Below are 72,089 nucleotides of genomic sequence, written 5' to 3' on the forward strand. Positions count from 1 at the left end.
ATTTGTGCTAAATTATAATATTTCTGCTTTTTATACTATTTGTGCTAAATTATAATATTTCTGCTTTTTATACTATTTGTGCTAAATTATAATATTTCTGCTTTTTATACTATTTGTGCTAAATTATAATATTTCTGCTTTTTATAGTATTTGTGCTAAAACATAGTATTTCTACTAAATGTAGTATTTATGCTTAATCATAGTATTTCTATATATATCTGCCAGGTCCCCAGGCAGCCAATCCTCTGTGAGGACTGAGAAATTCAAATTTTCAAATCAAGGCCTGCACGGCTTCCCAGCCAATCATATATGTGTCCTGAGGCATTCAAATTTGCATATTGGGGCCTTCATGGCTTCTAAGCCAGCCAATCATATCTGAGGGCTGAGGAATTCAAATCCACAAATCAGGGCCTGCACAGCTTCCCAGCCAGCCAATCATGTATGTGGGCTCCAGGTATTTAAATTTGCATATTGGGGAATTCGTGGCTTCTAAGTCAACAAGTCATCCATGTCATATATCTCTAAAAATTCATATTTTAATGATAAATTGTCAACACTTGAAGATTCCCCCATCTCTTCTGAACAAAACGGTGTAAGAATGACCGCTCTAGCCCCTATGGTTAGGAAATTATGGTCATTTGTTTGAGGGGAATCCTCACTATGTGAAATAAAATGAAAGAAGCAGGTCTATGTCTCAGTGCTGCGTGTGTAAAAAGATGCACCTTTTTTGGCGGGAAAACGTAAACAGCCTCTCTGATTGGTGGATTCAAATTCAGCAGCTCCCAGGCTGACCTAGAAACTTAGTCCTCTCTCCCTGTGTGTGTGTGTGTGTGTGTGTGTGTGTGTGTGTGTGTGTGTGTGTGTGTTTGTGTGTGTGTGTGTGTGTGTTTGTGTGTGTGTGTGTTTAGTGGGAGAGAGAGGACCCTGCCCTTATTTGACAGCATGTCATTGTAGGATTTAAATTGAACATAGTTAGACTGGTTGACTGGATTAGAGCCTGTGTTTGTGTGTCCCTCTGTGCATTTGTGTTTCAATAAGTTATTACTATTCTGCTAAATCATAGTATTTCTGGTACTTTTCGGTACTTGTGCTAAATACAGTATTTCTGCTTTTCATAGGATTTATGCCTAATATAGTATTTCTGCTAAATTATAGTATTTCTGCTTTTTATAGGATTTGTGCTTAACATAGTATTTCTGCTAAATTATAGTATTTCTGCTTTTTATACTATTTGTTCTAAATTATAGTATTTCTGCTTTTTATAGGATTTGTGCTTAATATAGTATTTCTGCTAAATTATAGTTTTTCTTCTTTTTATAATATTTGTGCTAAAACATAGTATTTCTACTAAATGTAGTATTTATGCTTAATAATAGTATTTCTATATATTTCTGCCAGGTCCCCAGGCAGCCAATCCTCTGTGAGGACTGAGACATTCAAATTTTCAAATCAGGGCCTGCACAGTTTCCCAGCCAATCAAATAAGTGTCCTGAGGCATTCAAATTTGCATATTGGGGCCTTCGTGGCTTCTAAGCCAGCCAATCATATCTGAGGGCTGAGGAATTCAAACCCACAAATCAGGGCCTGCACGGCTTCCCAGCCAGCCAATCACATATGTGGTCTCAGGCATTCAAATTTGCATATTGGGGAATTCGTGGCTTCTAAGTCAACAAGTCATCCATGTCATATATCTCTAAAAATTCATATTTTAATATTAAATTGTCAACACTTGAAGATTCCCCCATCTCTTCTGAACAAAACGGTGTAAGAATGACCGTTCTAGCCCCTACGGTTAGGAAATTACGGTCATTTGTTTAAGGGGAGTCGTCACTATGAGAAATAGACTGCAAAAATCCTGTGTCTCTCTGTGCTGCTGCGTGTGTAAACAGATGCACCTGTTTTGGTGGGGAAAAGTGCACAGCCTCTCTGATTGGTGGATTCAAATTCACCAGCTCCCAGGCTGACCTAGAAACTTACTTCTCTCTCCCTGTGTGTGTGTGTGTGTGTGTGTGTGTGTGTGTGTGTGTGTGTGTGTGTGTGTGTGTGACAGAGAGAGAGAGAGAGAGAGAGAAAGGCTTTTAATGGGATGATCTCATTCTAAGATTTAAATTCAATATATTTAGACTGGTTGACTGAATTGGATCTTGTGTGTGGGTCTCTCTGTGCATGTGTGTTTCCTCATGTGTACATATTTGTGATTGTGTGGCTGTAATAAATGTTTTTGCAGATTTTTGTCATTTAACAAGTATATTTGAGGGACCCTCAGCATGTTCAGCATTTTTTCAGCTGTCCATTTTGCTTTTCCAATTTTTCTGTTTAACTTATTACTATTGTGCTAAATCATACTATTTCTGCTATTTCATAAGATTTGTGCTTAATATACTATTTCTGCTTTTATAGGATTTGTGCTTAATATAGTATTTCTGCTAAATGTAGTATTTATGCTTAATCATACTATTTCTGCTTTTCATAGTATTTGTGCTTAATATAGTATTTCTGCTAAATTTAGTATTTCTGATTAATTATAGTTTTTCTACTAAATCATAGTACAGTATTTCTGCTTTTTATGGGATTTGTGCTAAAACAAAGTATTTCTACTAAATGTAGTATTTGTGCTTAATCATACCATTTCTGCTTTTTATAGGATTTGTGCTTAATATGGTATTTCTGCTAAATTATAGTATTTCTGCCAAATTATAATATTTGTGCTAAAACATAGTCTCAATTTAAAATTACAATATTCATAGTTCATCACAGTGTCTCTGGTAAATCACAATATTTCTGCTCTGTTGTACTATTTTTCTAAATCATAGTGTTTCTGTAATGTTTAAGTATTTTTGGCTAAATATATTCTTTCTGTTATCTTATACTATTTCTCCTAAATTCTTGTATTTTTGAGAAGTTATCATGTTTCTGGTAAGTTACAATATTTCTGCTAAATTCTGCTATGCTATTGTATTTCTGCCAAGTATTATGTTTCCTCTAAGATATTGCAGTTCTGCTAAGTTATTCCATTTTAGCAAACTTCTTTTGCTTCTGCAAAGTTTTTACAATTTCTGCAACTTTTCAGCTTTTTCAGCTACTTTTTGCATACAGCTTCAGCTTTAAGCATCCACACTGCATTTTCGCAGGAAATGCAAATTTTTCTAGTTGTGTGGATGCTTTAAGCATCCACACTATTGAGTTCCTGTTTCTCTTTATTCTTTATTATTATTGTGTGGATGCTTTAAGCATCCACACTATTGAGTTCCTGTTTCTCTTTATTCTTTATACTTTATTCTAGTTGCTTCCGTACACTTTTCGCCGTTTAACTACTTCCACAATTTTTGTGCTATTTTCACCGTTCAAACTTTAAACTATTCAGCTATTTTTGCTAATTCCTGCTACGATTTTTGCTATTTTTAACTATTATACTTTTTAAAATATTAAGCTTTTTTCCTTTAATTTGTCCCATTGAAATGAATGGGAAACTTCTGCAATTCTGCTAAATTTTGCCTGTTTTTGAAACTTAACTACTTCCTCATATTTTCACCTAGAACAACCATTCAAATTTTAAAATGTTCACAAATTATTTGGCTATTCAGGTATGATTCAGCTTTTTCAAATCTTTTACTGTTTTACTTTTATGCCTCTTAAAGTTTTGAGTTGCAAAATTGTGATTTTTCACAAAATACATGTGTTGTTATGGTTGCTATGCTCTTGGCTTCCAGTGTGCCACTGAAGGTTTTGCAATTTTCACTTCATGTCCGAACAACTTCCTGCTACTTGCTCAATTTTCACTCAACTTCCACAAATTATACATCAAAACGTAGGTATTTTTGCTGGCTTTCAGAAAATGTCACCATCATTGTTGTGGGATTTATAGAATTTTTGCAAATCTCCTCAGACTAACACAAGGTCAGAAAACTCTCCATATAAAGTGAATGGAGAGCTTGTTCAAAATCACCGCTGGATTTCTGTAATGAGAGGCATATTCGAATCGTCATATCTCCTTAACGAAGCAAAGTTATGACATGAGGCTTGTCCCCGAATATCTTCAGACACCCCTGACGCTCACAATTCAAGAATTTCTTTCTCACCTATTACCGTTCTGAAATGAGTTGGACTTGTTTGAGGGTAGGAAATTCGTCCTTCGCTCAGATTTCTTCAGATTTCAAACTGTGGAAATGAACCACTTTTTTCTCTCGTCATAACTTTTTGTTGGATTTCCACAGAGACCTGAAAATTTCCATGATTGTTCACCAAAGCCTGCTGTCTCTTACGGTGAAAGAATGATATCGATACTCCAAATAGATTTCGAGTTAGAAAGCGTTGTTTGAGGGCAAGTCAAGGCAGTTTTTGCTTCGCTCTACTCAGTTATGGTGCATTACAAGTCAAATATCTTTAATAATTCATATTTTAATGATAAATTGTAAACACTGGAAGATTCCCCCATCTCTTCTGAACAAAACGGTGTAAGAATGACCGCTCTAGCCCCTACGGTTTGGAAATTATGGTCATTTGTTTGAGGGGAGTCCTCACTATGAGAAATAGGCTGCAATAATCCTGTGCCTCTCTGTGCTGCGTGTGTAAAAAGAGGCACATGTTTTGGCGGGAAAAAGTACACAGGCTCTCTGATTGGTGGATTCAAATTCAGCAGCTCCCAGGCTGACCTAGAAACTTACTTCTCTCTCCCTGTGCATTTTTTTGCTGATTTTTTTCATTTAACAAGTATATTTGAGGGACCCTCAGCATGTTCAGCATTTTTTCAGCTGTCCATTTTGCTTTTCCAATTTTTCTGTTTAACTTATTACTATTGTGCTAAATAATACTATTTCTGCTATTTTATAAGATTTGTGCCTAATATAGTATTTCTGCTTTTAATACAATATTTCTGCTTTTTATACTATTTGTGCTAAAACATAGTATTTCTACTAAATGTAGTATTTATGCTTAATCATACTATTTCTGCTTTTTATGGGATTTGTGCCTAATATAGTATTTCTGCTTTTTATAAGATTTTTGCTCAAACATAGTATTTCTACTAAATGTAGTGTTTATGCTTAATCATCCTATTTCTGCTTTTTATAGGATTTGTGCTTAATATAGTATTTCTGCTAAATTATAGTATTTCTGCTTTTTATAGTATTTGTGCTAAAACATAGTATTTCTACTAAATGTAGTATTTATGCTTAATCATAGTATTTCTATATATTTCTGCCAGGTCCCCAGGCAGCCAATCCTCTGTGAGGACTCAGACATTCAAATACACAGATCAGGGCCTGCATGGCCTCCCAGCCAGCCAATCATATCTGAGGTCTTCCGTTTCCTCTCTCGTCATATCTCAGTGACAGATGTACATAGAGCAATGTAAATAGCAGTCAAAGTACACCAAAGTCCGCTGATTCAGCCAGTAGAAGAATTATGCTTCTAGTCCACCTAGTTTTTGAGTTACACAACGTTTTGTAACTCCAAAAAACGGCATTTTTCCGCCTCTCACCGCGATCTAATTCTGACTCCTTATGAGCCTGTTTTTCAAATCGGCTCCTCCCTTTCCCAGTGGCGCAGTTGGTAATGACACGGGTCTGCAAGTCAAAGATCGTGGGTTCGATTCCACCTTGGTCAACATGTTTTTTTTCCCCTACAAATTAATACACTGTCACAGACCAGTAATTCATATTCATCATTTATTACAATTCTGCAAACTTTTATGATTTTACCAGCTTTTCTAATATGGACCTCACATTCTTGTTAACACTCCATGGCACAAATACTCTTCCCTTTAAGCTCTGTGTGTGTGTGTGTGTGTGTGTGTGTGTGTGTGTATCAATATTTCTCCCATTTTAAAGTATTACTCCTCCATAATTGTATTTCTGTTAAATCAAAGTACTTTTACTACATCTTAGTAGTTCTGCTCAATCATAGTATTTGTTCTAAATCATTTTTATTATGCCATATTGTAGTATTTCTGCTAAATCATACTATTTCTACTATATTATATTTTTCTTTATAAATATAGCATTTCTGCTATAGAATTGTATTTCTGCTATGTTATAATATTTGTGCAAAACCAGAGTATTTGTGCTAAAACATAGTATTTCATCTAAATGTAGTATTTCTGGGTAATCATAGTATTTCTATATATTTGTGGCAGGTCCCCAGGGAGTCAATCCTCTGTGAGAACTGTAATATTCAAATTTACATATCAGAGACATACAAATTGCATATTGAGGCCTCCATGGCTTCCCAGCCAGCTGAGGACAAGTCAAAGCAGTTTTTGCTTCACTTCTATTCAGTTATGGTCTATTACAAGTCAAATATCTTCAATAATTCATATTTTAATGATAAATTGTCAACACTGGAAGATTCCCCCATATTTTCTGAACAAAACGGTGTAAGAATGACCGCTCTAGCCCTTACGGTTAGGAAACTATGGTCATTTGTTTGAGGGGAGTCCTCATTATGAGAAATAGACTGCAAAGATCCTGTGCCTCTCTGCACAGCAGGCACCAGTTTTGCTGGGAAAAAGTACACAGCCTCTCTGATTGGTGGATTCAAATTCAGCAGCTCACAGGCTGCTTGACTGAAAACTTGCTTCTCTCTCCCTGTGTGTGTGTGTGTGTGTGTGTGTGTGTGTGTGTGTGTGTGTGTGTGTGTGTGTGTGTGTGTGTGTGTGTGTGTGTGTGACAGAGAGAGAGAGAAAGCCTTTTAATGGGATGATCTCATTGATCTCATATTCAATATATTTAGACTGGTTGACTGAATTGGATCTTGTGTGTGTGTCTCTCTGTGCATGTGTGTTTCCTTATATGTACATATTTGTGATTGTGTGGCTATTATATTTTTTTTTGCAGATTTTTGTCATTTAACAAGTATATTTGACGGACCCTCAGCATGTTCAGCATTTTTTAGCTGTCCATTTTGCTTTTCCATTTTGTCTGTTTAAGTTATTACTATTGTGCTAAATCATACTATTTCTGCTATTTTATAAGATTTGTGCTTAATATAGTATTTCTGCTTTTTATAGGATTTCTGCTTAATATAGTATTTCTGCTAAATGTAGTATTTATGCTTAATCATACTATTTCTATACATTTCTTCTCTTCTGAACAAAACGGTGTAAGAATTAAGAATGACTGTTCAAGCCCTTACGGTTAGGAAATTATGGTCATTTGTTTGAGGGGAATACTTACTGGATAAGGTTTATATATATATATAAATATATTGTCTTTAAAACATCTTTGCAGACTGTCCTGGACTGGTTGTCTTTTTTGTTTGTTTTTTTAGGTCTGGTGAACTCTATCACCAGCTATTTGGTGTTGGTGTTCAGGAGAAGAGCCTTCTAATAATATTTATTTAACTTATAGAATTAAAGTTCTGCTAGTTTTTTTCTGTAGCAAATAGATATTGTATAAAATATTTAAAATTACCTACATTTTTTATGTTTACAATGCCCATTGTGTGTAATACTGGAATTTCCTACGACCCGTGAACGCCTCATCTTTTACCTGACTGCCGGACATCCGCCTTTCTGAACACTTCGTTGAGTCCGCTCTGGGTGAGTGCTGCGCCTCTGCTTCTCCTCTCCTCTCCTAAATGTCTATACTCTGTTTGCGCGATTTAACAAGTTCTTGTTAGTGATTTATAAAGCCAGCCGAGGTATAACTCATGTTAAAGTAACACAATGATTGCTTTTTAGTGAAAAGTTGTCATTTTTGTATGTAAAAGCAGTGTTTGATGAGCTAAAGCTAACAACCCAATGCTAACGACTAGCCTTCTTATGAGCCCAGTGTGAAATGAAGATTTGACGGTAAACCACGGTTATTGTGTTGTTTTATTAATAACATTTGGTGTGTTCGTGTTTCTCAGTCTGTTAAATAAGGTGCAGTTAGTTCTCTTCACAAATCAGTTGGTTAAAACAGCCTCATTCTTTATGCTGTAAAGTTTTAAACAAACCGCCATCTTAGATTCAGTGTCAGCTGTCGGCAAGATCAAAGGAGCCATTTTACCGCCTCTGACCGAACACGGGAGAAAAAGAGTCACGTTTGTCCAGGTCTTGTGGATTAATTAAGAGAAAGGAGGGGGGGAGAAACTGGGGATTAAACATAGGCTATGTCCCCACATACACGGGTATTTTTGAAAACTGGGACTTTACGTTTTCGTTTTAAAAAACAATCCCGTCCACACGTAAATGCAGAAATGAAGGAAAACTCTGCTAGGAACATACCAAAGCAACAGGTGGCGATATATTCCTAACCGTGTAGAAATGTTGGCCAATCAGAAAAGTCTAGAAGCCTCGGTGGGAAATAGCAAACAAAGATGGGGCATAAAAGCAGAACCGAGTCATATGTGTCGGGGGACAGTAACTGTGTGTGTATATGTAAGCATTTAAACACTGCAGAGAGAACAATTAACAGTAACCGTATTGTAGAAATTCATTTCACTGAAACAATAACGTGGCGCACAGTGTGACGTCAAAAAAGGCGCTGCGTTTTCTCAGTTTCCCTGTCCACACATAAATGCAAAAACAAAGTTTTCAAAAATATCCTGGCAAGCGTTTTTAGTTTTTCAGTGACCGAAAACGCCGTTTAAGTGTGGACGAAAGGTGCAAACGGATAGAAAAATCTCCATTTTCAAAAGTACCTGTGTACATGTGGACATAGCCCAAGAATAATAAGAACTCCTAATTTGTAGACTTTAATTTTTAAGAACTGTTTAACAAGGCTTGTTTGTGCCAACCTAAATCTGCAGCACAGTTTAAATTCTGACTTTGTGGAAAATTAATGAAATAAACAACAGCCCACCTTCACATAAATAAAATATGGCAGTATATTATTATTAGTATGGTACATAGATATTTATTTTAAAACTACAGCATATTTAATGATACTATGTGCAGTTGATAATATTTTAGGAAGTAGAATTTGAATGCAGACCACCTCAAATATTAAAGCCTTAAAAATATACATCGTGCAGTTTTTCATGTATGAGTGTTTTGCAATCTTAAATGAGAGGTAGACCAAAGAAAACAGAGGAGAGTTGTTGTTTGTATTCCAGCTGTAGTAAACAAAGAAGTTTAGTGAATCTTTTTGACAACAGAGAGTGATGCAGTATTGATGCTGATTTGAGTTTTCTGATCCTGTATTTTTGCTCTTTGTCTTTTGTTACACAGAGTGAAATAAAGCTTGGTTTTGCCTTTGCTGGTAAGTAAACAGTGATTGTAACTGAAGCAATATGAAATTGGGATTGTGTAACATGTTTAGCAATTTATATACCATAGTTTGGCTTTCTGTGATATCTTGCCATTTGCTCATGGGCAAAAACACATTTAGGATTTATAAGCAGTAAAGCCCCCCCAATAGATCTCTGAGTGTCCCTAAAAATGTCCCTGAAGTTTAATAGGCCATTTATGTCTAATTTTAATTTTAAAGGCTTATCAAAGCATTTCTGTAGTAATTATTGTTTTTATTACACATGTTAAGGCCATTTGAGACTCTGCAATTAAATGTTGCCCTCTTTAGACTAAAGTGAGTTCATTTTGTCTGAGGTAAAGTGCTGGGAAAAGTCTTTTTTTTTCCTTGCAGATTTATTTTGTTCATGCTTTTTTGTCACATGTTTCAAATCATCTAACAGGGATGATATGAATAAATACAAAAAAGCATTTTAAAGTGATGATTTCACGTATGAAGCAGAGAAAACCAAACCAGAGCTATCTGTTCTAATGTGAGAACATGCTGGTCTCTAATACCCAGCTGTGGAAGCCCTGATACGAAAAACTACCGTATTTTCACGACCATAAGACGCACTGTACTAAAAGGCGCAGTCTCAGTTATGTGTGCCATTACTGTATTTAACACACACATAAGGCGCACTGGATTATAGGGCGCATACAAGTACCGTATGCGTATTTAAAAATAAAGCGGGAGCAAACCTGAGTTCGGTACCTTACTCACATTTCTATTACCGGTAATCATCATCATCAACAACACACAAGCATACAAGTGTGCGTATTTAAAAATAAAGCAGGAGCAAAACAAAGTTTGGTACTCACATTTTTATCATCAATCAAACCCATCGAAGTCCTCATCCTCTGTGTCTGAATTGAACAGCTGCGCTAAATCTCCATCAAACATGCCAAGTTCACTTTCTTCACTGTCAGAGTCACTTTCCGTGCCGTGCGGCTCCTCGGAAATGATGCCGGCTTTTGCAAAAGCTCGAACAACAGTGCCAGCAGACATGTTAGCCCAAGCATCTACAATCCATTGGCAAATTGTGGCGTAACTCGCCCGGCGCTGCCTTCCACTCTTGGTGAAACTGTGGTCTCCATCGGTCATCCATCACTCCCAGGCCGCTCGCAGCCTTACTTTGAACGGGCGGTTCACACCGATGTCCAGCGGTTGGAGTTCCTTTGTCAGGCCTCCCGGAATGACAGCAAGCTCACAGTTCATTTGTTTCACTAGTTTTTTCACATCGGCTGTGAGGTGGGCACGCATAGAGTCACAGATTAAGAGCGATGGTGATGCGTGGAAAAAACCACCTGGTCTTCTTACATACACCTCCCTCAGCCACTCTTTCATCATTTCCTCATCCATCCAGCCCTTTTCATTTGCCTTAATGATGATTCCTGCTGGAAACTTCTCTTTAGGCAAAGTCTTTCGCTTAAAAATCACCATAGGCGGCAGTTTCTGTCCATTAGCATGGCAGCCAAGCACAACAGTAAAAGAAGACTTTTCATACCCCGTTGTGTGTATCGCTACCGTGCTGGTCCCCTTCTTCTCCACAGTGTGACTCACCGGGATGTCAAAAGTGAGCGGGACCTCGTCCATGTTTGTGATGTGGCTGGGCTGGATGTTTTTGTCGCCGATGTGTTTGCTGCAGTAGGAGCGGAAGATGGCCAGCTTTTCCTTATAATCCGCTGGAAGTTGCTGCGCTACCGTAGTCCTGGTCCGGATGGAAAAATGGCACCATTTCATAAAACGAAAGTACCAAGACGGACCTCCTTGGAAATGTTCAATGTTTATCTCTTCAGCTAGTGAAACTGCTTTTAGCCGAATGGTGACCGTCGAAATGCTTCTCCTGCTCGTTCTTTGCTCGATGATCCACCGCTCGAGTCTTTCCTCCAACTCGGGCCACCTCGCCTTATGTCCGCGGAAACTCAGCTGCGTTTTCTTGACCTGCCGGAGCTTGTTTTCTAGCTTCCTCCATTTGCGAACCATCGATTCGTTAATCTTAAATTCTCTCGCCGCTGCTCGATTTCCATGTTCCTCCGCATAGCTGATGGCCTTCAGTTTAAACTGTGCTTCATAAGCGTGTCTCTTTGCCATTTTCAGGGTTGTTAAAACAACGATGTTCCACATAATGCACATACCTGTCCTTTTAGACAGGTATGTGCGATTGTCCGGTATATACGATCAACGCCCACACTTCACCCTTTAGCGTTCTCATGGTGTTCTCTACTACGTCCTCCTTACAACACACAGGGCGCACTGCGCTATAGGGCGCGCCGTACTTTTTGAAGAAAATCTAAGACTTTTAAATGCGCCTTATGGTCGTGAAAATACGGTACCATCAAGCATTTATAGTATCAAGTATTATTTGTGATTGTTGCATGCTTTGAAACTGTGATGTTATCATTTGATCAAGTGTGCAGTGCGAGCAAATCCTTGCTTGTGGTATCTGATGTGCTATGTAATGGCACCAAAGTATTAGAGCTTTACGTTAATGAGGAATTTCTGTGGCTTATTGCAGATTGATAAAACGACACATCACCTTAATAAAGACAGAAATCTTTAATAAGGTGCAGAAAGAGAAGATGGGGTGTTTATAGTAAAGCTGTTGTAAACAAAGAATTTAACAGATTTTTTTTTCACTATAGATTGTGATGCAGTATTGACTCTGATGCTGATTTCAGTTGTCTGATTCTGTATTTTTGTTCTTTTGTTACAGAGTGAAACAGAACTTTGGTTTTGCGTTTGCTGGTAAGTAAGCAGCAATTGTAACTGCAGTAATATGACATTGTCACTGTGTAACATGTTTAGCAACTTACCTAACGTAGTTTGGTTTTTGTGACATTACCATTTATTGATGGGCAAAATCAAATGGTCAGAATTTATACCTTGTAGCAGCAAAGGCCCCACACATGACCTCTGACTGTCCCTGAAGTTTAACAGGCCATTTGTGTCTGATTTTTATGTTTGAACACAAACAACTGTTTTTATACAGTTGTTTGTGTTCTCCGTTTGTTTGTGGATTTACGTAGCAGAGCACCACAGTTGTTGATTTATATCTTCACTCATATTCTGCTTATGTATTACATTAAAGTCAGACCACTATAGAAGTATTTTTGCCTGAGTGAACAGAAGTGGTACGTTAAACATTTAAGCAATAATAAAAGACTAAGAGAACCAGAGTTGTGAGTAGGCAATGTTGTGTATGTTAAAGCCTGTGTGTAATTTATATACAATAAGTTTAAATCAGTTTCTTAATAATTTGCTTGATACAATGTGTTTAAAATTTTATATAAAAGGGAAATATTGAAAAATACAAAAAGATTCCTGCCAACAGGTACAATGGAAGGACTCTTTATTATAATTTTTGTAATTGCAAAAATGGCGTGCCACTGTTGTTACTATAACATGTCAGAATTTACATGTATTTTAGGATTTACATATTCAGATCAGAACTAAAACCTAATGAGGTTTTCCGTTGATTCTAACAGTTGTGGTTTTTTCACACTTTATTAAGCACTGACTTGTGATAGAAAATGATGGAGCTAAAAAGCCATAATCTGTACCAACAAATATTGGTGCCTCTTTTTTGCACTTCTGTAGTATGCATGCCTTTATTACACATGTTATCACCATGTGAGACTCTGTAACTGAAGTTTGTCCTCTTTAGACTACAGTGAGTTCATAAAGGCTTGAAGAAATTGAGGATTTTACTAGTTATTTCATGTCACAGTAAATTGGATTGTGTGCGAAGAGGTTCAACAGTGTAAGTCATTAAACAGTGATCTGATGTGTTGTTTCCTTTCTCTAGGATACTGATCTGATCGTCGCAAGTCTGGTAAGTAAAGGTTTTGTCTGCGGTACAGTGCTGAGAAAGGTCTTTCTTCCTTGCAGATTTATTTTGTTTATGCTTTTTTCACATGTTTCAAATCATCTAACAAGGATGACCTGGATAAATACAAAAAGCAGTTTTAAAGTGATGATTTCATTTTTGAACCAGAACAACCTGGTCTAATGTAAAAACATGTTGGTCTCTAATACCCAGCTGTGGATGCCCTGATAGCAACAATTACCATCAAGCATTTACAGTAACTGGTAATGACTGATTTACATCACTGGTTGATTTTGGTCCACTATAATTTCAGAATTGTCATAATTAGATCCAAACAGGACAGGCAAAAAAAGAAAAGAAAAAAGTCTTAATTAAGGCCCAATATAGGGTTTTCAAGTCATGCCAAGTATCTTAATTTCATTAAAGTCCAGACTGATTAGTTTACACCATGTGTTTTGTTTCATTCATTCAATTGGACTTGCTTGTGTGCTTCAGATCCTAAGTGTGATTAAACTTAAGCCCAGGACCTGATGAGTTGATGTAGGTCCTGAAGTAGTAAAGGAACTCTGGGACATCACAGTAACAGCACCATGTTTGACTTTAATGCTGGTGTTTTTCTCTCACTATAGATGATTCAGTTTAGTGCAGTTAGTCAGCACAGCTCTTGGTTATCATTGAGATATTATTAGGCAACTTGTTTTTGCATGTTCAGCTACAACATCTGGGAGGGTTTCTGTTTTCTGAGGTCTCCAGATCCTTAGTAGTCTCTTTGTAAACCTTTACAGAACTATATGTGTTTGTTTCACATTAGAGCAGCTCACGACTAGCAGTTTAGGGACAATTAAATATTCACATAGGACAGGGGTCTCAAACTCCACTCTTCAAGTGCCGGTGTCCTGAAGCTTTTCCACGTGTCCCTGTTACAAAACACCTGAATAACATTTGTAGGTCATTAGTGAGAGTATAGAATTTGACTGTGTGCTGAAGTGGCATCCCCTAAGACTACTCAAATGTAAGTAATTTAAGTGTTTGGAAAAATGTACTTCTAAAAGTACTTTCATTGCATCATGTTCATTCACTCATGAGCTGCTATAACATGAATCAAATTCCTGAATTACCACCTCAGCATGCAGTCAGGTTCTGTAGAGTTTTGCTAATGACCTACTAATGTTATTCAGGTGTGTTGCAACAGGGACACATAGAAAAGTTTCTGGACACCAGGCCTTAAGGACCAGAGTTTGAGACCACTGGTGGTAGGGCATTGTGGATTTCAAAAGCTTCTTCCCTTAAATCACTGCCTAAAAACTGCTTTTTGTAATTTGTCATAATGACTTGCAAAGTATAGGTGGGATGAAAACATAAGACATTTTATAGTGGCCTGATATTTTTATCAAGGCTGTTTTTTGAAAATAATCCTGGCCTAATTTACAAAAGATGAACTGTCTGAAAGTCATGTTTGTTTGTTTAAGAAATGTGGGAATGTCCAGCAAAGATCTTACATGCAACAGCTCAGATACAGCACTCACTTCTGTTCTTTTTATCATGAAATGATCTACAAAGAAATGATCATCATACTAAATTTTGCTAATTAGGCCTTTATATCAGCTATGATAAGTTTATTATAGATTTAGTGTAGTGCTTATTGCTGTGCATCAAACATGCCCCAAATGTGACTGAAATATGTAGAAACTGCTGTGTAGAAACTAGCTGTCTCCAAATTTCTCATTTTGCCAAAATTCATACAGAGTGACCTGAAACTGTGCTGTAACCTCAGTGTGTTGGTTTTGTTGGACCATTTAATATTTACAGTAAGTTACTGTAGCAGCACGTCTTAGTTTGAGTTTATAGACTTAGTTTATTGTTTTAATAGAATGTAAAAATGTCCTTATAACAGTTCCACCATCATTTGTTAAACATTGTCATTCTGTTCAGTCCAATAATTTACTGTAGAAGTCTTTAGTATTTAAAGCCCTACATGTATTGTATTTTTGAGATTATAAGGCATAATGTCAATAAACAAGCCTGTTTTTAAGGCAGATTAAGCCAAACAAACAGTCAGATAAGTCAAACTTTATTCAAGTCATTCACAAACAACTCTCAACACTGTTCAGTTGTAACACATAAAATACAGAACAATACACTCACTTTTTCAGTTCATTCCTCATCCACAAATCCATCAAACTCTTCATGGGTTGATCAGTTTGAAATCTGCTTCTTAAGCATGTCTCTTAGCACGTGCCAGGTCCTTGTACACACACCATAATGTTATGTTGAAGCACCGTACGAATTACTCTGCGAGGGTCCTGACTATGGTAGCCATAATGCTCTGACAATACATCAAGCAGCGCAGCTTTGTAGCTTACGAAGTCTTACTAAAATATTTGACAGAATTTTGAGCGCTGTGTACCACAGAAATCCCGTTTGAGGTCAGTAAGCATAACCAGAATCGATACGCTAGGCACATTGTATGTTTTTGAGATAATGACAGGATTTTAGGTGTGCCATATAGTCTGAAGAATATGGTAAATCCAAGCATGTTGGAAATATGACTAATTCCATGCCTTTTGTGTCTTACAGGTGACCTGCTGCAGAAGATCCTCTCTCTCTCTCTATCATTATAAGCAATTCTGTCTATCCTATCACTCTCCCAACTCTATCTAATTTGAAAGCCATTCTATCTTGTATCCCTCTATCCCTACTGCTCTATCTAATTTGAAAGCCATTCTATCTTGTATCCCTCTATCCCTACTGCTCTATCTAATTTGAAAGCCATTCTATCTTGTATCCCTCTATCCCTACCGCTCTATCTAATTTGAAAGCCATTCTATCTTGTATCCCTCTATCCCTACTGCTCTATCTAATTTGAAAGCCATTCTATCTTGTATCCCTCTATCCCTACCGCTCTATCTAATTTGAAAGCCATTCCATCTTGTATCCCTCTATCTCTACTGCTCTATCTAATTTGAGAATCCAAGTTTTGAGAATCCTTTCAGAATCCAATTTTCAGAAATCCAAGTTACCAGAACTTGATCTATCTGTTACAGAATTCTGAGAGATCTCTGCTCTCACTGCTCTTTCTTTCCTGTCATTAAGCTCTCTCACATTCAGTCATTTTGCTTTAAATTACAAGTTGAATATACAGTAGTAGAATTACAGTACAGTAGAACTTATAGTAGAAACTACTTACACAGCCCTACATTTGTCATTTTAATTTTGCATTAGACTTTAGTTTGGACTGCTAGTTTGGCTTACTTTGATCAATTGTATAAAATATCACCTTTTTATAAGTTTATTTGTAATAAGATAATCTGGTTATTTTGTAATACATACATTCAGATAAATAATAAATCAGATCCAGTCTGTTAGTCTGTTTCATTGGCTATAACATTTGACTGCAAGTTTATAGTATTATTATTTAAGGACTAACCCATTTTGTCACTCAGTGTAAGTATTCAGTCAGTATTGTCATCGAGAAGTGCCTGAGGACCCAGACTTCCTGTTTCCTGACTGCTGCAGAACATCCAGCTGAAGAAACCCCGTTTCTAAAAGAGGTACAATAAAACGGACCAAATTGTTTCCAGAGAACTTTGAATTTCCTTTATTTTGAGTTTGGAGTACAAATCAGCTTTTTAACATCTATTCATATATTCATAAAAACATTTTATAGTATAATAGTACATTTCTCAGATTTAACAGTAACTTAAGGAGTTATAAGTTTTTCTGTGTTTCAAGGTTCAGTTTTGTTTATATTTGTGTATAACCACATATAAGCTCCAGGTTGTACTTCAGCAAAATGCCAAGAAAAAGTCAAAGGTCGCAGTCCTTGAAGCTTAGATGGCAAAAGCAGAAAGAACAGGTGAATGTTTCTCAGAGCAGTGAGCAGGTAAAGGTTTGTGTTTCAGCTTTTCCCAGCACAGAAGTGCAGAGCAGTGTTCAGACAGCCACAGTGTCTTATGCAGATGTGGTAAAAAGAAGTGTTCCCTCAGTGTCTGTCCCAGAGCCTGAAGTTATGCAGGTAATCCAGACTAAACCCCAGCTAACTGTACAAACACAGCATGATGGAGAGACAGCCACAGTGTCTTATGCAGATGTGGTAAAAAGAAGTGTTCCCTCAGTGTCTGTCCCAGAGCCTGAAGTTATGCAGGTAATCCAGACTAAACCCCAGCTAACTGTACAAACACAGCATGATGGACAAGCTCCAGGACAGTCTCATGTACAGGTTACAAACAGTGAAAGTCCACGAGTGAGTAGCGTCTGTGCTTCCCGAAGCCAGGCCGCTCCTAGGTATGGAAAGTACCGGAATCAGCAATGCATGGCTAACAGTTTGGTTTTCCTGTCATTCTTACACGAGGATGAATTTATTACCAGAGCAGATCTAAACCGTGTGTTGGACAAAGGCCATGCAGTCTATTCAGATGCCAGACTGAGGTTTGTGAACAGTGTGTTTCTAGCCTGCGATGAACTTCCTTCAGTTGTTACCAGCCGCAGACACGAGTATCAAGTCGACATGTCTCAGTTTGCTCATTACGGCACATTTGATGGTACAGATCACTTTCCGAGCCTTGAACAGGGACTACAGTGTTTGGCTTCAGACGTTCGCTACGCTTTGCTAGTCATGGGAGGAACAGTCATCGCTGTTAGCAGGCTGACTTCAGGTGAATATGTATATTTTGACCCTCACCCACGTAAGTCTACTGGTATGCCATTGTCGCTAAGTGTAAGTGGTGGAACTGCAGTTATGTTGAAGTTCACACGTCTTAATGACATGATTGACAGGATCAAACGTTTGTACCGAATGTTTAGCATCGCACCAAGCTGCACTTATGAGCTACAGCCCATCGAGTTTCACAGTGAAAACGCTGCTGACCAAAGAGATGCTGATGAAAACAGACAAACAGCTACAACTGTTCCAGCACCAGCTTTAAATGAACCTGAATTTGAAACCCCAAAGTCCACTGAGCAGACACCGAACACTATGGCCGACACTTTAGCTACTGAAGTGATGTCATCCAGAGTGGATTATTCAAATGAGCCAGCTGCTGAGCTGAACAATCGTCCTTCTGATTATTTAGAAATAGAAACCTCTGCATCTTCTGTAAGAGACACTCAGGTAACATCAGATTCTGTTCCTCAGAATGATTCAAACAGTGCCTCCAGTTCAACTAAGATAACACAGGAACTCTCAGATAAACTGCTGAAATATAGTAAACATGAAAGGCAAAAAATGAGGAGAAGATTATTGACCCAACAAAAGCTACCACAGAGAAAGGAAAATCAGAAGACGAAAGAAAGGCAGATGTACAGGTTTGATGAAAGCTTCAAGACAAAGAAAAAAAACTCAACTAAGAAGTGTAATGATCCTGATCACAGACAGAAAAAGAGCATGTACAAAAATGAACTGTATAAATTAAATGCTACCTATAAGGAGAAACAGAGAGAACATTTCAGAAGAACCTATAGAGAAAGTGCTAAAATAAGAGAGAAAAAAAGAGAATGTGTCATAAGGATGTATAAAGACGATTCTTTATTCCGAGAAAAGCAGAAGGAACGTATGAGAAAAACATATAAAGAATCTTATAGACAATTTCCTATGTTTAGAGAACAGCAGAAGGAACGTATAAGAAGAAATTACAGAACTTGTGCTGGATTCAGAGAGAAACATAAAGCTTACATGAGGTCATATGTATATAACCTATATAAAAAAAGCGAAGATTTTAAACAGAAAAAACGATCTTATATGACAAAGCGGTATGGAGAAGAAAAACAATTTCAGCAACAACACAAGGACAATATGAGAGAACGAATGAGAGTAAAATATTGGAACGGTTTTTCTTTCAGACAGATGCATAATATCAGATGTGCAATGAATATAAAACGGAAATATCGCCAGATGCATCGACCAGCTGAGAGTTTACAGTGTCATCCAGAGAACACTTTAATGAATGAGGCCATATCTCGTTTCAGATCAAACATTAAGTCAGCACCATCTTATGTTTGTACTGTTTGTCTAAAAGCTTCTTTTCCTAATCAGGTGAAAATCTGCAAAAGAGAAAATTACTCAAAACACCAGACTGTAGCTCATCAGTGCCTAACTGGTAAATTTGTTCATGTGTGTGATGAAGCATGTCATGATCACTGCAGCTTTCCTGTTGAGAGAAAAAAAGAGTATATCTGTCACACATGTCACAGTTCCCTCAAAAGTGGATGCATGCCCAGGCTTGCTGCTGTTAATGGTTTAGAACTGCAGGATATTCCAGCTGAACTTTGTGATCTCAACATTCTGGAGAGACATCTGATTGCCAAATGCATACCATTTGCTAAGATTATTCCTCTTCCAAAGGGGAGACAGAGACTCATACGTGGTAATGTGGTGTGTGTACCATCTGAGGTCCAACAAACAGTTGACAGTTTACCGAGGATCAGAAGCCAATCACAGATCATGAGGATAAAGCTGAAAAGACGACTGTGCTACAAAGGCCATCAGCTGTTCCAGACTGTCACCTGGTCTAAACTCATTCAAGCTCTGCGTAAACTGAAACAAATTCATCCACAGTACACAGATATTATTATCAGAGATGATGCATTGCTTTGTGATCCAACGTTACCTGATGATGACAGCAGTGATGAAGCCAGCATGGCAAGTGATGATTATAATGAAGCAGATTTAATGGAAATTGACAACTATGAAAAAGATGCCCTTTTGTGTGAAAGTGAGTCTCAAAGTGACCAAGATATTAATATGCAATCCTGTGATGAACAACCAGAGGAACAAAATCCAGATGAACCAGAAAGTGATTTGAACAATGGAGGTTTTGCTCTAGAAAGTTGTCTGCAGCCTGTAGACATTTCAGAAGAGATTCTCTGTTTCACTGATAACACATATTGTGTGGCTCCTGCAGAAAGAAACAATCCTGTTAGCTTCTTCAGAACTCCTCATTTGGAAGCCATGGCATTTCCTGTGCAGTTTCCTACTGGTCAGAATACACTGGATGAAAAGAGACGTCTTAAACTCACACCAAGTGCTTACTTCAAGTCAAGGCTTTTCAACATTGATGCAAGATTTGCTAAAGACACAAATTACCTGTTTTTCTCACAGTTTGTCACTGAAATACACTTGGCTAATTCCAGCATGACAATACAGCTAAGGAAAGGTAAAACTATGACCAAAGATGGACGCAAAATCACATCAGGAATGTTACAAAGTAAGACAGAAGTAGAGAAGCTGGTAAGAAATAAAGATGCAATCAGATTTATGCAGCCACTCAGAGGAACTCCAGCTTACTGGCAGAAAACTACCAGAGATCTATTCAGCATGGTTCGCCAAATAGGAACACCTCAGTTCTTTGTCACTTTCTCTGCTGCTGAGATGAGATGGCCTGAAGTGATTCAAGCAATAAAGAGACAGCAAGGTGAAGAGGTTGATTTTGAAGCCCTGGACTGGTCAGAAAAGTGTGAAATTCTAAGATCAAATCCAGTAACCACCATGCGAATGTTTGATAAACGTGTTGAGGCTTTGTTCAGAGATTTGCTTTTTTCTCCTGCACAGCCCCTTGGTGAGATCATTGATTACTTTTACAGAGTTGAGTTCCAGCACAGAGGTAGTCCACATATACACATGTTGCTGTGGATTCGAGAAAAGGTAGAAGCAGATGTGGATGACGACCAAACTGTCTGTGACTTTGTTGACAGATACATCTCAGCTCAACTCCCTGATCCAGCAAAACAACCTGAACTGCACAAAAAAGTCACTGAGCTACAAAAGCACAGCAAAAACCACACAAAGACATGCTTTAAGAGTGTGAACTCTGGTTGTAGATTTGGGTTTCCCAAACCACCAGCCACAAGAACAATGATTGTGAGACAGGATGAGGATTCAGACACTGAAGCTGCAAAAGCCAAACTCAGACCTTTGTTGAACCTGCTGAAGGAACCTGAAGCTGCTTCCCTCACCATAGAGCAGATTCTGTCACGATGCAACTTGACAATGAATGAGTATGAACAATGCCTCCAAGACATAAACAAGAAAACAGCTCTGATTCTGAAACGTGACCCAAATGAGTGTTGGATCAACAATTACAACCCAGACCTGCTTGAAGCCTGGAACTCTAATTTAGATGTCTCATTCATTTTGAATGCCTATTCATGTATAGAATACCTCTGTAAATATATAACAAAGAAAGAATCTGGCCTCTCTGAATACCTGAAGACAGTTATTGACAACTCTGATAAGAACACCGTCAATGAGTGTGATGAAATGAGAGCTGTGATGCAGGCTTACTCAAAAAAGAGAGAAATCAGCGCACAGGAGTGTGTGACTCGAGTCTGTGGCCTAAAAATGAAAAAATGTTCCCGCAGTGTTGTATTTGTACCAACAGATGATAACCCAGTAAAAATGAGTCGGCCCATGAGCTTCCTGGAAAGCACAACACACGACAGTTGTAATATTTGGATGACAAGTTTGAGTGATAAATACAAATGCAGACCTGAGACCCCAGAATATGAGGAAATGTCACTGGCTGATTTTGCTGCCTTGTGCAGGTTGGTGAGTGGTCCAAATGAAGGAAAAGATGTGCTTCCTCTTCTAAACCAGCTTGGATTTGTACAAAGGCGAAAGAATGATAAACCAGCTGTAATCAGATATTACCACTGTTCACAGGAAAAAGATCCTGAGCAATATTATGGTCGACTGTTGAGACTTTACCTTCCACACAGATCAGAGCAGGAACTGAAACCACAAGGGTTCCAAACCTATCAGTCCTTCTACAACTCAGGTTTTGTACGACTTCCATGTTCAGACCACAGTGAGTCTGTGAAAAGGGTTGTGAAAAGAAATAAAGACAAGTATGAGAAGAACTCTGAGGATATTGAGAGTGCACTGGAAGAGTTTGAACAAAATAGGGATGTTGTGATTGATGAATGGTGTAATCTTGCTCCTGAATCTGAAGTTGTGAGGCTGCAATGTGATGAGAATCTTCCTGAGAGACATTCTGATGATGAGAACGAACAGGAGAATGTCCCCGACTACAGTCGTCAGTCTGATGCTGTAACAGAGATCAGAGCCATCAGAGAACAACCTGCAGTAGATCCAGCCGTGGTACGTGTAATGTATCAGAATCTGAACCAGAAGCAGGCCTGCGTGTTCTATGCCATAAGAGACTGGTGTATTCAGCGAGTTTGTGGTTTGAACCCAGATCCATTTTTCTTCTATATCAATGGTGGTGCAGGAACTGGAAAGTCACATCTGATTAAGTGTATTCACTCTGAAGCATCAAAGATCCTGAGCAGACTGCCTGCTAATGCAGAAGAAGCTGACATATCAAATCCAACTGTTTTACTGACTTCATTTACCGGTACAGCAGCTTTTTCTATCAATGGCTCTACATTACATTCTCTACTGAAACTACCCAGGAGTCTGAAACCACCCATTCAAGGACTTGGTAACCAACTGGATGAAGTCAGATCTGAGCTGATGAATGCTGAAATTATTGTTATTGATGAGATTTCAATGGTTTCAAAACCCCTTTTTGCTTATGTGGATGCAAGACTGAAACAAATCAAAGGCACTCAGAGACCTTTTGGTGGAATGTCAGTTTTAGCTGTTGGAGATTTTTACCAGCTGCCACCAGTGCGACAGTCTAAACCTCTCTGTGTTTACGATCCAGAACAGATTGACCTATGGCAGGAACATTTTCAGATGATCACTCTAACCGAGATCATGCGTCAGAAAGATGATGTGGCCTTTGCAGAGATGCTGAACAGGATTAGAGTCAAAGAAAAGACAGATGAGCTTTCTCAGTGCGACAGAGATTTGTTGTCACAGGCTGTGACTGCACCAGAAGAATGTCCAACTGAGGTCTTACACATTTATGCCACCAACAAGAATGTGGAATCCCACAACACAGATACCCTGAAGAAGCTTCATTCAAACATCATAATCATCAATGCAGACGATTTCCAGAAGGATAAATGTACAGGCAGAATGGAACGAAGAGACAAACCATTTACAGGTGGGAGAAATGATTTACCTGACACTCTGAATGTTGCTGAAGGAGCTCGAGTCATGCTGACCAGAAACTTGGACACACTAAACGGTTTGGTCAACGGTGCTTTTGGTATACTGGTAAAGGTGGTGAGATCTGAAAATGATGGACACATAATTAAACTGGGGCTCAGGATGGACAACCGGCAGCCTATGAGACACAACCGCAGTGCTAATGCAGCTTCTGATGATCTGGTTTACATTGAGAGAGCAGAGGAGAGTCTGAAGTTTAAAGGAGCAGTACGCAGACAGTTTCCTGTAAAGCTAGCATTCGCTTGCACAATTCACAAAACTCAGGGTCTTACAACACAGACAGCTGTAGTTTCAATGAAGAACATTTTTGAACCAGGTATGGCTTATGTTGCTCTCAGCAGGGTGACGTCTCTCAGTGGACTCTATTTGCAGGACTTGGATGAGAAAAAGATTTACGCCAATCCCGAGGTAACTGCAGCGCTCCAAACCATGAGACAAGCCAGTGTTGAGGAAATGATGCCTCTTCTTCAGGTCAGAGAAACAGCCAGCAGACTTGACAGTCTTACACTGATCCATCACAATACAGAGGGTTTGCCATCTCACATCAGTGACATCAAGAGTCATCATGAAATGTGTTTAGCAGATGTTTTGTGTCTCACTGAGTCTCACCTTCAAGGCTCCTTTGTTGCAGACAGTCTTCATTTGGATGGCTACACCATGTTCAAACGCAACAGACATGTGTCCTACACAAATTTTCCTCACATGGCCAGCAGAAGTGGTGGTGGAGTTGTTGTGTATTTGAGGAATCATTTTCAGGTTCAGGTAAAACAGTATCTGCATAATGTCACTGATCTTGAGTTTTTAGTGTTGAAGGTTCAGGCTCCATTCCCTGCACTCATTGCTGTTGTGTACAGACCCCCTGACTACAGTTTGACACCATTCATGCAAAACCTGGTAAGTCTTTTAGATTCACTTGAAATAATGGACTGTCACCCAATAATTGTGTGTGGAGATTTTAATGAGAACCAGTTGCAGAGTGGAAGAAAACAGATTCTGGAGCAGTTTCAGTCGAGAGGGTATTCACAGCTGATCACTTCTGGCACTACAGACAAGAACACCCTGCTTGACCTCATTTTTATTTCTCAGCCACAGAAATGTCTATATTCAGGTGTTCTGAGATCATATTACAGTTACCACAACCCTGTATTTTGTGTCCTGTCCTCGAGCCAATCATGAAGTCGTCTGGTGAGTTTTGAAACAATTACAGATCATGTTTGTTACAGAGTTTACTGATTGTAGAGCATGAAAAATATTTTTCATTGAAAAAATTGTCTTCCCTACTCTGTCTGTAAGAAGACCCTTTCTTATTGCAATGTTATTAATCATTTCACCAAATCATTGCTGAACTTCATGCAGAGCAGAGAACATCTGCTATCATGCACCTCTGATCTGAAATGTGCTGCAACATTTATTAAACCAACATCATTTCTTTTATTCTCATGTTTTAAATGACTAAATCTTTTTACTGTGACGTATGTAGCTCAACAAACGAGATCTTCCCCTCCAAGGGCTTGAAAATATGAAATAGTAAATAAATAAATCCCACATAAATGCAGGTATTTAATATGGGTCACATGAATAAATACAGACAATTATATTTTCTTGATTATAGTAGCTTTTGTAGAATCAAAAGTTTTTGTGATGAATGAGTTTTTGCTTATCATGTTTTACAGGTAAAAAATGTCAAAAGTTATAAACTATCTTTAGGCTACCAGAGATGTGTATAATGATACATTATGTAGAGAAAAACATTAGTACAGCTTAAGGAATATGTATAAAAACTGATTTAGAAGTAAATGGATAGTTTTCTGAAAGTTCCCGACTACAGTTTAACACCACCCACCCAGATCAGCCCCCAAGTGTCTATGTAATGCTGGTATGGTGTGTGAGTTTGACTTGGCCTTTATCCAGGTGGGTTTGGGTTTGGGTGGATAAAGGCCAAGTCAGAATTCTCTGAGCAGCTGGAAAAAGCTGCTAATAAACAAAGACATCAAAAAGTGTGGGCTTTAGGTGTAGCCCCTGCTTTCTGATGCACTAATTAGACTTAGTAACCGACACCCCATACCAGCATTACATAGACACTTGGGGGCTGAGCTGGGTGGGTGGTGTTATAAGCACGTGTTTTGTTAGATATATTTTTTCAGACACCATCTTCATGAACTGCTGAGCCAAACCTGATCCATCAGTGCTGGACTGCACAGATAACTACATGCCACAAGGAGACTGCTGTGTTATGAATTGCCATACCAGTGTGTCTTCAATGGAGAAGATGACACACCCATCACCTGACCTCCTGCCTGATCTGGAGACCATCATCATGCTACCACACTACAACCTCTGAGACCATCAATGATGACTCATACTGAGGAAACTGTATTTCCTGTCAGAGATGCTCAGTGATCCTCAGAGCAGAGAGAGGTATGATTCTTTATCTTTGATAAAAAAAAATGTCAGTGTTTTTAATTCAATTAATTAATTAAAATCCTGTTTATTGCATAAATAATTCCACACTCAAATGATTATACTTGTTGACACTTTTTGAGTTTTAATTCACATTATGGATTACAAATCTATGCTTTTTCTACTCTGTCTCTCTGTGCAGGTATTGCTGTCTTCTGAGTTCTTCCGTGTCCCAACTGAGGCCTTCAAACCTCATTGCAGAGCTCATGTCTTTCCTCACCATCATGTGAGTGTGAGATTGCTCTGGATTCTGGTTATGTGGCCTGCAGCACCTATAAGGTATTTCAACATTGTTCATTGTATAACTTATTTGTAGTTTTTAGGGTTTCTACAGACAAAAAAAATGTTCCTTTTTCTGTATTTTTTAGAACAAGCTCGTCCAGTGTGCCTGCATTCCAGCTTCTTAGACTCTACGCAAGTGGACAGAGTATCAGTGTTTGGCCACTCTTACAGACACTGACTTCTGTCAATTCACTTCTACTGATCGGGCACCTCACTCCAGGAAGACAGAGGGCTGCAAGCCTGTCATCATTTCCAGTGTGGCTTTGTATTCTTGGGGTAGCATCAGATTTTTCCCACAAATATTCAAAGGTAACACTTGTTTTAAGCTTAGTTATTAAATCAAAAGTCTTCCCTTGTGTCATGTCTGTGAAGGTTCTCATGATGTCCTTTGATGTAGTCTCTCTCTTCACTTGCATACCCACTACAGAGGCAGTGGAGACTGTCAGAAAACGACTGCAAGAAGACAGCTCCTTGGAAGACAGGACCAACTTCACACCCGATCAGATGTGCACACTGTTAGACCTCTGCCTCACCACTACATATTTCAAATACAACGAGGGTTTCTACAGACAAAAACATGGCTGTGCCATGGGTTCCCCTGTGTCACCTGTTGTAGCCAACCTTTACATGGAGGAAGTGGAAAGGAAGGCTCTTGGCTCTTTCAAAGGAAGAGTACCCAGCCACTGGTAGAGATATGTAGACGACACCTGGGTCAAAATCAAAAGGCAAGAAGTGGAATCCTTCACTGCGCACATTAACGCCGTGGATAAAAACATCAAGTTCACCAGGGAAGACACAAAGGATGACTGTTTGCTTTTCCTGGACTGCGCTGTGCACATTGAAGAGAACGGCAAACTCAACATCGAAGTTTACCGGAAGCCCACACACACGGACCAGTACCTCCTCTTTGACTTCCATCACCCTCTGGAACACAAACTTGGAGTAATTAGGACACATCCCTCCCCCCCCCCCCCCCGGGCAGAACATGTTCCCTCTAAGCCTGAAGGGAAAAAGAAGGAACACACACATGTAAAGGAAGCACTCAAAACGTGTGGCTATCCTAATTGGGCGTTTATAAAGTCAGCAAAGATGCACAGAAAAGAACATCAGATACCAGCGAGGGAGGATAAGAAAGACAGATGCAACAACATTGTCATCCCCTATGTACTAATTAGACTTAGTAACTGACACCCCATACCAGCATTACATAGACACTTGGGGGCTGAGCTGGGTGGGTGGTGTTAAAAGCACTTGTTTTGTAGATATATTTTTTCAGATAGGGCACAGTCTCCTTTGTGGCAAAACCTTCAAACTTCACCATCCTCAGCTGAAACAACAACATCTTAACACCATCTTCATGAACTGCTGAGCCAAACCTGATCCATCAGTGCTGGACTGCACAGATAACTACATGCCACAAGGAGACTGCTGTGTTATGAATTGCCATACCAGTGTGTCTTCAATGGAGAAGATGACACACCCATCACCTGACCTCCTGCCTGATCTGGAGACCATCATCATGCTACCACACTACAACCTCTGAGACCATCAATGATGACTCATACTGAGGAAACTGTATTTCCTGTCAGAGATGCTCAGTGATCCTCAGAGCAGAGAGAGGTATGATTCTTTATCTTTGATAAAAAAAAATGTCAGTGTTTTTAATTCAATTAATTAATTAAAATCCTGTTTATTGCATAAATAATTCCACACTCAAATGATTATACTTGTTGACACTTTTTGAGTTTTAATTCACATTATGGATTACAAATCTATGCTTTTTCTACTCTGTCTCTCTGTGCAGGTATTGCTGTCTTCTGAGTTCTTCCGTGTCCCAACTGAGGCCTTCAAACCTCATTGCAGAGCTCATGTCTTTCCTCACCATCATGTGAGTGTGAGATTGCTCTGGATTCTGGTTATGTGGCCTGCAGCACCTATAAGGTATTTCAACATTGTTCATTGTATAACTTATTTGTAGTTTTTAGGGTTTCTACAGACAAAAAAAATGTTCCTTTTTCTGTATTTTTTAGAACAAGCTCGTCCAGTGTGCCTGCATTCCAGCTTCTTAGACTCTACGCAAGTGGACAGAGTATCAGTGTTTGGCCACTCTTACAGACACTGACTTCTGTCAATTCACTTCTACTGATCGGGCACCTCACTCCAGGAAGACAGAGGGCTGCAAGCCTGTCATCATTTCCAGTGTGGCTTTGTATTCTTGGGGTAGCATCAGATTTTTCCCACAAATATTCAAAGGTAACACTTGTTTTAAGCTTAGTTATTAAATCAAAAGTCTTCCCTTGTGTCATGTCTGTGAAGGTTCTCATGATGTCCTTTGATGTAGTCTCTCTCTTCACTTGCATACCCACTACAGAGGCAGTGGAGACTGTCAGAAAACGACTGCAAGAAGACAGCTCCTTGGAAGACAGGACCAACTTCACACCCGATCAGATGTGCACACTGTTAGACCTCTGCCTCACCACTACATATTTCAAATACAACGAGGGTTTCTACAGACAAAAACATGGCTGTGCCATGGGTTCCCCTGTGTCACCTGTTGTAGCCAACCTTTACATGGAGGAAGTGGAAAGGAAGGCTCTTGGCTCTTTCAAAGGAAGAGTACCCAGCCACTGGTAGAGATATGTAGACGACACCTGGGTCAAAATCAAAAGGCAAGAAGTGGAATCCTTCACTGCGCACATTAACGCCGTGGATAAAAACATCAAGTTCACCAGGGAAGACACAAAGGATGACTGTTTGCTTTTCCTGGACTGCGCTGTGCACATTGAAGAGAACGGCAAACTCAACATCGAAGTTTACCGGAAGCCCACACACACGGACCAGTACCTCCTCTTTGACTTCCATCACCCTCTGGAACACAAACTTGGAGTAATTAGGACACATCCCTCCCCCCCCCCCCCCCCCCGGGCAGAACATGTTCCCTCTAAGCCTGAAGGGAAAAAGAAGGAACACACACATGTAAAGGAAGCACTCAAAACGTGTGGCTATCCTAATTGGGCGTTTATAAAGTCAGCAAAGATGCACAGAAAAGAACATCAGATACCAGCGAGGGAGGATAAGAAAGACAGATGCAACAACATTGTCATCCCCTATGTACTAATTAGACTTAGTAACTGACACCCCATACCAGCATTACATAGACACTTGGGGGCTGAGCTGGGTGGGTGGTGTTAAAAGCACTTGTTTTGTAGATATATTTTTTCAGATAGGGCACAGTCTCCTTTGTGGCAAAACCTTCAAACTTCACCATCCTCAGCTGAAACAACAACATCTTAACACCATCTTCATGAACTGCTGAGCCAAACCTGATCCATCAGTGCTGGACTGCACAGATAACTACATGCCACAAGGAGACTGCTGTGTTATGAACTGCCATACCAGTGTGTCTTCAATGGAGAAGATGACACACCCATCACCTGACCTCCTGCCTGATCTGGAGACCATCATCATGCTGCCACACTACAACCTCTGAGACCATCAATGATGACTCCTACTGAGGAAACTGTATTTCCTGTCAGAGATGCTCAGTGATCCTCAGAGCAGAGAGAGGTATGATTCTTTATCTTTGATAAAAAATGTCAGTGTTTTTAATTCAATTAATTAATTAAAATCCTGTTTATTGCATAAATAATTCCACACTCAAATGATTATACTTGTTGACACTTTTTGAGTTTTAATTCACATTATAGATTACAAATCTATGCTTTTTCTACTCTGTCTCTCTGTGCATGTATTGCTGTCTTCTGAGTTCTTCAGTGTCCCAACTGAGACATTCAAACCTCCCTGCAGAGCTCATGTCTTTCCTCACCATCATGCGAGTGTGAGATTGCTCTGGATTCTGGTTATGTGGCCTGCAGCACCTATAAGGTATTTCAATATTGTTCATTGTATAACTTATTTGTAGTTTTTAGGCCTTAACACAAATAAAATGTTCCTTTTTCTGTATTTTTTAGAACAAGCTCGTCCAGTGTGCCTGCATTCCAGCTTCACAGAAAAGAACATCAGACACCAGCGAGGGAGGATAAGAAAGACAGACAGACAGACACAACACAACAACACAACCCCTATGTAGCCGGTGTATCAGAAAAACTCAGGAGAGTTTTCTCCAAATGCGACATCCCAGTGTACTTTAGACCCAGCAACACACTTTGACAGAAACTGGTTCACCTGAAAGACAAAACTCCTAAACACAAACTTAACAATGTGGTGTACGCTGTAAAGTGCAGCGAGGATGGAGGAGTGAAAGAAGCCATTTACGTCCACTGTGAGCGACCATCTTTGAACAGAGGCGGTGGTTTACAACACCAACTGTCTGCCATCTATAATCCAGTTTTGAGTTCCCTCCCCAGACACCGTAACATCCACTCACATCCTGGGAGTGGGCGTGGGTGATTTCCTGACCTCAGGAAATCACATGATAGGGTGGGGCCAGGTTTCACAATGAGCTCACCCAAAACCCTGGCTGATTGGGACCCACACCCACTTTCACACCTTGGCTCATGTGATTAGGTAGAGGATCATCAGGAGGTTCTTTGTCCCTCTTTGGGGAGAAACTCCCACTGGGTTTAAATCTGGGACTCTCCACCATTGACCCTTAGAACTGAAGAAGCTTCTCGGATGAGAGGTGAAACGTCTTCAAGGAACTCAAAGAAGTCCAGACGCTTTTCTTTCCAAGCTCCTTAGACTTCACTTGTGTTAATTACATTTTATTTGTTGTTGTTTTCTTTTAGATTTATATGCAGTGATTGGATGTGGTGGAGCTTTGTTAACCGTGTGGAAAACATCTGTTTGTGATGATATTTACAATGAGGCTTTAAGGTGACAGTTTCCATGTAATTTCAATCCTTTTACTAAGCAAAAACATGTTTGCAATTAACATATTTTTTCAGTTTTGTCTTTTGGATTTATGGTTAACATTCCTCTGTGACAGCAAATACTAAACTGGTCCAAGTAACCAGCATATCATTGGTCAAAGGCAAAAAGGACCACATGTCACACTAGCAATGAATTTGTGACTGTATTTGTGTTAGTATAGAGTAGGTCTAACAGTGGTTTTCCACATCTGCTCTAATATATAGAGATAATGGGTCAGACATATAAAGTCATTTTGAAAAGTTCATAAAGGTCATTTATATGTGTTCCTCTTTATCATTTTATATCAGGTCACACAGCTGACTTGAGTTTTGATCAGAGTAGAACCATAACATTCATGCTAATGGTTCTACTGTTTACAGTTACTTTATGATGGATTTCACCCTGGTCACAGCACTATGTGAAAAGCTGTTAGAGGTAAAGTTAAGCCAATTAATACCTCATCATAAGTCACTCTCTAACGCAGGGCAGTGATTATTATTCACTGTAATTTATTCCACAACAATGTTCTTTATTTGATTCTTTAAATATGCACATCGATTGTTTAGCTGTGTGACTCTCCACACCTGAAATATATCACAATGTGGACTTCATTTCGACAGTATTTTGTAGATTGGTACCATATTTATCATCAAATCATCTTGTGCATTTATTAACTAAATGTTGTTTGTTTTTGTTTTTTTGTTTGTTTGTTTGGGGGTTTTTTGTTGCCATTTTTACATTTCACCAACTGTGTAAATTCTGCAATTTTACTTTGGTTTTGTTTCACATCAGTTTATCTGCTGGCTGGTATTCCTGTCTTCCTTCTCTCACCCCAACCGGTCGCAGCAGATGGCCGCCCCTCCCTGAGCCTGGTTCTGCTGGAGGTTTCTTCCTGTTAAAAGGGAGTTTTTCCTTCCCACTGTCGCCAAAGTGCTTGCTCATAGGGGGTCATATGATTGTTGGGTTTTTCTCTGTATCTATGAAGCGCCTTAAGGCGACTTTTGTTGTGAATTGGCGCTATATAAATTTAATTGAATTGGTTTTCTTCCTTTTCTAATGTTTCTGGTCATTTTTCACAGTTAAACAAGTAACTTTGAGGTTACGTCATCATTTTCAGCTTTTATCTGTTTACAGTTTTTTCCTAATAATTACATTTCTGCAAAATTATAGCAGTTCTGATAAGTTGTAATATTTCTGCCAAGTTATTAATTTTCTACTAAATTATATCATTTCTGCTAAGTTATGTTATTCTAAATTATTACATTTCTGCTAAGTTGTAGCTTCTGGTACATTACAACATTTCTGCTGAATTGTTATGTTTCTTCTAAGTTATTGCATTTCTGCTAAGTTATTTCATTTTTGTTAACTTGATGTTGTTCTGCAAAGTTATTAAAATTTCAACAACTTTTTAAAAACTGGCTTTGATTTCTACAGCTTCTTCAGCTATTTTCAACTATCTTCAGCAGACAGCTTCAGCTTTACAATTTCTGCAACTTTTCAGCTTTTTCAGCTAGTTTTTGCATGCAACTTCAGCTTTAAAGCATCCACACTGCATTTTCGCAGGAAATGCAAATTTTTCTAGTTATTATTCTAGTTGCTTCCGTACACTTTTCGCCGTTTAACTACTTCCACAATTTTTGTGCTATTTTCACCGTTCAAACTTTAAACTATTCAGCTATTTTTGCTAATTCCTGCTACGATTTTTGCTATTTTTAACTATTATACTTTTTAAAATATTAAGCTTTTTTCCTTTAATTTGTCCCATTGAAATGAATGGGAAACTTCTGCAATTCTGCTAAATTTTGCCTGTTTTTGAAACTTAACTACTTCCTCATATTTTCACCTAGAACAACCATTCAAATTTTAAAATGTTCACAAATTATTTGGCTATTCAGGTATGATTCAGCTTTTTCAAATCTTCTACTGTTTTACTTTTATGCCTCTTAAAGTTTTGAGTTGCAAAATTGTGATTTTTCACAAAATACATGTGTTGTTATGGTTGCTATGCTCTTGGCTTCCAGTGTGCCACTGAAGGTTTTGCAATTTTCACTTCATGTCCGAACAACTTCCTGCTACTTGCTCAATTTTCACTCAACTTCCACAAATTATACATCAAAACGTAGGTATTTTTGCTGGCTTTCAGAAAATGTCACCATCATTGTTGTGGGATTTATAGAATTTTTGCAAATCTCCTCAGACTAACACAAGGTCAGAAAACTCTCCATATAAAGTGAATGGAGAGCTTGTTCAAAATCACCGCTGGATTTCTGTAATGAGAGGCATATTCGAATCGTCATATCTCCTTAACGAAGCAAAGTTAAGACATGAGGCTTGTCCCCGAATATCTTCAGACACCCCTGACGCTCACAATTCAAGAATTTCTTTCTCACCTATTACCGTTCTGAAATGAGTTGGACTTGTTTGAGGGTAGGAAATTCGTCCTTCGCTCAGATTTCTTCAGATTTCAAACTGTGGAAATGAACCACTTTTTTCTCTCGTCATAACTTTTTGTTGGATTTCCACAGAGACCTGAAAATTTCCATGATTGTTCACCAAAGCCTGCTGTCTCTTACGGTGAAAGAATGATATCGATACTCCAAATAGATTTCGAGTTAGAAAGCGTTGTTTGAGGGCAAGTCAAGGCAGTTTTTGCTTCGCTCTACTCAGTTATGGTGCATTACAAGTCAAATATCTTTAATAATTCATATTTTAATGATAAATTGTAAACACTGGAAGATACCCCCATCTCTTCTGAACAAAACGGTGTAAGAATGACCGCTCTAGCCCCTACGGTTTGGAAATTATGGTCATTTGTTTGAGGGGAGTCCTCACTATGAGAAATAGGCTGCAATAATCCTGTGCCTCTCTGTGCTGCATGTGTAAAAAGAGGCACATGTTTTGGCGGGAAAAAGTACACAGGCTCTCTGATTGGTGGATTCAAATTCAGCAGCTCCCAGGCTGACCTAGAAACTTACTTCTCTCTCCCTGTGCATTTTTTTGCTGATTTTTTCATTTAACAAGTATATTTGAGGGACCCTCAGCATGTTCAGCATTTTTTCAGCTGTCCATTTTGCTTTTCCAATTTTTCTGTTTAACTTATTACTATTGTGCTAAATAATACTATTTCTGCTATTTTATAAGATTTGTGCCTAATATAGTATTTCTGCTAAATTACAATATTTCTGCTTTTTATACTATTTGTGCTAAAACATAGTATTTCTACTAAATGTAGTATTTATGCTTAATCATACTATTTCTGCTTTTTATGGGATTTGTGCCTAATATAGTATTTCTGCTTTTTATAGTATTTTTGCTCAAACATAGTATTTCTACTAAATGTAGTGTTTATGCTTAATCATCCTATTTCTGCTTTTTATAGGATTTGTGCTTAATATAGTATTTCTGCTAAATTATAGTATTTCTGCTTTTTATAGTATTTGTGCTAAAACATAGTATTTCTACTAAATGTAGTATTTATGCTTAATCATAGTATTTCTATATATTTCTGCCAGGTCCCCAGGCAGCCAATCCTCTGTGAGGACTGAGAAATTCAAATTTTCAAATCAAGGCCTGCACGGCTTCCCAGCCAATCATATATGTGTCCTGAGGCATTCAAATTTGCATATTGGGGCCTTCATGGCTTCTAAGCCAGCCAATCATATCTGAGGGCTGAGGAATTCAAATCCACAAATCAGGGCCTGCACGGCTTCCCAGCCAGCCAATCATATATGTGGTCTCAGGCATTCATATTTGCATATTGGGGAATTCGTGGCTTCTAAGTCAACAAGTCATCCATGTCATATATCTCTAAAAATTCACATTTTAATGATAAATTGTTAACACTGGAAGATTCCCCCATCTCTTCTGAACAAAACAGTGTAAGAATGACCGCTCTAGCCCCTACGGTTAGGAAATTATGGTCATTTGTTTGAGGGGAGTCCTCACTATGAGAAATAGGCTGCAATAATCCTGTGCCTCTCTGTGCTGCTGCGTGTGTAAAAAGATGCACCTGTTTTGGCGGGAAAACGTAAACAGCCACTCTGATTGGTGGATTTAAATTCGGCAGCTCTCTCCCTCTGTGTGTGTGTGTGTGTGTGTGTGTGTGTGTGTGTGTGTTTAGTGGGAGAGAGAGGACCCTGCCCTTATTTGGCAGCATGTCATTGTAGGATTTAAATTGAATATAGTTAGACTGGTTGACTGGATTAGAGCCTGTGTTTGTGTGTCCCTCTGTGCATTTGTGTTTCAATAAGTTATTACTATTCTGCTAAATCATAGTATTTCTGGTACTTTTCGGTACTTGTGCTAAATACAGTATTTCTGCTAAATTATAGTATTTCTGCTTTTTATAGGATTTGTGCCTAACATAGTATTTCTGCTAAATTATAGTATTTCTGCTTTTTATAGGATTTGTGCTTAATATAGTATTTCTGCTAAATTATAGTTTTTCTTCTTTTTATAATATTTGTGCTAAAACATAGTATTTCTACTAAATGTAGTATTTATGCTTAATAATAGTATTACTATATATTTCTGCCAGGTCCCCAGGCAGCCAATCCTCTGTGAGGACTGAGACATTCAAATTTTCAAATCAGGGCCTGCACAGTTTCCCAGCCAATCAAATAAGTGTCCTGAGGCATTCAAATTTGCATATTGGGGCCTTCATGGCTTCTAAGCCAGCCAATCATATCTGAGGGCTGAGGAATTCAAATCCACAAATCAGGGCCTGCACGGCTTCCCAGCCAGCCAATCACATATGTGGTCTCAGGCATTCAAATTTGCATATTGGGGAATTCGTGGCTTCTAAGTCAACAAGTCATCCATGTCATATATCTCTAAAAATTCATATTTTAATATTAAATTGTCAACACTTGAAGATTCCCCCATCTCTTCTGAACAAAACGGTGTAAGAATGACCGTTCTAGCCCCTACGGTTAGGAAATTACGGTCATTTGTTTGAGGGGAGTCGTCACTATGAGAAATAGACTGCAAAAATCCTGTGTCTCTCTGTGCTGCTGCGTGTGTAAACAGATGCACCTGTTTTGGTGGGGAAAAGTGCACAGCCTCTCTGATTGGTGGATTCAAATTCACCAGCTCCCAGGCTGACCTAGAAACTTACTTCTCTCTCTCCCTGTGTGTGTGTGTGTGTGTGTGTGTGTGTGTGTGTGTTTGTGTGACAGAGAGAGAGAGAGAGAGAGAAAGCCTTTAAATGGGATGATCTCATTGTAAGATTCAAATTCAATATATTTAGACTGGTTGACTGAATTGGATCTTGTGTGTGTGTCTCTCTGTGCATGTGTGTTTCCTCATGTGTACATATTTATAATTGTGTGGCTGTCATAAATTTTTTTGCAGATTTTTGTCATTTAACAAGTATATTTGAGGGAACCTCAGCATGTTCAGCATTTTTTCAGCTGTCCATTTTGCCTTTCCGATTTTTCTGTTTAACTTATTACTATTGTGCTAAATCATACTATTTCTGCTATTTTATAAGATTTGTGCTTAATATAGTATTTCTGCTTTTATAAGATTTGTGCTTAATATAGTATTTCTACTAAATGTAGTATTTATGCTTAATCATAGTATTTCTGCTTTTTATAGGATTTGTGCTTAATATAGTATTTCTGCTTTTTATAAGATTTGTGCTTAATATAGTATTTCTGCTAAATGTAGTATTTATGCTTAATCATACTATTTCTGCTTTTCATAGGATTTGTGCTTAATATAGTAATTCTGCTAAATTTAGTATTTCTGATTAATTATAGTTTTTCTACTAAATCATAGTACAGTATTTCTGCTTTTTATGGGATTTGTGCTAAAACAAAGTATTTCTACTAAATGTAGTATTTATGCTTAATCATACCATTTCTGCTTTTTATAGGATTTGTGCTTAATATAGTAATTCTGCTAAATTATAGTATTTCTGCCAAATTATAATATTTTTGCTAAAACATAGTCTTAATTTAAAATTACAATATTCATAGTTCATCACAGTGTCTCTGGTAAATCACAATATTTCTGCTCTGTTGTACTATTTTTCTAAATCATAGTGTTTCTGTAATGTTTAAGTATTTTTGGCTAAATATATTCTTTCTGTTATCTTATACTATTTCTCCTAAATTCTTGTATTTTTGAGAAGTTATCATGTTTCTGGTAAGTTACAATATTTCTGCTAAATTCTGCTATGCTATTGTATTTCTGCCAAGTATTATGTTTCCTCTAAGATATTGCAGTTCTGCTAAGTTATTCCATTTTAGCAAACTTCTTTTGCTTCTGCAAAGTTTTTACAATTTCTGCAACTTTTCAGCTTTTTCAGCTACTTTTTGCATACAGCTTCAGCTTTAAAGCATCCACACTGCATTTTCGCAGGAAATGCAAATTTTTCTAGTTCTTTATTATTATTATTCCGGGTGTTTCCGTACACTTTTCGCCGTTTAACTACTTCCACAATTTTTGTGCTATTTTCACCGTTCAAACTTTAAACTATTCAGCTATTTTTGCTAATTCCTGCTACGATTTTTGCTATTTTTAACTATTATACTTTTTAAAATATTAAGCTTTTTTCCTTTAATTTGTCCCATTGAAATGAATGGGAAACTTCTGCAATTCTGCTAAATTTTGCCTGTTTTTGAAACTTAACTACTTCCTCATATTTTCACCTAGAACAACCATTCAAATTTTAAAATGTTCACAAATTATTTGGCTATTCAGGTATGATTCAGCTTTTTCAAATCTTCTACTGTTTTACTTTTATGCCTCTTAAAGTTTTGAGTTGCAAAATTGTGATTTTTCACAAAATACATGTGTTGTTATGGTTGCTATGCTCTTGGCTTCCAGTGTGCCACTGAAGGTTTTGCAATTTTCACTTCATGTCCGAACAACTTCCTGCTACTTGCTCAATTTTCACTCAACTTCCACAAATTATACATCAAAACGTAGGTATTTTTGCTGGCTTTCAGAAAATGTCACCATCATTGTTGTGGGATTTATAGAATTTTTGCAAATCTCCTCAGACTAACACAAGGTCAGAAAACTCTCCATATAAAGTGAATGGAGAGCTTGTTCAAAATCACCGCTGGATTTCTGTAATGAGAGGCATATTCGAATCGTCATATCTCCTTAACGAAGCAAAGTTAAGACATGAGGCTTGTCCCCGAATATCTTCAGACACCCCTGACGCTCACAATTCAAGAATTTCTTTCTCACCTATTACCGTTCTGAAATGAGTTGGACTTGTTTGAGGGTAGGAAATTCGTCCTTCGCTCAGATTTCTTCAGATTTCAAACTGTGGAAATGAACCACTTTTTTCTCTCGTCATAACTTTTTGTTGGATTTCCACAGAGACCTGAAAATTTCCATGATTGTTCACCAAAGCCTGCTGTCTCTTACGGTGAAAGAATGATATCGATACTCCAAATAGATTTCGAGTTAGAAAGCGTTGTTTGAGGGCAAGTCAAGGCAGTTTTTGCTTCGCTCTACTCAGTTATGGTGCATTACAAGTCAAATATCTTTAATAATTCATATTTTAATGATAAATTGTAAACACTGGAAGATTCCCCCATCTCTTCTGAACAAAACGGTGTAAGAATGACCGCTCTAGCCCCTACGGTTTGGAAATTATGGTCATTTGTTTGAGGGGAGTCCTCACTATGAGAAATAGGCTGCAATAATCCTGTGCCTCTCTGTGCTGCGTGTGTAAAAAGAGGCACATGTTTTGGCGGGAAAAAGTACACAGGCTCTCTGATTGGTGGATTCAAATTCAGCAGCTCCCAGGCTGACCTAGAAACTTACTTCTCTCTCCCTGTGCATTTTTTTGCTGATTTTTTCATTTAACAAGTATATTTGAGGGACCCTCAGCATGTTCAGCATTTTTTCAGCTGTCCATTTTGCTTTTCCAATTTTTCTGTTTAACTTATTACTATTGTGCTAAATAATACTATTTCTGCTATTTTATAAGATTTGTGCCTAATATAGTATTTCTGCTAAATTACAATATTTCTGCTTTTTATACTATTTGTGCTAAAACATAGTATTTCTACTAAATGTAGTATTTATGCTTAATCATACTATTTCTGCTTTTTATGGGATTTGTGCCTAATATAGTATTTCTGCTAAATTATAGTATTTCTGCTTTTTATAGTATTTGTGCTAAAACATAGTATTTCTACTAAATGTAGTATTTATGCTTAATCATAGTATTTCTATATATTTCTGCCAGGTCCCCAGGCAGCCAATCCTCTGTGAGGACTGAGAAATTCAAATTTTCAAATCAGGGCCTGCACGGCTTCCCAGCCAATCATATATGTGTCCTGAGGCATTCAAATTTGCATATTGGGGCCTTCATGGCTTCTAAGCCAGCCAATCATATCTGAGGGCTGAGGAATTCAAATCCACAAATCAGGGCCTGCACGGCTTCCCAGCCAGCCAATCATATATGTGGTCTCAGGCATTCATATTTGCATATTGGGGAATTCGTGGCTTCTAAGTCAACAAGTCATCCATGTCATATATCTCTAAAAATTCACATTTTAATGATAAATTGTTAACACTGGAAGATTCCCCCATCTCTTCTGAACCAAACAGTGTAAGAATGACCGCTCTAGCCCCTACGGTTAGGAAATTATGGTCATTTGTTTGAGGGGAGTCCTCACTATGAGAAATAGGCTGCAATAATCCTGTGCCTCTCTGTGCTGCTGCGTGTGTAAAAAGATGCACCTGTTTTGGCGGGAAAACGTAAACAGCCACTCTGATTGGTGGATTTAAATTCGGCAGCTCTCTCCCTCTGTGTCTGTCTGTGTGTGTGTGTGTGTGTGTGTGTGTGTGTGTGTGTGTGTGTGTGTGTGTGTGTGTGTGTGTGTGTGTGTGTGTGTTTAGTGGGAGAGAGAGGACCCTGCCCTTATTTGGCAGCATGTCATTGTAGGATTTAAATTGAATATAGTTAGACTGATTGACTGGATTAGAGCCTGTGTTTGTGTGTCCCTCTCTGCATTTCTGTTTCAATATGCCTCCATATTTGTAATTTTGTAAGTTATTGCTATTCTGCTAAATCATAGTATTTCTGGTACTTTTTGGTACTTGTGCTAAATACAGTATTTCTGCTAAATTATAGTATTTCTGCTTTATTATACTATTTGTGCTAAAACATAGTATTTCTACTAAATGTAGTATTTCTGCTTTTTATACTATTTGTGCTAAATTATAATATTTCTGCTTTTTATACTATTTGTGCTAAATTATAATATTTCTGCTTTTTATACTATTTGTGCTAAAACATAGTATTTCTACTAAATGTAGTATTTCTGCTTTTTATACTATTTGTGCTAAATTATAATATTTCTGCTTTTTATACTATTTGTGCTAAATTATAATATTTCTGCTTTTTATACTATTTGTGCTAAATTATAATATTTCTGCTTTTTATACTATTTGTGCTAAATTATAATATTTCTGCTTTTTATACTATTTGTGCTAAAACATAGTATTTCTACTAAATGTAGTATTTCTGCTTTTTATACTATTTGTGCTAAATTATAATATTTCTGCTTTTTATACTATTTGTGCTAAATTATAATATTTCTGCTTTTTATACTATTTGTGCTAAAACATAGTATTTCTACTAAATGTAGTATTTCTGCTTTTTATACTATTTGTGCTAAATTATAATATTTCTGCTTTTTATACTATTTGTGCTAAATTATAATATTTCTGCTTTTTATACTATTTGTGCTAAATTATAATATTTCTGCTTTTTATAGTATTTGTGCTAAAACATAGTATTTCTACTAAATGTAGTATTTATGCTTAATCATAGTATTTCTATATATATCTGCCAGGTCCCCAGGCAGCCAATCCTCTGTGAGGACTGAGAAATTCAAATTTTCAAATCAGGGCCTGCACGGCTTCCCAGCCAATCATATATGTGTCCTGAGGCATTCAAATTTGCATATTGGGGCCTTCATGGCTTCTAAGCCAGCCAATCATATCTGAGGGCTGAGGAATTCAAATCCACAAATCAGGGCCTGCACAGCTTCCCAGCCAGCCAATCATGTATGTGGGCTCCAGGTTTTTAAATTTGCATATTGGGGAATTCGTAGCTTCTAAGTCAACAAGTCATCCATGTCATATATCTCTAAAAATTCATATTTTAATGATAAATTGTCAACACTTGAAGATTCCCCCATCTCTTCTGAACAAAACGGTGTAAGAATGACCGCTCTAGCCCCTATGGTTAGGAAATTATGGTCATTTGTTTGAGGGGAATCCTCACTATGTGAAATAAACTGAAAGAAGCAGGTCTATGTCTCTGTGCTGCGTGTGTAAAAAGATGCACCTTTTTTGGCGGGAAAACGTAAACAGCCTCTCTGATTGGTGGATTCAAATTCAGCAGCTCCCAGGCTGACCTAGAAACTTAGTCCTCTCTCCCTGTGTGTGTGTGTGTGTGTGTGTGTGTGTGTGTGTGTGTGTGTGTGTGTGTGTGTGTGTGTGTGTGTTTGTGTGTGTGTTTAGTGGGAGAGAGAGGACCCTGCCCTTATTTGACAGCATGTCATTGTAGGATTTAAATTGAACATAGTTAGACTGGTTGACTGGATTAGAGCCTGTGTTTGTGTGTCCCTCTGTGCATTTGTGTTTCAATAAGTTATTACTATTCTGCTAAATCATAGTATTTCTGGTACTTTTCGGTACTTGTGCTAAATACAGTATTTCTGCTAAATCATACTATTTCTGCTTTTCATAGGATTTATGCCTAATATAGTATTTCTGCTAAATTATAGTATTTCTGCTTTTTATAGGATTTGTGCCTAACATAGTATTTCTGCTAAATTATAGTATTTCTGCTTTTTATAGGATTTGTGCTTAACATAGTATTTCTGCTAAATTATAGTATTTCTGCTTTTTATACTATTTGTTCTAAATTATAGTATTTCTGCTTTTTATAGGATTTGTGCTTAATATAGTATTTCTGCTAAATTATAGTTTTTCTTCTTTTTATAATATTTGTGCTAAAACATAGTATTTCTACTAAATGTAGTATTTATGCTTAATAATAGTATTTCTATATATTTCTGCCAGGTCCCCAGGCAGCCAATCCTCTGTGAGGACTGAGACATTCAAATTTTCAAATCAGGGCCTGCACAGTTTCCCAGCCAATCAAATAAGTGTCCTGAGGCATTCAAATTTGCATATTGGGGCCTTCGTGGCTTCTAAGCCAGCCAATCATATCTGAGGGCTGAGGAATTCAAACCCACAAATCAGGGCCTGCACGGCTTCCCAGCCAGCCAATCACATATGTGGTCTCAGGCATTCAAATTTGCATATTGGGGAATTCGTGGCTTCTAAGTCAACAAGTCATCCATGTCATATATCTCTAAAAATTCATATTTTAATATTAAATTGTCAACACTTGAAGATTCCCCCATCTCTTCTGAACAAAACGGTGTAAGAATGACCGTTCTAGCCCCTACGGTTTGGAAATTATGGTCATTTGTTTGAGGGGAGTCCTCACTATGAGAAATAGGCTGCAATAATCCTGTGCCTCTCTCTGCTGCGTGTGTAAAAAGATGCACCTGTTTTGGCGGGAAAAAGTACACAGGCTCTCTGATTGGTGGATTCAAATTCAGCAGCTCCCAGGCTGACCTAGAAACTTACTTCTCTCTCCCTGTGTGTGTGTGTGTGTGTGTGTGTGTGTGTGTGTGTGTGTGTGTGTGTGTGTGTGTGACAGAGAGAGAGAGAGAGAGAGAGAGAGAAAGGCTTTTAATGGGATGATCTCATTCTAAGATTTAAATTCAATATATTTAGACTGGTTGACTGAATTGGATCTTGTGTGTGGGTCTCTCTGTGCATGTGTGTTTCCTCATGTGTACATATTTGTGATTGTGTTGCTGTAATAAATTTTTTTGCAGATTTTTGTCATTTAACAAGTATATTTGAGGGACCCTCAGCATGTTCAGCATTTTTTCAGCTGTCCATTTTGCTTTTCCAATTTTTCTGTTTAACTTATTACTATTGTGCTAAATCATACTATTTCTGCTATTTTATAAGATTTGTGCTTAATATGCTATTTCTGCTTTTATAGGATTTGTGCTTAATATAGTATTTCTGCTAAATTTAGTATTTCTGATTAATTATAGTTTTTCTACTAAATCATAGTACAGTATTTCTGCTTTTTATAGGATTTGTGCTTAATATAGTATTTCTGCTAAATTATAGTATTTCTGCCAAATTATAATATTTGTGCTAAAACATAGTCTCAATTTAAAATTACAATATTCATAGTTCATCACAGTGTCTCTGGTAAATCACAATATTTCTGCTCTGTTGTACTATTTTTCTAAATCATAGTGTTTCTGTAATGTTTAAGTATTTTTGGCTAAATATATTCTTTCTTTTATCTTATACTATTTCTCCTAAATTCTTGTATTTTTGAGAAGTTATCATGTTTCTGGTAAGTTACAATATTTCTGCTAAATTCTGCTATGCTATTGTATTTCTGCCAAGTATTATGTTTCCTCTAAGATATTGCAGTTCTGCTAAGTTATTCCATTTTAGCAAACTTCTTTTGCTTCTGCAAAGTTTTTACAATTTCTGCAACTTTTCAGCTTTTTCAGCTACTTTTTGCATACAGCTTCAGCTTTAAGCATCCACACTGCATTTTCGCAGGAAATGCAAATTTTTCTAGTTATTATATTTTATCTATTCCGTACGTTTTTTGAAAGCCTACTCCTTCAAAACCATTCAACTTAGAAAAACCATTCAAACATCGTTAGATTCCTATTATTTTGGACAACATTGCTTGTATTTTTCTCATTTTTAACATTTATATTTTTAATTTTATTCAACTTTATTCAACAAAATATTCCCATGTATTTCAATGGGGAAACCCTTCAAATTCTCATTCAACTTACTCATTTTTAAACTCTTACTACTTCCACATACATTGACATAGAGCCACCATTCAAACTTTAAAACGAAGACAAGACATTCAACTATTCAACTTGTATTTATCTTTTCAATATCTATTATACTTTTTCTTCAGTTCCAGTTTAAGTTTCATGATGTTTTTTCACCCGTTTCAGAGTTTATAATGGGTGTGTATGGGACGGAATGTTGGGGCTAGAGTGAGGCAGCTCAACTGCTAGAGTGAGAGGAGCAAAAAAATTAATCTTAAAATCTTTTTTAAAACTGCTGCTGTGTCCGCAGCGTTTGCTCTACAGGTATGATTTTACCCTCAAAACGTAGCCATGGCTGTCCTCTTTCATCCAATGTGTTTACTATTGTCCTAGGTGTTATGGTTCTTTCGTAAATGTCACCAATGCACAGCCTCCTCCCTCCAACTCTTCCATAGACTCTAATGTTAAAATGGCTCAGAAGGTTCGTTTGAAAATCAGAAGAGCATGGTGTCTTTCCACTGTCACCACGTCCATATAATAAACTCTACAGGCATGAAAACTGAGAATTCAGTAGACTAGAAGCTGCTGTCGCTCACGGTGAAAGAATTTTGTCAATACGACTTTTACTTTTCATTTGGGAACGATTTGTTTCGGCCTGACTTTTCTGTTCATTTTAAGCAGCAAAAGTGAGGCGCATGTCTGTGTACGTGTGTATGGAGCCATTGGGTGCGGTCACTATAGCAACCAGGCTCACACCTGCCTGCTTAACGAGCTCTGCCTGCCACTGTACCAAGATTCATCTTAAGCACTTCTCTTTCAACTGCTGCTATGTCCACAGTGTTACAGCCATCATTTTACCCTCAAATTGTCGCCATTATTGTTCTCTTTCCAACACCGTATCTTTCAAAGCTCAGGCATTTAAACTTTTTAAACTGTGTGGATCAAAGTGGAGGGATCACATTTGAGTCATTCAGTGATTCAAAGAATATGACCTTTTAATATTTATTCAGATGTTTTCTGACTCTAAATGTTCTTTTCTCATTTCTTAGGGTTTTCTAATTTACATTTAAAACATTTTCAGTTTTTTTCCAACTCCATCTTCTGTGTAACCTTCAGCTTTTAGCAGTTCAGCACCTTTGTTTTCAGGTTAAATTTGATTTTTTGATTTTTTTTTAAATTTCATTCAATATTTTTAACTCAAAATTCAGCAATTAATTCATTTCAGTGCATACATTCAGATTCAAGCATTCACACTGCAGTTTCTTCAGAAAATGCACTTTCTAGTTATTAGTGTGAATGCTTGAAAAGCATTCACAGTATTGTTCTTCTAATCTTTATTATTAGTGTGAATGCTTGAAAAGCATTCACAGTATTGTTATTCTAATCTTTATTATTATTATATTTTATTTTTCCGTACGTTTTTTGAAAGCCTACTCCTTCAAAACCGTTCAACTTAGAAAAACCATTCAAACACCATTAGATTCCTATTCTTTTGGACAACATTGCTTCTATTTTTCTCATTTTTAACATTTATATTTTTAATTTTATTCAACTTTTTTCAACAAAAATTTATAATGTATTTCAATGGGGAGACCCTTCAAATTCTCATTCAACTTCCTCCTCTTTAAACTGTATCTACTTCCACATACATTGACATAGAGCCACCATTCAAACTTTAAAACGAAGACAAGACATTCAACTATTGAACTTGTATTTATCTTTTCAATATCTATTATACTTTTTCTTCAGTTCCAGTTTAAGTTTCATGATGTTTTTTCACCCGTTTCAAAGTTTATAATGGGTGTGTATGGGACGGAATGTTGGGGCTAGAGTGAGACAGCTCAACTGCTAGAGTGAGAGGAGCAAAAAAATTTATCTTAAAATCTTTTTTAAAACTGCTGCTGTGTCCGCAGCGTTTGCTCTACAGGTATGATTTTACCCTCAAAACGTAGCCATGGCTGTCCTCTTTCATCCAATGTGTTTACTATTGTCCTAGGTGTTACGGTTCTTTCATAAATGTCACCAATGCACAGCCTCCTCCCTCCAACTCTTCCATAGACTCTAATGTTAAAATGGCTCAGAAGGTTCGTTTGAAAATCAGAAGAGCATGGTGTCTTTCCACTGTCACCACGTCCATATAATAAGCTCCACAGGCATGAAAACTGAGAATTAGGTAGACTAGACATTGCTGTCGCTCACGGTGAAAGAATTTTGTCAATACGACTTTTACTTTTCATTTGGGAGCGATTTGTTTCGGCCTGACTTTTCTGTTCATTTTAAGCAGCAAAAGTGAGGCGCATGTCTGTGTACGTGTGTATGGAGCCATTGGGTGCAGTCACTATAGCAACCAGGCTCACACCTGCCTGCTTAACGAGCTCTGCCTGCCACTGTGCCAAGATTCATCTTAAACACTTCTCTTTCAACTGCTGCTGTGTCCACAGTGTTACAGCCATCATTTTACCCTCAAATTGTCGCCATTATTGTTCTCTTTCCAACACCGTGTCTTTCAAAGCTCAGACTTTTAAATTTTTTAAACTGTGTGGATCCAAGCAGAGGGATCACATTTTAGTCATTCAGTGATTCAAAGAATATGAACTTTTAATATTCATTCAGATGTTTTCTGACTCTAAATGTTCTCTTCTAAATTCTTAGGGTTTTCTAATTTACAATTAAAACATTTTCAGCTTTTTTCCAACTTCTTCTTCTGTGTAACGTTCAGCTTTTAGCAGTTCAGCACCTTTGTTTTCAGGTTAAATTCGGGTTTTTTTGGGTTTTTTTTTTATCTCATTCAAAATTTTTAACTTAAATTCAGTAATTATTTCATTTCAATGCATACATTCAGATTCAAGCATTCACACTGCAGTTTCTTCAGAAAATGCACTTTCTAGTTAGTGTGAATGCTTGAAAAGCATTCACAGTATTGTTATTCTAATCTTTATTATTATTATTATTATTATATTTTATCTATTCCGTACGTTTTTTGTAATCCTATAACTTCAAAACCGTTCAACTTAGAAAAACCATTCAAACACCGTTAGATTCCTATTCTTTTGGACAACACTGCTTCTATTTTTCATATTTTTAACATTTATATTTTTAATTTTATTCAACTTTAATCAACAAAAATTTATAATGTATTTCAATGGGGAGACCCTTCAAATCCTCATTCAACTTACTCATTTTTAAACTCTTACTACTTCCACATACATTGACATAGAGCCACCATTCAAACTTTAAAACGAAGACAAGACATTCAACTATTCAACTTGTATTTATCTTTTCAATATCTATTATACTTTTTCTTCAGTTCCAGTTTAAGTTTCATGATGTTTTTTCACCCGTTTCAGAGTTTATAATGGGTGTGTATGGGACGGAATGTTGGGGCTAGAGTGAGACAGCTCAACTGCTAGAGTGAGAGGAGCAAAAAAATTAATCTTAAAATCTTTTTTAAAACTGCTGCTGTGTCTGCAGCGTTTGCTCTACAGGTATGATTTTACCCTCAAAACGTAGCCATGGCTGTCCTCTTTCATCCAATGTGTTTACTATTGTACTAGGTGTTATGGTTCTTTCATAAATGTCACCAATGCACAGCCTCCTCCCTCCAACTCTTCCATAGACTCTAATGTTAAAATGGCTCAGAAGGTTCGTTTGAAAATCAGAAGAGCATGGTGTCTTTCCACTGTCACCACGTCCATATAATAAACTCCACAGACATGAAAACTGAGAATTTGGTAGACTAGACATTGCTGTCGCTCACGGTGAAAGAATTTTGTCAATACGACTTTTACTTTTCATTTGGGAACGATTTGTTTCGGCCTGACTTTTCTGTTCATTTTAAGGAGCAAAAGTGAGGCGCATGTCTGTGTACGTGTGTATGGAGCCATTGGGTGCAGTCACTATAGCAACCAGGCTCACACCTGCCTGCTTAACGAGCTCTGCCTGCCACTGTACCAAGATTCATCTTAAACACTTCTCTTTCAACTGCTGCTGTGTCCACAGTGTTAAAGCCATCATTTTACCCTCAAAACGTCGCCATCGTTGTTCTTTTTCCAACATCTTGTCTTTCAAAGCTCAGACATTTAAACTTTTTAAACTGTGTGGATCAAAGTGGAGGGATCACATTTTCTTCATTCAGTGATTCAAAGAATATGACCTTTTAATATTCATTCAGATGTTTTCTGACTCTAAATGTTCTTTTCTCATTTCTTAGGGTTTTCTAATTTACATTTAAAACATTTTCAGCTTTTTTCCAACTTCTGCTTCTGTGTAACCTTCAGCTTTTAGCAGTTCAGCACTTTTGTTTTCAGGTTAAATTTGGTTTTTTTTTTTTAATCTCATTCAATATTTTTAACTCAAAATTCAGCAATTAATTCATTTCAGTGCATACATTCAGATTCAAGCATTCACACTGCAGTTTCTTCAGAAAATGCACTTTCTAGTTATATTTTCTTATTCCGTACGTTTTTTGAAAGCCTACTCCTTCAAAACCGTTCAACTTAGAAAAACCATTCAAACATCGTTAGATTCCTATTATTTTGGACATGACTGCTTCTATTTTTCTCATTTTTAACATTTATATTTTTAATTTTATTCAACTTTATTCAACAAAAATTTCCCATGTATTTCAATGGGGAGACCCTTCAAATTCTCATTCAACTTACTCATTTTTAAACTCTTACTACTTCCACATACATTGACATAGAGCCACCATTCAAACTTTAAAACGAAGACAAGACATTCAACTATTCAACTTGTATTTATCTTTTCAATATCTATTATACTTTTTCTTCAGTTCCAGTTTAAGTTTCATGATGTTTTTTCACCCGTTTCAGAGTTTATAATGGGTGTGTATGGGACGGAATGTTGGGGCTAGAGTGAGGCAGCTCAACTGCTAGAGTGAGAGGAGCAAAAAAATTAATCTTAAAATCTTTTTTAAAACTGCTGCTGTGTCCGCAGCGTTTGCTCTACAGGTATGATTTTACCCTCAAAACGTAGCCATGGCTGTCCTCTTTCATTCAATGTGTTTACTATTGTACTAGGTGTTATGGTTCTTTCATAAATGTCACCAATGCACAGCCTCCTCCCTCCAACTCTTCCATAGACTCTAATGTTAAAATGGCTCAGAAGGTTCGTTTGAAAATCAGAAGAGCATGGTGTCTTTCCACTGTCACCACGTCCATATAATAAACTCCACAGACATGAAAACTGAGAATTTGGTAGACTAGACATTGCTGTCGCTCACAGTGAAAGAATTTTGTCAATACGACTTTTACTTTTCATTTGGGAATGATTTGTTTCGGCCTGACTTTTCTGTTCATTTTAAGCAGCAAAAGTGAGGTGCATGTCTGTGTCCGTGTGTATGGAGCCATTGGGTGCGGTCACTATAGCAACCAGGCTCACACCTGCCTGCTTAACGAGCTCTCTCTGCCACTCTGCCAAGATTCATCTTAAACACTTCTCTTTCAACTGCTGCTGTGTCCACAGTGTTAAAGCCATCATTTTACCCTCAAAACGTCGCCATCGTTGTTCTTTTTCCAACATCTTGTCTTTCAAAGCTCAGAGATGTAAACTTTTTAAACTGTGTGGGTCCAAGTGGAGGGATCACATTTGAGTCATTCAGTGATTCAAAGAATATGACCTTTTAATATTCATTCAGATGTTTTCTGACTCTAAATGTTCTTTTCTCATTTCTTAGGTTTTTCTAATTTACAATTAAAACATTTTCAGCTTTTTTCCAACTTCTTCTTCTGTGTAACCTTCAGCTTTTAGCAGTTCAGCACTTTTGTTTTCAGGTTAAATTCTGACTTTTTTTTATCTCATTCAATATTTTTAACTCAAAATTCAGCAATTAATTCATTTCAGTGCATACATTCAGATTCAAGCATTCACACTGCAGTTTCTTCAGAAAATGCACTTTCTAGTTATATTTTATTTTTCCGTACGTTTTTTGAAAGCCTACTCCTTCAAAACCGTTCAACTTAGAAAAACCATTCAAACATCGTTAGATTCCTATTATTTTGGACAACATTGCTTCTATTTTTCTCATTTTTAACATTTATATTTTTAATTTTATTCAACTTTATTCAACAAAAATTTCCCATGTATTTCAATGGGGAGACCCTTCAAATTCTCATTCAACTTACTCATTTTTAAACTCTTACTACTTCAACATACGTTGACATAGAGCCACCATTCAAACTTTAAAACGAAGACAAGACATTCAACTATTCAACTTGTATTTATCTTTTCAATATCTATTATACTTTTTCTTCAGTTCCAGTTTAAGTTTCATGATGTTTTTTCACCCGTTTCAGAGTTTATAATGGGTGTGTATGGGACGGAATGTTGGGGCTAGAGTGAGGCAGCTCAACTGCTAGAGTGAGAGGAGCAAAAAAATTAATCTTAAAATATTTTTTAAAACTGCTGCTGTGTCTGCAGCGTTTGCTCTACAGGTATGATTTTACCCTCAAAACGTAGCCATGGCTGTCCTCTTTCATCCAATGTGTTTACTATTGTACTAGGTGTTATGGTTCTTTCATAAATGTCACCAATGCACAGCCTCCTCCCTCCAACTCTTCCATAGACTCTAATGTTAAAATGGCTCAGAAGGTTCGTTTGAAAATCAGAAGAGCATGGTGTCTTTCCACTGTCACCACGTCCATATAATAAACTCCACAGGCATGAAAACTGAGAATTCAGTAGACTAGAAGCTGCTGTCGCTCACGGTGAAAGAATTTTGTCAATACGACTTTTACTTTTCATTTGGGAACGATTTGTTTCGGCCTGACTTTTCTGTTCATTTTAAGCAGCAAAAGTGAGGCGCATGTCTGTGTACGTGTGTATGGAGCCATTGGGTGCGGTCACTATAGCAACCAGGCTCACACCTGCCTGCTTAACGAGCTCTGCCTGCCACTGTACCAAGATTCATCTTAAGCACTTCTCTTTCAACTGCTGCTGTGTCCACAGTGTTACAGCCATCATTTTACCCTCAAATTGTCGCCATTATTGTTCTCTTTCCAACACCGTATCTTTCAAAGCTCAGGCATTTAAACTTTTTAAACTGTGTGTATCAAAGTGGAGGGATCACATTTGAGTCATTCAGTGATTCAAAGAATATGACCTTTTAATATTCATTCAGATGTTTTCTGACTCTAAATGTTCTTTTCTCATTTCTTAGGGTTTTCTAATTTACATTTAAAACATTTTCAGTTTTTTTCCAACTCCTTCTTCTGTGTAACCTTCAGCTTTTAGCAGTTCAGCACCTTTGTTTTCAGGTTAAATTCGTTTTTTTTTTTGTTTTTTTTTAATCTCATTCAATATTTTTAACTCAAAATTCAGCAATTAATTCATTTCAGTGCATACATTCAGATTCAAGCATTCACACTGCAGTTTCTTCAGAAAATGCACTTTCTAGTTAGTGTGAATGCTTGAAAAGCATTCACAGTATTGTTATTCGAATCTTTATTATTATTATTAGTGTGAATGCTTGAAAAGCATTCACAGTATTGTTCTTCTAATCTTTATTCTATTTTATTAGTGTGAATGCTTGAAAAGCATTCACAGTATTGTTGTTGTAATCTTTATTATTATTATTATTATTATTATTAGTGTGAATGCTTGAAAAGCATTCACAGTATTGTTATTCGAATCTTTATTATTATTATATTTTATTCTGTATTCCGTACGTTTTTTGTAAGCCTACTCCTTCAAAACCGTTCAACTTAGAAAAACCATTCAAACACCGTTAGATTCCTATTCTTTTGGACATGACTGCTTCTATTTTTCTCATTTTTAACATTTATATTTTTAATTTTATTCAACTTTATTCAACAAAAATTTATAATGTATTTCAATGGGGAGACCCTTCAAATTCTCATTCAACTTACTCATTTTTAAACTCTTACTACTTCCACATACATTGACATAGAGCCACCATTCAAACTTTAAAACGAAGACAAGACATTCAACTATTCAACTTGTATTTATCTTTTCAATATCTATTATACTTTTTCTTCAGTTCCAGTTTAAGTTTCATGATGTTTTTTCACCCGTTTCAGAGTTTATAATGGGTGTGTATGGGACGGAATGTTGGGGCTAGAGTGAGGCAGCTCAACTGCTAGAGTGAGAGGAGCAAAAAAATTAATCTTAAAATCTTTTTTAAAACTGCTGCTGTGTCCGCAGCGTTTGCTCTACAGGTATGATTTTACCCTCAAAATGTAGCCATCGCTGTCCTCTTTCATCCAATGTGTTTACTATTGTACTAGGTGTTATGGTTCTTTCATAAATGTCACCAATGCACAGCCTCCTCCCTCCAACTCTTCCATAGACTCTAATGTTAAAATCGCTCAGAAGGTTGGTTTGAAAATCAGAAGAGCATGGTGTCTTTCCACTGTCACCATGTCCATATAATAAACTCCACAGGCATGAAAACTGAGAATTCAGTAGACTAGAAGCTGCTGTCGCTCACGGTGAAAGAATTTTGTCAATACGACTTTTACTTTTCATTTGGGAACGATTTGTTTCGGCCTGACTTTTCTGTTCATTTTAAGCAGCAAAAGTGAGGCGCATGTCTGTGTACGTGTGTATGGAGCCATTGGGTGCGGTCACTATAGCAACCAGGCTCACACCTGCCTGCTTAACGAGCTCTGCCTGCCACTGTACCAAGATTCATCTTAAGCACTTCTCTTTCAACTGCTGCTGTGTCCACAGTGTTACAGCCATCATTTTACCCTCAAATTGTCGCCATTATTGTTCTCTTTCCAACACCGTATCTTTCAAAGCTCAGGCATTTAAACTTTTTAAACTGTGTGGATCAAAGTGGAGGGATCACATTTGAGTCATTCAGTGATTCAAAGAATATGACCTTTTAATATTCATTCAGATGTTTTCTGACTCTAAATGTTCTTTTCTCATTTCTTAGGGTTTTCTAATTTACATTTAAAACATTTTCAGTTTTTTTCCAACTCCTTCTTCTGTGTAACCTTCAGCTTTTAGCAGTTCAGCACCTTTGTTTTCAGGTTAAATTCGTTTTTTTTTTTGTTTTTTTTTAATCTCATTCAATATTTTTAACTCAAAATTCAGCAATTAATTCATTTCAGTGCATACATTCAGATTCAAGCATTCACACTGCAGTTTCTTCAGAAAATGCACTTTCTAGTTATTATATTTTATTCTGTATTCCGTACGTTTTTTGTAATCCTACTCCTTCAAAACCGTTCAACTTAGAAAAACCATTCCAACACCGTTAGATTCCTATTCTTTTGGACAACACTGCTTCCATTTTTCATATTTTTAACATTTATATTTTTAATTTTATTCAACTTTATTCAACAAAAATTTATAATGTATTTCAATGGGGAGACCCTTCAAATCCTCATTCAACTTACTCATTTTTAAACTCTTACTACTTCCACATACATTGACATAGAGCCACCATTCAAACTTTAAAACGAAGACAAGACATTCAACTATTCAACTTGCATTTATCTTTTCAATATCTATTATACTTTTTCTTCAGTTCCAGTTTAAGTTTCATGATGTTTTTTAAGCCGTTTCAGAGTTTATAATGGGTGTGTATGGGACGGAATGTTGGGGCTAGAGTGAGGCAGCTCAACTGCTAGAGTGAGAGGAGCAAAAAAAATAATCTTAAAATCTTTTTTAAAACTGCTGCTGTGTCCGCAGCGTTTGCTCTACAGGTATGATTTTACCCTCAAAACGTAGCCATGGCTGTCCTCTTTCATCCAATGTGTTTACTATTGTACTAGGTGTTATGGTTCTTTCATAAATGTCACCAATGCACAGCCTCCTCCCTCCAACTCTTCCATAGACTCTAATGTTAAAATGGCTCAGAAGGTTCGTTTGAAAATCAGAAGAGCATGGTGTCTTTCCACTGTCACCACGTCCATATAATAAACTCCAAAGGCATGAAAACTGAGAATTCAGTAGACTAGAAGCTGCTGTCGCTCACGGTGAAAGAATTTCGTCAATACGACTTGTACTTTTCATATGGGAACGATTTGTTTCGGCCTGACTTTTCTGTTCATTTTAAGCAGCAAAAGTGAGGCGCATGTCTGTGTACGTGTGTATGGAGCCATTGGGTGCGGTCACTATAGCAACCAGGCTCACACCTGCCTGCTTAACGAGCTCTGCCTGCCACTGTACCAAGATTCATCTTTAGCACTTCTCTTTCAACTGCTGCTGTGTCCACAGTGTTAAAGCCATCATTTTACCCTCAAAACGTCGCCATCGTTGTTCTCTTTCCAACATCTTGTCTTTCAAAGCTCAGAGATGTAAACTTTTTAAACTGTGTGGGTCCAAGTGGAGGGATCACATTTTAGTCATTCAGTGATTCAAAGAATATGACCTTTTAATATTCTTTCAGATGTTTTCTGACTCTAAATGTTCTTTTCTCATTTCTTAGGGTTTTCTAATTTACATTTAAAGCATTTTCAGCTTTTTTCCAACTTCTTCTTCTGTGTAACCTTCAGCTTTTAGCAGTTCAGCACCTTTGTTTTCAGGTTAAATTTGATTTTTTGATTTTTTTTTTAATTTCATTCAATATTTTTAACTCAAAATTCAGCAATTAATTCATTTCAGTGCATACATTCAGATTCAAGCATTCACACTGCAGTTTCTTCAGAAAATGCACTTTCTAGTTAGTGTGAATGCTTGAAAAGCATTCACAGTATTGTTATTCGAATCTTTCTTATTATCTATTATTCCATATTCCGTACGTTTTTTGGCATCTAACTCCTTCAAAACCGTTCAACTTAGAAAAACCATTCAAACACCGTTAGATTCCTATTCTTTTGGACATGACTGCTTCTATTTTTCTCATTTTTAACATTTATATTTTTAATTTTATTCAACTTTATTCAACAAAAATTTATAATGTATTTCAATGGGGAGACCCTTCAAATTCTCATTCAAATTCCTCCTCTTTAAAATGTATCTACTTCCACATACATTGACATAGAGCCACCATTCAAACTTTAAAACGAAGACAAGACATTCAACTATTCAACTTGTATTTATCTTTTCAATATCTATTATACTTTTTCTTCAGTTCCAGTTTAAGTTTCATGATGTTTTTTCACCCGTTTCAGAGTTTATAATGGGTGTGTATGGGACGGAATGTTGGGGCTAGAGTGAGGCAGCTCAACTGCTAGAGTGAGAGGAGCAAAAAAATTAATCTTAAAATATTTTTTAAAACTGCTGCTGTGTCTGCAGCGTTTGCTCTACAGGTATGATTTTACCCTCAAAACGTAGCCATGGCTGTCCTCTTTCATCCAATGTGTTTACTATTGTACTAGGTGTTATGGTTCTTTCATAAATGTCACCAATGCACAGCCTCCTCCCTCCAACTCTTCCATAGACTCTAATGTTAAAATGGCTCAGAAGGTTCGTTTGAAAATCAGAAGAGCATGGTGTCTTTCCACTGTCACCACGTCCATATAATAAACTCCACAGGCATGAAAACTGAGAATTCAGTAGACTAGAAGCTGCTGTCGCTCACGGTGAAAGAATTTTGTCAATACGACTTTTACTTTTCATTTGGGAACGATTTGTTTCGGCCTGACTTTTCTGTTCATTTTAAGCAGCAAAAGTGAGGCGCATGTCTGTGTACGTGTGTATGGAGCCATTGGGTGCGGTCACTATAGCAACCAGGCTCACACCTGCCTGCTTAACGAGCTCTGCCTGCCACTGTACCAAGATTCATCTTAAGCACTTCTCTTTCAACTGCTGCTGTGTCCACAGTGTTACAGCCATCATTTTACCCTCAAATTGTCGCCATTATTGTTCTCTTTCCAACACCGTATCTTTCAAAGCTCAGGCATTTAAACTTTTTAAACTGTGTGTATCAAAGTGGAGGGATCACATTTGAGTCATTCAGTGATTCAAAGAATATGACCTTTTAATATTCATTCAGATGTTTTCTGACTCTAAATGTTCTTTTCTCATTTCTTAGGGTTTTCTAATTTACATTTAAAACATTTTCAGTTTTTTTCCAACTCCTTCTTCTGTGTAACCTTCAGCTTTTAGCAGTTCAGCACCTTTGTTTTCAGGTTAAATTCGTTTTTTTTTTTGTTTTTTTTTAATCTCATTCAATATTTTTAACTCAAAATTCAGCAATTAATTCATTTCAGTGCATACATTCAGATTCAAGCATTCACACTGCAGTTTCTTCAGAAAATGCACTTTCTAGTTAGTGTGAATGCTTGAAAAGCATTCACAGTATTGTTATTCGAATCTTTATTATTATTATTAGTGTGAATGCTTGAAAAGCATTCACAGTATTGTTCTTCTAATCTTTATTCTATTTTATTAGTGTGAATGCTTGAAAAGCATTCACAGTATTGTTGTTGTAATCTTTATTATTATTATTATTATTATTATTAGTGTGAATGCTTGAAAAGCATTCACAGTATTGTTATTCGAATCTTTATTATTATTATATTTTATTCTGTATTCCGTACGTTTTTTGTAAGCCTACTCCTTCAAAACCGTTCAACTTAGAAAAACCATTCAAACACCGTTAGATTCCTATTCTTTTGGACATGACTGCTTCTATTTTTCTCATTTTTAACATTTATATTTTTAATTTTATTCAACTTTATTCAACAAAAATTTATAATGTATTTCAATGGGGAGACCCTTCAAATTCTCATTCAACTTACTCATTTTTAAACTCTTACTACTTCCACATACATTGACATAGAGCCACCATTCAAACTTTAAAACGAAGACAAGACATTCAACTATTCAACTTGTATTTATCTTTTCAATATCTATTATACTTTTTCTTCAGTTCCAGTTTAAGTTTCATGATGTTTTTTCACCCGTTTCAGAGTTTATAATGGGTGTGTATGGGACGGAATGTTGGGGCTAGAGTGAGGCAGCTCAACTGCTAGAGTGAGAGGAGCAAAAAAATTAATCTTAAAATCTTTTTTAAAACTGCTGCTGTGTCCGCAGCGTTTGCTCTACAGGTATGATTTTACCCTCAAAATGTAGCCATCGCTGTCCTCTTTCATCCAATGTGTTTACTATTGTACTAGGTGTTATGGTTCTTTCATAAATGTCACCAATGCACAGCCTCCTCCCTCCAACTCTTCCATAGACTCTAATGTTAAAATCGCTCAGAAGGTTGGTTTGAAAATCAGAAGAGCATGGTGTCTTTCCACTGTCACCATGTCCATATAATAAACTCCACAGGCATGAAAACTGAGAATTCAGTAGACTAGAAGCTGCTGTCGCTCACGGTGAAAGAATTTTGTCAATACGACTTTTACTTTTCATTTGGGAACGATTTGTTTCGGCCTGACTTTTCTGTTCATTTTAAGCAGCAAAAGTGAGGCGCATGTCTGTGTACGTGTGTATGGAGCCATTGGGTGCGGTCACTATAGCAACCAGGCTCACACCTGCCTGCTTAACGAGCTCTGCCTGCCACTGTACCAAGATTCATCTTAAGCACTTCTCTTTCAACTGCTGCTGTGTCCACAGTGTTACAGCCATCATTTTACCCTCAAATTGTCGCCATTATTGTTCTCTTTCCAACACCGTATCTTTCAAAGCTCAGGCATTTAAACTTTTTAAACTGTGTGGATCAAAGTGGAGGGATCACATTTGAGTCATTCAGTGATTCAAAGAATATGACCTTTTAATATTCATTCAGATGTTTTCTGACTCTAAATGTTCTTTTCTCATTTCTTAGGGTTTTCTAATTTACATTTAAAACATTTTCAGTTTTTTTCCAACTCCTTCTTCTGTGTAACCTTCAGCTTTTAGCAGTTCAGCACCTTTGTTTTCAGGTTAAATTCGTTTTTTTTTTTGTTTTTTTTTAATCTCATTCAATATTTTTAACTCAAAATTCAGCAATTAATTCATTTCAGTGCATACATTCAGATTCAAGCATTCACACTGCAGTTTCTTCAGAAAATGCACTTTCTAGTTATTATATTTTATTCTGTATTCCGTACGTTTTTTGTAATCCTACTCCTTCAAAACCGTTCAACTTAGAAAAACCATTCCAACACCGTTAGATTCCTATTCTTTTGGACAACACTGCTTCCATTTTTCATATTTTTAACATTTATATTTTTAATTTTATTCAACTTTATTCAACAAAAATTTATAATGTATTTCAATGGGGAGACCCTTCAAATCCTCATTCAACTTACTCATTTTTAAACTCTTACTACTTCCACATACATTGACATAGAGCCACCATTCAAACTTTAAAACGAAGACAAGACATTCAACTATTCAACTTGCATTTATCTTTTCAATATCTATTATACTTTTTCTTCAGTTCCAGTTTAAGTTTCATGATGTTTTTTAAGCCGTTTCAGAGTTTATAATGGGTGTGTATGGGACGGAATGTTGGGGCTAGAGTGAGGCAGCTCAACTGCTAGAGTGAGAGGAGCAAAAAAAATAATCTTAAAATCTTTTTTAAAACTGCTGCTGTGTCCGCAGCGTTTGCTCTACAGGTATGATTTTACCCTCAAAACGTAGCCATGGCTGTCCTCTTTCATCCAATGTGTTTACTATTGTACTAGGTGTTATGGTTCTTTCATAAATGTCACCAATGCACAGCCTCCTCCCTCCAACTCTTCCATAGACTCTAATGTTAAAATGGCTCAGAAGGTTCGTTTGAAAATCAGAAGAGCATGGTGTCTTTCCACTGTCACCACGTCCATATAATAAACTCCAAAGGCATGAAAACTGAGAATTCAGTAGACTAGAAGCTGCTGTCGCTCACGGTGAAAGAATTTCGTCAATACGACTTGTACTTTTCATATGGGAACGATTTGTTTCGGCCTGACTTTTCTGTTCATTTTAAGCAGCAAAAGTGAGGCGCATGTCTGTGTACGTGTGTATGGAGCCATTGGGTGCGGTCACTATAGCAACCAGGCTCACACCTGCCTGCTTAACGAGCTCTGCCTGCCACTGTACCAAGATTCATCTTTAGCACTTCTCTTTCAACTGCTGCTGTGTCCACAGTGTTAAAGCCATCATTTTACCCTCAAAACGTCGCCATCGTTGTTCTCTTTCCAACATCTTGTCTTTCAAAGCTCAGAGATGTAAACTTTTTAAACTGTGTGGGTCCAAGTGGAGGGATCACATTTTAGTCATTCAGTGATTCAAAGAATATGACCTTTTAATATTCTTTCAGATGTTTTCTGACTCTAAATGTTCTTTTCTCATTTCTTAGGGTTTTCTAATTTACATTTAAAGCATTTTCAGCTTTTTTCCAACTTCTTCTTCTGTGTAACCTTCAGCTTTTAGCAGTTCAGCACCTTTGTTTTCAGGTTAAATTTGATTTTTTGATTTTTTTTTTAATTTCATTCAATATTTTTAACTCAAAATTCAGCAATTAATTCATTTCAGTGCATACATTCAGATTCAAGCATTCACACTGCAGTTTCTTCAGAAAATGCACTTTCTAGTTAGTGTGAATGCTTGAAAAGCATTCACAGTATTGTTATTCGAATCTTTCTTATTATCTATTATTCCATATTCCGTACGTTTTTTGGCATCTAACTCCTTCAAAACCGTTCAACTTAGAAAAACCATTCAAACACCGTTAGATTCCTATTCTTTTGGACATGACTGCTTCTATTTTTCTCATTTTTAACATTTATATTTTTAATTTTATTCAACTTTATTCAACAAAAATTTATAATGTATTTCAATGGGGAGACCCTTCAAATTCTCATTCAAATTCCTCCTCTTTAAAATGTATCTACTTCCACATACATTGACATAGAGCCACCATTCAAACTTTAAAACGAAGACAAGACATTCAACTATTCAACTTGTATTTATCTTTTCAATATCTATTATACTTTTTCTTCAGTTCCAGTTTAAGTTTCATGATGTTTTTTCACCCGTTTCAGAGTTTATAATGGGTGTGTATGGGACGGAATGTTGGGGCTAGAGTGAGGCAGCTCAACTGCTAGAGTGAGAGGAGCAAAAAAATTAATCTTAAAATCTTTTTTAAAACTGCTGCTGTGTCCGCAGCGTTTGCTCTACAGGTATGATTTTACCCTCAAAACGTAGCCATCGCTGTCCTCTTTCATCCAATGTGTTTACTATTGTCCTAGGTGTTATGGTTCTTTCGTAAATGTCACCAATGCACAGCCTCCTCCCTCCAACTCTTCCATAGACTCTAATGTTAAAATGGCTCAGAAGGCTCGTCTGAAAATCAGAAGAGCATGGTGTCTTTCCACTGTCACCACGTCCATATAATAAACTCCACAGGCATGAAAACTGAGAATTCAGTAGACTAGACATTGCTGTCACTCACGGTGAAAGAATTTTTTCAATATGACTTTTACTTTTCATTTGGGAACGATTTGTTTCGGCCTGACTTTTCTGTTCATTTTAAGCAGCAAAAGTGAGGCGCATGTCTGTGTACGTGTGTATGGAGCCATTGGGTGCGGTCACTATAGCAACCAGGCTCACACCTGCCTGCTTAACGAGCTCTGCCTGCCACTGTACCAAGATTCATCTTAAGCACTTCTCTTTCAACTGCTGCTGTGTCCACAGTGTTACAGCCATCATTTTACCCTCAAATTGTCGCCATTATTGTTCTCTTTCCAACACCGTATCTTTCAAAGCTCAGGCATTTAAACTTTTTAAACTGTGTGGATCAAAGTGGAGGGATCACATTTGAGTCATTCAGTGATTCAAAGAATATGACCTTTTAATATTCATTCAGATGTTTTCTGACTCTAAATGTTCTTTTCTCATTTCTTAGGGTTTTCTAATTTACATTTAAAACATTTTCAGTTTTTTTCCAACTCCTTCTTCTGTGTAACCTTCAGCTTTTAGCAGTTCAGCACCTTTGTTTTCAGGTTAAATTCGTTTTTTTTTTTGTTTTGTTTTTTATCTCATTCAATAATTTTAACTCAAAATTCAGCAATTAATTCATTTCAGTGCATACATTCAGATTCAAGCATTCACACTGCAGTTTCTTCAGAAAATGCACTTTCTAGTTATATTTTATTATTATGGATTCCGTACGTTTTTTGTAATCTATCTCCTTCAAAACCGTTCAACTTAGAAAAACCATTCAAACACCATTAGATTCCTATTCTTTTGGACATGACTGCTTCTATTTTTCTCATTTTTAACATTTATATTTTTAATTTTATTCAACTTTTTTCAACAAAAATTTCCCATGTATTTCAATGGGGAGACCCTTCAAATTCTCATTCAACTTCCTCCTCTTTAAACTGTATCTACTTCCACATACATTGACATAGAGCCACCATTCAAACTTTAAAACGAAGACAAGACATTCAACTATTCAACTTGTATTTATCTTTTCAATATCTATTATACTTTTTCTTCAGTTCCAGTTTAAGTTTCATGATGTTTTTTAAGCCGTTTCAGAGTTTATAATGGGTGTGTATGGGACGGAATGTTGGGGCTAGAGTGAGGCAGCTCAACTGCTAGAGTGAGAGGAGCAAAAAAAATAATCTTAAAATCTTTTTTAAAACTGCTGCTGTGTCCGCAGCGTTTGCTCTACAGGTATGATTTTACCCTCAAAACGTAGCCATGGCTGTCCTCTTTCATCCAATGTGTTTACTATTGTACTAGGTGTTATGGTTCTTTCATAAATGTCACCAATGCACAGCCTCCTCCCTCCAACTCTTCCATAGACTCTAATGTTAAAATGGCTCAGAAGGTTCGTTTGAAAATCAGAAGAGCATGGTGTCTTTCCACTGTCACCACGTCCATATAATAAACTCCAAAGGCATGAAAACTGAGAATTCAGTAGACTAGAAGCTGCTGTCGCTCACGGTGAAAGAATTTCGTCAATACGACTTGTACTTTTCATATGGGAACGATTTGTTTCGGCCTGACTTTTCTGTTCATTTTAAGCAGCAAAAGTGAGGCGCATGTCTGTGTACGTGTGTATGGAGCCATTGGGTGCGGTCACTATAGCAACCAGGCTCACACCTGCCTGCTTAACGAGCTCTGCCTGCCACTGTACCAAGATTCATCTTTAGCACTTCTCTTTCAACTGCTGCTGTGTCCACAGTGTTAAAGCCATCATTTTACCCTCAAAACGTCGCCATCGTTGTTCTCTTTCCAACATCTTGTCTTTCAAAGCTCAGAGATGTAAACTTTTTAAACTGTGTGGGTCCAAGTGGAGGGATCACATTTTAGTCATTCAGTGATTCAAAGAATATGACCTTTTAATATTCTTTCAGATGTTTTCTGACTCTAAATGTTCTTTTCTCATTTCTTAGGGTTTTCTAATTTACATTTAAAGCATTTTCAGCTTTTTTCCAACTTCTTCTTCTGTGTAACCTTCAGCTTTTAGCAGTTCAGCACCTTTGTTTTCAGGTTAAATTTGATTTTTTGATTTTTTTTTTAATTTCATTCAATATTTTTAACTCAAAATTCAGCAATTAATTCATTTCAGTGCATACATTCAGATTCAAGCATTCACACTGCAGTTTCTTCAGAAAATGCACTTTCTAGTTAGTGTGAATGCTTGAAAAGCATTCACAGTATTGTTATTCGAATCTTTATTATTATTATTGTGTGGATGCTTTAAGCATCCACACTATTGAGTTCCTGTTTCTCTTTATTCTTTATACTTTATTATTATTATTATTCCAGTTGCTTCCGTACACTTTTTGGCACTTAACTACTTCCACAATTTTCAGCCGATTTTCACCGTTCAAATTTTAAACTATTCTGCTATTTTTGCTCTTTCTAGCTATGATTTTTGCTATTTTTAACTATTATACTTTTTAAAATATTCCACTTTTTTCCTTTAATTTGTCCCATTGAAATGAATGGGAAACTTCTGCAATTCTGCTAAAATTTGCTTGTTTTTGAAACTTAACTACTTCCTCATATTTTCACCTAGAACAACCATTCAAACTTTAAAATGTTCATAAATTATTGGGCTATTCAGGTATGATTCAGCTTTTTGAAATCTTTTACTGTTTTACTTTTATGCCTCTTAAAGTTTTGAGTTGCAAAATTGTGATTTTTCACAAAATACATGCGTTGTTATGGTTGCTATGCTCTTGGCTTCCAGTGTGCCACTGAAGCTTTTGCAGTCTTCTCTTCATGTCCGAACAACTGTTTGCTACTTGCTCAATTTTCACTCAACTTCCACAAATTATACATCAAAACGTAGGTATTTTTGCTGGCTTTCAGAAAATGTCACTATCATTGTTGTGGTATTCATAGAACTTTCGCAAATCTCCTCAGACCAACACAATGTCGGAAAACTCTCCATATAAAGTCAATGGAGAGTTTGTTCAAAATCACGGCTGGATTTCTGTAATGAGAGGCATATTCGAATCGTCATATCTCCTTAACGAAGCAAAGTTAAGACATGAGGCTTGTCCCCGAATATCTTCAGACACCCCTGACGCTCACAATTCAAGAATTTCTTTCTCACCTATTACCGTTCTGAAATGAGTTGGACTTGTTTGAGGGTAGGAAATTCGTCCTTTGCTCAGATTTCTTCAGATTTCAAACCCTGGAAATGAACCACTTTTTTCTCTCGTCATAACTTTTTGTTGGATTTCCACAGAGACCTGAAAATTTCCATGATTGTTCACCAAAGCCTGCTGTCTCTTACGGTGAAAGAATGATATCGATACTCCAAATAGATTTAGAGTTACAAAGCGTTGTTTGAGGGCAAGTCAAGGCAGTTTTTGCTTCGCTCTACTCAGTTATGGTGCATTACAAGTCAAATATCTTTAATAATTCATATTTTAATGATAAATTGTTAACACTGGAAGATTCCCCCATCTCTTCTGAACAAAACGGTGTAAGAATGACCGCTCTAGCCCCTACGGTTAGGAAATTATGGTCATTTGTTTGAGGGGAGTCGTCACTATGAGAAATAGGCTGCAATAATCCTGTGCCTCTCTGTGCTGCGTGTGTAAAAAGGATGCACCTGTTTTGGCGGGAAAACGTAAACAGCCACTCTGATTGGTGGATTTAAATTCGGCAGCTCTCTCCCTCTGTGTGTGTGTGTGTGTGTGTGTGTGTGTTTAGTGGGAGAGAGAGGACCCTGCCCTTATTTGGCAGCATGTCATTGTAGGATTTAAATTGAATATAGTTAGACTGGTTGACTGAATTTGATCTTGGTAGTGTGTCTCTCTGTGCATGTGTGTTTCCTTATGTGTACATATTTGTGATTTTGTGGCTGTTATAGATTTTTTTGCTGATTTTTTTCATTTAACAAGTATATTTGAGGGACCCTCAGCATGTTCAGCATTTTTTCAGCTGTCCATTTTGCTTTTCCAGTTTTTCTGTTTAAGTTATTACTATTGTGCTAAATCATACTGTTTCTGCTATTTCATAAGATTTGTGCAAAATATAGTATTTCTGCCAAATATAGTATTTCTGATTAATTATAGTTTTTCTACTAAATCATAGTACAGTATTTCTGCTTTTTATAGGATTTGTGCTAAAACATAGTATTTCTACTAAATGTAGTATTTATGCTTAATCATACTATTTTTGCTTTTTATAGGATTTGTGCCTAATATAGTATTTCTGCTTATTATAGGATTTGTGCTTAATATAGTATTTCTGCTAAATTATAGTATTTCTGCTTTTTATAGTATTTGTGCTAAAACATAGTATTTCTACTAAATGTAGTATTTATGCTTAATCATAGTATTTCTATATATTTCTGCCAGGTCCCCAGGCAGCCAATCCTCTGTGAGGACTTAGACATTCAAATTTTCAAATCAGGGCCTGCACGGTTTCCCAGCCAATCATATATGTGTCCTGAGGCATTCAAATTTGCATATTGGGGCCTTCATGGCTTCTAAGCCAGCCAATCATATCTGAGGGCTGAGGAATTCAAATCCACAAATCAGGGCCTGCACGGCTTCCCAGGCAGCCAATCATATATGTGGCCTCAGGCATTCAAATTTGCATATTGGGGGAATTCGTGGCTTCTAAGTCAACAAGTCATCCATGTCGTATATCTCTAAAAATTCACATTTTAATGATAAATTGTAAACACTGGAAGATTCCCCCATCTCTTCTGAACAAAACGGTGTAAGAATGACCGCTCTAGCCCCTACGGTTTGGAAATTATGGTCATTTGTTTGAGGGGAGTCCTCACTATGAGAAATAGGCTGCAATAATCCTGTGTCTCTCTGTGCTGCATGTGTAAACAGAAGCACCCGTTTTGGCGGGAAAAAGTACACAGGCTCTCTGATTGGTGGATTCAAATTCAGCAGCTCCCAGACTGACCTAGAAACTTACTTCTCTCTCCCTGTGCATTTTTTTGCTGATCTTTTCATTTAACAAGTATATTTGAGGGACCCTCAGCATGTTCAGCATTTTTTCAGCTGTCCATTTTGCTTTTCCAATTTTTCTGTTTAACTTATTACTATTGTGCTAAATCATACTGTTTCTGCTATTTCATAAGATTTGTGCTTAATATAGTATTTCTGCTTTTAATAGGATTTGTGCTTAATATAGTATTTCTGCTTTTTATAGGATTTGTGCTTAATATAGTATTTCTGCTTTTTATAGAATTTGTGCTTAATATAGTATTTCTGCTTTTTATAGGATTTGTGCTTAATATAGTATTTCTGCTTTTTATAGGATTTGTGCTTAATATAGTATTTCTGCTAAATTATAGGATTTCTGCTTTTTATAGGATTTGTGCTAAAACATAGTATTTCTACTAAATGTAGTATTTATGCTTAATCATAGTATTTCTATATATTTCTGCCTGGTCCCCAGGCAGCCAATCCTCTGTGAGGACTTAGACATTCAAATTTTCAAATCAGGTCCTGCACGGTTTCCCAGCCAATCATATATGTGTCCTGAGGCATTCAAATTTGCATATTGGGGACTTCATGGCTTCTAAGCCAGCCAATCATATCTGAGGGCTGAGGAATTCAAATCCACAAATCAGGGCCTGCACAGCTTCCCAGCCAGCCAATCATGTATGTGGGCTCCAGGTATTCAAATTTGCATATTGGGGAATTCGTGGCTTCTAAGTCAACAAGTCATCCGTGTCATATATCTCTAAAAATTCATATTTTAATGATAAATTGTCAACACTTGAAGATTCCCCCATCTCTTCTGAACAAAATGGTGTAAGAATGACCGTTCTAGCTCCTACGGTTAGGAAATTATGGTCATTTGTTTGAGGGGAGTCGTCATTATGAGAAATAGACTGCAATGATCCTGTGTCTCTCTGTGCTGCGTGTGTAAAAAGGATGCACCTGTTTTGGAGGGAAAGAGTGCACAGGCTCTCTGATTGGTGGATTCAAATTCAGCAGCTCCCAGGCTGACCTAGAAACTCACTTTTCTCTCCCTGTGTGTGTGTGTGTGTGTGTGTGTGTGTGTGTGTGTGTGTGTGTGTGTGTCTGTGTGTGTGACAGAGAGAGAGAGAGAGAAAGGCTTTTGATGGGATGATCTCATTATAAGATTCAAATTCAATATATTTAGACTGGTTGACTGAATTGGATCTTGTGTGTGTGTCTCTCTGTGCATGTGTGTTTTCTTATGTGTACATATTTGTGATTGTGTGGCTGTTATAGATTTTTTTTGCTGATTTTTGTCATTTAACAAGTATAGTTGAGGGACCTTCAGCATGTTCATCATTTTTTCAGCTGTCCATTTTTGCTTTTCCAATTTTTCTGTTTAAGTTATTACTATTGTGCTAAATCATACTATTTCTGCTATTTTATAAGATTTGTGCCAAATACCGTATTTCTGCCAAATATAGTATTTCTGATTAATTATAGTTTTTTCTACCAAATCATAGTACAGTATTTCTGCTTTTTATAGGGTTTGTGCTTAATATAGTATTTCTGCTAAATTATAGTATTTCTGCTTTTTATAGTATTTGTGCTAAATTATAGTATTTCTGCCAAATTATAATATTTGTGCTAAAACATAGTCTTAATTTAAAATTACAATATTCATAGTTCATCACAGTGTCTCTGGTAAATCACAATATTTCTGCTCTGTTGTACTATTTTTCTAAATCATAGTGTTTCTGTAATGTTTAAGTATTTTTGGCTAAATATATTCTTTCTGTTATCTTATACTATTTCTCCTAAATTCTTGTATTTTTGAGAAGTTATCATGTTTCTGGTAAGTTACAATATTTCTGCTAAATTCTGCTATGCTATTGTATTTCTGCCAAGTATTATGTTTCCTCTAAGATATTGCAGTTCTGCTAAGTTATTCCATTTTAGCAAACTTCTTTTGCTTCTGCAAAGTTTTTACAATTTCTGCAACTTTTCAGCTTTTTCAGCTACTTTTTGCATACAGCTTCAGCTTTAAGCATCCACACTGCATTTTCGCAGGAAATGCAAATTTTTCTAGTTAGTGTGAATGCTTGAAAAGCATTCACAGTATTGTTCTTCTAATCTTTATTCTATTTTATTCTTCCGTACGTTTTTTGAAAGCCTACTCCTTCAAAACCGTTCAACTTAGAAAAACCATTCAAACATCGTTAGATTCCTATTATTTTGGACATGACTGCTTCTATTTTTCTCATTTTTAACATTTATATTTTTAATTTTATTCAACTTTATTCAACAAAAATTTCCCATGTATTTCAATGGGGAGACCCTTCAAATTCTCATTCAATTTACTCATTTTTAAACTCTTACTACTTCCACATACATTGACATAGAGCCACCATTCAAACTTTAAAACGAAGACAAGACATTCAACTATTCAACTTGTATTTATCTTTTCAATATCTATTATACTTTTTCTTCAGTTCCAGTTTAAGTTTCATGATGTTTTTTCACCCGTTTCAAAGTTTATAATGGGTGTGTATGGGACGGAATGTTGGGGCTAGAGTGAGACAGCTCAACTGCTAGAGTGAGAGGAGCAAAAAAATTAATCTTAAAATCTTTTTTAAAACTGCTGCTGTGTCCGCAGCTTTTGCTCTACAGGTATGATTTTACCCTCAAAACGTAGCCATCGCTGTCCTCTTTCATCCAATGTGTTTACTATTGTCCTAGGTGTTATGGTTCTTTCGTAAATGTCACCAATGCACAGCCTCCTCCCTCCAACTCTTCCATAGACTCTAATGTTAAAATGGCTCAGAAGGTTCGTTTGAAAATCAGAAGAGCATGGTGTCTTTCCACTGTCACCACGTCCATATAATAAACTCCACAGACATGAAAACTGAGAATTAGGTAGACTAGAAGCTGCTGTCGCTCACGGTGAAAGAATTTCGTCAATACGACTTTTACTTTTCATTTGGGAACGATTTGTTTCGGCCTGACTTTTCTGTTCATTTTAAGGAGCAAAAGTGAGGTGCATGTCTGTGTCGTGTGTATGGAGCCATTGGGTGCAGTCACTATAGCAACCAGGCTCACACCTGCCTACTTAACGAGCTCTCTCTCTCTCTCTCTCTCTCTCTGCCAAGATTTATCTTAAACACTTCTCTTTCAACTGCTGCTGTGTCCACAGTGTCACAGCCATCATTTTACCCTCAAAACGTCGCCATCGTTGTTCTTTTTCCAACATCTTGTCTTTCAAAGCTCAGAGATGTAAACTTTTTAAACTGTGTGGGTCCAAGTGGAGGGATCACATTTTAGTCATTCAGTGATTCAAAGAATATGACCTTTTAATATTCTTTCAGATGTTTTCTGACTCTAAATGTTCTTTTCTCATTTCTTAGGTTTTTCTAATTTACAATTAAAACATTTTCAGCTTTTTTCCAACTTCTTCTTCTGTGTAACCTTCAGCTTTTAGCAGTTCAGCACTTTTGTTTTCAGGTTAAATTCAGGTTGTTTTTTTGTTTTTTTATCTCATTCAAAATTTTTAACTCAAAATTCAGCAATTAATTCATTTCAGTCCATACATTCAGATTCAAGCATTCACACTGCAGTTTCTTCAGAAAATGCAATTTCTAGTTATTATTATATATTCCGTACGTTTTTTGGCATCTCACTCCTTCAAAACCGTTCAACTTAGAAAAACCATTCAAACACCGTTAGATTCCTATTCTTTTGGACAACACTGCTTCTATTTTTCATATTTTTAACATTTATATTTTTAATTTTATTCAACTTTATTCAACAAAAATTTATAATGTATTTCAATGGGGAGACCCTTCAAATTCTCATTCAACTTACTCATTTTTAAACTGTATCTACTTCCACATACATTGACATAGAGCCACCATTCAAACTTTAAAACGAAGACAAGACATTCAACTATTCAACTTGTATTTATCTTTTCAATATCTATTATACTTTTTCTTCAGTTCCAGTTTAAGTTTCATGATGTTTTTTCACCCGTTTCAGAGTTTATAATGGGTGTGTATGGGACGGAATGTTGGGGCTAGAGTGAGGCAGCTCAACTGCTAGAGTGAGAGGAGCAACAAAATTAATCTTAAAATCTTTTTTAAAACTGCTGCTGTGTCCGCAGCGTTTGCTCTACAGGTATGATTTTACCCTCAAAACGTAGCCATGGCTGTCCTCTTTCATCCAATGTGTTTACTATTGTACTAGGTGTTATGGTTCTTTCATAAATGTCACCAATGCACAGCCTCCTCCCTCCAACTCTTCCATAGACTCTAATGTTAAAATGGCTCAGAAGGTTCGTTTGAAAATCAGAAGAGCATGGTGTCTTTACACTGTCACCACGTCCATATAATAAGCTCCACAGGCATGAAAACTGAGAATTAGGTAGACTAGACATTGCTGTCGCTCACGGTGAAAGAATTTTGTCAATACGACTTTTACTTTTCATTTGGGAGCGATTTGTTTCGGCCTGACTTTTCTGTTCATTTTAAGCAGCAAAAGTGAGGCGCATGTCTGTGTACGTGTGTATGGAGCCATTGGGTGCGGTCACTATAGCAACCAGGCTCACACCTGCCTGCTTAACGAGCTCTGCCTGCCACTCTGCCAAGATTCATCTTAAGCACTTCTCTTTCAACTGCTGCTGTGTCCACAGTGTTACAGCCATCATTTTACCCTCAAATTGTCGCCATTATCGTTCTCTTTCCAACACAGTGTCTTTCAAAGCTCAGGCATTTAAATTTTTTAAACTGTGTGGATCAAAGTGGAGGGATCACATTTTAGTCATTCAGTGATTCAAAGAATATGACCTTTTAATATTCATTCAGATGTTTTCTGACTCTAAATGTTCTTTTCTCATTTCTTAGGGTTTTCTAATTTACATTTAAAACATTTTCAGTTTTTTTCCAACTCCTCCTTCTGTGTAACCTTCAGCTTTTAGCAGTTCAGCACCTTTGTTTTCAGGTTAAATTCGTTTTTTTTTTTTTGTTTTTTTTTTATCTCATTCAATATTTTTAACTCAAAATTCAGCAATTAATTCATTTCAGTGCATACATTCAGATTCAAGCATTCACACTGCAGTTTCTTCAGAAAATGCACTTTCTAGTTAGTGTGAATGCTTGAAAAGCATTCACAGTATTGTTATTCGAATCTTTATTAGTGTGAATGCTTGAAAAGCATTCACAGTATTGTTCTTCTAATCTTTATTCTATTTTATTTATTATTCTGTATTCCGTACGTTTTTTGTAATCTATCTCCTTCAAAACCGTTCAACTTAGAAAAACCATTCAAACACCGTTAGATTCCTATTCTTTTGGACATGACTGCTTCTATTTTTCTCATTTCTAACATTTATATTTTTAATTTTATTCAACTTTATTTAACAAAAATTTATAATGTATTTCAATGGAGAGACCCTTCAAATTCTCATTCAAATTCCTCCTCTTTAAACTGTATCTACTTCAACATACGTTCACATAGAGCCTCCATTCAAACTTTAAAACGAAGACAAGACATTCAACTATTCAACTTGTATTTATCTTTTCAATATCTATTATACTTTTTCTTCAGTTCCAGTTTAAGTTTCATGATGTTTTTTCACCCGTTTCAGAGTTTATAATGGGTGTGTATGGGACGGAATGTTGGGGCTAGAGTGAGGCAGCTCAACTGCTAGAGTGAGAGGAGCAAAAAAATTAATCTTAAAATATTTTTTAAAATTGCTGCTGTGTCCGCAGCGTTTGCTCTACAGGTATGATTTTACCCTCAAAACGTAGCCATGGCTGTCCTCTTTCATCCAATGTGTTTACTATTGTACTAGGTGTTATGGTTCTTTCATAAATGTCACCAATGCACAGCCTCCTCCCTCCAACTCTTCCATAGACTCTAATGTTAAAATGGCTCAGAAGGTTCGTTTGAAAATCAGAAGAGCATGGTGTCTTTCCACTGTCACCACGTCCATATAATAAGCTCCACAGGCATGAAAACTGAGAATTAGGTAGACTAGACATTGCTGTCGCTCACGGTGAAAGAATTTTGTCAATACGACTTGTACTTTTCATATGGGAACGATTTGTTTCGGCCTGACTTTCTGTTCATTTTAAGCAGCAAAAGTGAGGTGCATGTCTGTGTGCGTGTGTATGGAGCCATTGGGTGCGGTCACTATAGCAACCAGGCTCACACCTGCCTGCTTAACGAGCTCTCTCCGCCACTCTGCCAAAATTCATCTTAAACACTTCTCTTTCAACTGCTGCTCTGTCCACAGTGTTACAGCCATCATTTTACCCTCAAAACGTCGCCATCGTTGTTCTTTTTCCAACATCTTGTCTTTCAAAGCTCAGAGATGTAAACTTTTTAAACTGTGTGGATCCAAGTGGAGGGATCACATTTTAGTCATTCAGTGATTCAAAGAATATGACCTTTTAATATTCTTTCAGATGTTTTCTGACTCTAAATGTTTTTTTCTAATTTACAATTAAAACATTTTCAGCTTTTTTCCAACTTCTTCTTCTGTGTAACCTTCAGCTTTTAGCAGTTCAGCACTTTTGTTTTCAGGTTAAATTCTGGGTTTTTTTTTAATCTCATTCAAAATTTTTAACTTAAATTCAGTAATTATTTCATTTCAATGCATACATTCAGATTCAAGCATTCACACTGCAGTTTCTTCAGAAAATGCACTTTCTAGTTATTATTAGTGTGAATGCTTGAAAAGCATTCACAGTATTGTTATTAGTGTGAATGCTTGAAAAGCATTCACAGTATTGTTCTTCTAATCTTTATTATTAGTGTGAATGCTTGAAAAGCATTCACAGTATTGTTATTCTAATCTTTATTATTATTATATTTTATTTTTCCGTACGTTTTTTGAAAGCCTACTCCTTCAAAACCGTTCAACTTAGAAAAACCATTCAAACACCGTTAGATTCCTATTATTTTGGACAACATTGCTTCTATTTTTCTCATTTTTAACATTTATATTTTTAATTTTATTCAACTTTTTTCAACAAAAATTTATAATGTATTTCAATGGGGAGACCCTTCAAATTCTCATTCAACTTCCTCCTCTTTAAACTGTATCTACTTCCACATACATTGACATAGAGCCACCATTCAAACTTTAAAACGAAGACAAGACATTCAACTATTCAACTTGTATTTATCTTTTCAATATCTATTATACTTTTTCTTCAGTTCCAG

At 36.9% G+C, this 72,089-nt stretch overlaps 4 long non-coding RNA genes across 4 annotated transcripts; all 4 read left to right on the plus strand.

Moving 5' to 3' along the window:
• The first annotated feature begins 8,933 nt into the window (after nt 1-8,933).
• Nucleotides 8,934-16,403, plus strand: LOC145419984 (uncharacterized). Its single transcript, XR_013901260.1, has 4 exons — nt 8,934-9,182; nt 11,926-11,957; nt 13,018-13,044; nt 15,616-16,403. It is a non-coding gene; the product is annotated as an uncharacterized LOC145419984 (long non-coding RNA).
• A 9,307-nt stretch (nt 16,404-25,710) lies between these two features.
• LOC145419985 (uncharacterized) lies at nt 25,711-26,833 on the plus strand. Its single transcript, XR_013901261.1, has 3 exons — nt 25,711-25,849; nt 25,939-26,161; nt 26,280-26,833. It is a non-coding gene; the product is annotated as an uncharacterized LOC145419985 (long non-coding RNA).
• An 821-nt stretch (nt 26,834-27,654) lies between these two features.
• Nucleotides 27,655-28,762, plus strand: LOC145419986 (uncharacterized). The gene is made up of 3 exons (XR_013901262.1): nt 27,655-27,793; nt 27,883-28,105; nt 28,224-28,762. It is a non-coding gene; the product is annotated as an uncharacterized LOC145419986 (long non-coding RNA).
• Nucleotides 28,763-29,101: 339 nt separating this feature from the next.
• LOC145419987 (uncharacterized) lies at nt 29,102-29,907 on the plus strand. The gene is made up of 3 exons (XR_013901263.1): nt 29,102-29,419; nt 29,627-29,737; nt 29,824-29,907. It is a non-coding gene; the product is annotated as an uncharacterized LOC145419987 (long non-coding RNA).
• The last annotated feature ends 42,182 nt before the right edge of the window (nt 29,908-72,089 follow it).

This window comes from Astatotilapia calliptera, chromosome 14, assembly GCF_964374335.1.
Source record: "Astatotilapia calliptera chromosome 14, fAstCal68.1, whole genome shotgun sequence".
Taxonomy (NCBI): Eukaryota; Metazoa; Chordata; class Actinopteri; order Cichliformes; family Cichlidae; genus Astatotilapia; species Astatotilapia calliptera.